We start from the raw sequence: 72,089 nt of genomic DNA, 5'->3' as shown, positions 1-72,089 counted from the left end.
TAGTGTGCAATGAATCTAAAATATATGAATGTTAAATTTTCATCATGACATTATGGAAAATAATGAACTTTATCACAATATGCTAATATTTTGAGAAGGACCTGTACGTAACTAAATAAAATGTCATTCTAAGCTTATACACAGTATTTTTTATGTGTTATCAGAAATGCATCTTAATAGTCTGTTAACTGTTTAAGTCTGTTTTATACCTTCCTCGTTTTATTCTTTCTATTCGTTTTATTCAACTATGTTAAGATTAGATTTTACTCAGACTAGAACCAGCAATTAAATATTATTATAGGTTTAATCTATCACTCACAACTATTTCTTTCCTACAACTGAGACTGTATTCAAATTGCAACAACAAGGAATTTATCCCTTAGATTAATGGTTAGATTAATAGTTTTTATCTATGTTTTTAAATTACCACCTGAGTCAAAAAATACATCTTCAATTGTAACCCCTGCTTCTTTATGTTGTCTCATTTAGTTCACCCAATGTATCCCTTTCTTTAATCTGACATCACATATCCAGACATTTGCATGGAGCCTGTCATATGCTGATCCATAAACACCATACGGGTCTCACATACACTGACGAACACCTTTAGTTACAATCATATTCAGCATGCCCAGAAAAAAAGAAGAAAAAAAAAACAGAGCCTGTGGGTGAGTTTTCATGAGTCAACAATCATGCCTGCCAGTGGCATTCACAGTGACTCACATTTCCAGGAAGAGAGAAGGAGACACACACAGAGAAAGAGATAGGTGGGCCTGAAGTCAGAACCACCTCATTTACTACACTCATTCCGTCAGGTGCTGCTGAATGCAGAGAGAATCATTGAGGAGAATCTAAAAGCATGTCTTAGCAGAGCAACAACCCTTTCATAATTCATCTGCAGGAACTGCATCTTTAATTGTCTTTATCTTCGAGTTAATTCTACCATATGTCCAGTCAGTGTCAGACACACTGCTGGTATTTGTCCCTACACCCTTTGCACTTCTTTGTTCTCCTTAATAGAATATCGACACCCACAGTTACCAAATCCCTTCTCAGATCCACCCCCATTCCTTTTCTCTCCCACTTGTTCTGGGCGTCACAGGAGACTCTCAAGGCACAGCATGTGGCTGCCCTCACCGCACAATTGTCGAGCATAAACCGATCGTTTCACCTAACCTAATAATACCAACATTCACTGCAGATGCACATGTATCCTACTCTGTCTCTGTGTGCTCCATCCAGCCCTTTGCTGTTTTCATCCTCCCCATCTTTCTACTTCTTTTTCTTATTGCATTTCCCTTGATCTTTACACCTCCTGCACCTTCTTCTCCCTGTGTTCTCATTATGACCTGTTGCACCAAAAAGGAAAACATAAATTACATAAATTCCTTTTTTCTAGCTAAGGCCACTGTTCCACACAGATCATAAATAATACAAATTTCCAATAATTGCTAAATTTTAGGATTTTGCATATTTTCTGGTCCAATTTATGACGGCCTAAAATTCTATTACGACACAGGTACAATAGATAAATTGTGAGATTTGGCTTGATTCACACAAATATTCAAGTCAAGAATTCAGTACCAGACCCCAAGATGGGGTCTTGGGGTATGGAATGATGGGCCTTGCGGGCATTGATATAGCACCATGCAATGCATGACCCCCTACCCTCCACTATATTTGGCATTGTCCTGCACCTCAATTTTTAATGCATTAGAGGCACTTAGGGTTTTGGGGTTGGGTTGGGGTGGGGGTGACTCTGCTGTCAACAAGAAGTGGGGTCTCATACATCCCAACTACAACCCTAATTTTAATCCACGTTAGATGTACACATCTGCATTCATTACAGCACTTCATTACCACAGACATACACACAAATACCATGGAGGGAGGCAGAGCTTGAGGGACACAGTGTGGTCCCCCCCCCCCCCCCCCCCCCCCCCCCCCCCCCTCCCCACATGGTCTGTGCCGTTTCAGCGGGGGCATAAACAGCACAGACCATGACGAAACAGCACCATGGGTAGCCCATGACAAAACGGCACCATGGGTGGCCCAGCTGGACCCTGCCATGGAGTGGTGGGCCCCCATCTGGTGGCATATGGCTCCTGGACGTGAGTTGGGCTGGTTTTAGGCAGTTTTAGGGGGTACATTGACCCTGAGTGCACAAGACAATGAGTTCAGGAACTTATTACAACTCAATTAAGAATCATAAAATGTGGAAATTGATTCATGTTATATGTTGTCTGTGTGGAATAGTGGCTTAATATACATATTTGAAAATTGTGCTTTGATGGATGCATTGTGTTTGCCTTGATGCCATGGATCCCACATATGTGTTTCACTACTAAACATGTTGTTCCAGTGCAGGAAAAGTGAAAACATAGTTACAGATGTATCCAGCAATGTCTTTTGCAAGACATTTAAACTTTCAGGTCCTTCGACCCTTTGTGAAAGAAAGGTTCATAGAAGATTTAACTGCAACCGCAAAGCCCTCCTACATTAATTTCTGCTCACTATTGAGCAGGCCTTTTATCTTGTCTGCATCAGAAGCAAACACCAATAACAGCACGAATATTAATATGCCCTACCCAACTTTTCCAATTGTAATACAATTTTTAATACTGCCCCCCTGTGGCAAAATGTACCTGCAACAGCTATTCACTTCTGCAAAGCTCTGCCCCACTCAAAGCTGACTCAGTATCAAGCAAAAAAAACTCAAGTGGTTTGAAATAAAAGCATGTTTTTTCCCACTTTCATCAACATCATTTGCTAAATATTATGGTCTTAAATGCTGTGCTTATTCCAAACAGCAATACTGAAAGGAATACCTCCAGGTTAAATTACACAGCAAAAGCAAATGTCAGTACAAGGGGAGATGAACAAATATGCACAACCTTTCTTTTTAATGTTATGTCTTTGAGGATGCATAGATATAGATATAGATAGAGATATAGATATTGGAGTATCCAGAACCTTGGGGCCTCGGTCAGCAGTCTGGTAAGATATTAATAAAGTAAGGCCTAGATTGTCTAAGTGAAGGGCATTTCATTGCTATAAAGCAACCAGGGAACCCCAGTATGAACCACAATTCTACATTAACTAGCTAGGACATTATGTTTAATCTCATTGTGGTCCATTGTAGGTCTGTTCATGGACAAATACAGCTGTGTGCTTAAAAATGTGCAATACAAAAATGCAACTTGTGCATCACATGCATGGTGTAAGGAACTTAAAGCAAGATGGTCTCTTTTTAGTAAAAGACACATTAACAAGCTTCACAAGGGATGAACAAAAAACCTAAAATTAGCTTTGAAATTTAATTTATGTCCCTATTTTGTATGTCTCTCCAATGGCCCTGCAGAGATTTTAGTTTTGGCGTTATAACAACTTTTAGAGATACAACAATTTCATCAGCTGCTTTTTGACTATCTAAAGAAAGAAATGTGCATTAGAGAATTTGGTATCTGAGTTATGATTTTAATGGACAGGCTCATGGCAATGCAGATTCAATGAGAACTGCATTTTGGTTTTGGTCATACAGTTAAAATTGTCGCACAGTGATTTCACGAATTTCTGTGTTTGCTGAATGTTTTTCATGGCAACAGAAAGCACATAGTCAAAGGTGAAACTTCAAACAAATGCATAATTTGTCGGATAACGATTGCAAATTCAAACAGCAAACAATACTTTTACCTCATCATTGCGCTCTCTTTCAGGTTTATAAACATGTTGCATAACAACCCCAGAGTCCCTCACAGCAACATGAGATAAGCATTTGCACTGGCAGTAGGTAACTTACCTTGACGGACATTCAAAAAGGTGTGTCCAGCATTCACTGCACAAAACAACCCAGATATTGCCTTCCCCGAACCACCTGGCCGTTGAACACCATGGAGGAGAAGTATCCACTTGCTTCTTTACGGAATCGGTGCGCCCAGAGGCATTTCATCGGAGAACAGTGGGGACGACGCTGCGGTACAAAACCCGGTTTCCCCTGGGGGGTAATGTGGGTTCTACGTTGAAGCCTTTGCTTTGTGCGCGTTGAAACTCACATTTTCATTGATTTAAGATTAAAAAAATCAAACCACATCCAGCCAACTTTTATTTCAAAGCACCCTGATGGAGCCGCTGGATTTTCTATAAAATCAATAATCTGAGTTGCACTTTAAGCCGTATACGAAGAGGAATTTGGGAACACTTCTTTCCATCATGGTCACGTTGACTGGTCACGGTGCGAAAAAAAAAAAACAGTAGAAGAGGAAAATATTAAACCCAGCATTCTCTGACAAAGGGTAAAAACCTTTGTGACTCGCTCATCTCCAAAGAAATGTTGGACATTTTCCCCCTTTTCTATCCCATTTCGTTCCGAGAGCTATTTCGGTGACAAACTTGAAATTTCCAGATGCTTTATCCAAAAACAAGGCGTATCAGTTTAAAGAAAAAACACAGCAACAGTTAATTCCCCCTCTGGCTGAAGCCTTACAATTTCTGAAAGAGTATCGCCGTCACTCCATCATGCGCCCAGACTCCCTCCCAGAGGAGCAAGCGTCGGAGGGGCGCATCTGTGAATACCGGCACCGCATGCAACCGAAATATCTCGGCAAAGACTCGGTGAAAGCCCGGTTGCATACAACTAATTTCAGCTGACAAGTGTAAAATATGAGAGAAGTTAACATTTTCTTGTTTTGGCACGCTCCATTGACATGTTGGTTTATCTATAAAATCGCATCAAAATATCATTCTTTCATTCAATATTCGGCGAAAGTGTGTGTGTGTGAGAGAGAGAGAAAGAGAGAGATGAGAGAGAGAGAGAGAAAGGTAGAGGGAGAGATGGGGAGATGAGAGCAAGAGAGAGTGGGAGAGAGAGAAAGAAAGAAAGAAAAAAAAGAGAAATGTGAGAGAAATGAGGGTTACAACTTGTGTTGCAGCAGTAAATCACTCGGTAATCAAATGAGCTGAGCTAAATATATTTGAACCTAAGACTGAACCTTCATTATTACACGCCAGACCAGGCCTCAATGGGGAAGAGGCAGAACACTCCTCTTTCTCTCTGAGTGCATGTTGCATTTTTTGGCACATACTGCACCATTTTAAACAATTCAATAAAGAGCCGAGGCACAAAAGTAATGTGGCATTGGGCGCATGCACAAAGAAGCAGGTGCATAACCAAGTTGAGCGGGTTGTGAGATCGAACTAGGGAGCGCGCCTCGTCGCCGTGCACGCAGCCGATAATGCCTTGGTCTGCGTCCACACGGAGGGACGAGTCTGGGAAAAGTGCGCGCAGGATCATGGAGTAAAGAAGGTGGACATACCTTACTGTGATGAAACAAGCCACACTGAATTAATTGTGTACAAAACGCAGTCAGCTCAGGCTCTCAGAAATAGAGAGAGAGATGCAATCGCCATGCTGCTTAATGGCGACTGAAAATCATATGTCAAAGTTTAGAGCCATTTAAAATCCGACATACACTCTTCTTGTGTTCACCAGCGTCTTGATTTTCTCTTTTTAGCATCACACATTGCTAAAAAGGCTGACAGGGGCCCCTTTTGGAGCTGTCCCATGTACTGAATTTGTCTCATCAATGCAGACTATCTCATATTTTCTTCATTAGTTCGCCTTAAATTCTTATTGATAGTCTGATACTAAGCAGATTCTGAGGTAATCACAATGAAGTGAAGTGATTAAAACCAACTGCTCAAATATGTTCATTTGAACAGCTTTGCACAGTCAAAGATACTTTTGTTCATTTCTCTTACCAAAACGTTTAAGCTCAGTCAGACTGAATGGAGATTGTCATTGAACACACTACTCTCCAATTTTGCATTATTTGCTGTTATTTCAGCTTTTAACTTTGTTCTCTCTTTTCTCTTCCTAAAAGCTTCACCTGACCTGACTCTGTCTACCTGTGACACCTTTCTGGAGAGGGGAATCGTCCAAGCTTCTGCTGGCAACAACTTAATGCTCACCCTCTACCGATGATCCACTGTCTTTTAGTGTTTAACCCTTTCTCTGTCCTAGACATGGCGATTGACTGAGCTTTTACTGTAACTAATTATATGTGCTCTCTTTCAGACTCTAACCTTGAAAACTGGCTCAGAGTTTATCTGTTCTTTCTTTCTAGGTGAAACGACTAAAGGAGCTACATCCATTAACATTTACTTTTCCTTCCCATAGAAAGTACTCCTGGATCGGTGCTTCTGTGTTCTCTTTATGTCTCTGCTCTGTTCTCTCAAACCCCCAGTCGGTCGTGGCAGATGGCCGCTCATACTGAGCCTGGTTCTGCTGGAGGTTTCTTCCTGTTAAAAGGGAGTTTTTCCTCTCCACTGTTGCTACATGCATGCTCAGTATGAGGGATTGCTGCAAAGTCAACGCCAGTGACTGTCCACTGTCTCTTCATGCTCATCTGGGAGGAGGGAATGCTGCAAGTCACTGACTGGATGCAATCTGCTGGGTTTCCTTAGATAGAAAAACGTTTTATCCAATTTGAATAAATAACTGAATCTGACTGCACTGTTCAATTGTTAGGATTAATTGGAATGTATGTACCTGACTGTTGTGAAGTGACTTGAGACAACATGTGTTGTGAATTGGCGCTATATAAATAAAACTGAATTGAATTGAATTGAACAATAATTTTTATGACTTTTAAGTCATAAAACCTTTAAGACAATTGTGGTATTTGACTGGGTCGTTCTAACAGATAAATTTACTTTCATCTAAATTATTGTACTGTAAATGTGAAATTGGGGTTTAAGTCCTGCTGGAAGGTATGCCTCCACCCATGTCTTTCGCAGCCTTTAACCAGTCTCTCTGTGTTGAGAGCAATGTTTCACGTCTTACGTCAGCACAGACCAGCTTCCCTGACCCTGCTGATGGAAGGCATCCCTACATCACGGTGCTGCCACCCACAAGTCTCATGATGAGGATGGTTTTGGTTTTCTGCCATACATGCCATTTTTGGTTTCATTGGACCACAGCACCTTCTTCCACATATTTACTGTCTCCTTTATGGCTTGTGGCAAACTGTAAATGGAAATGTCCTGTTCATAGATTCTACCTCCTGAGATATGACTTTCTGGAGCTCCTCCAGAGTTATCATAGTCCATGTGGTTGCTTCTCTGAATAATAATCTACTTGCCTGGCCTGTCAGTTTAGGCTGACAAGCATGCCTCACTAGATTTAAAGTTATGCCATGCACTTTTCATTTTCTCGTAATATATTGAACAGTGTTCAGTGAAATGTTCAAAGCTTTGAATATTGTTTTAACCCTGATTTAAACTTCTGCAGCACTATCCCTGATCCCTCTGGTATGTTTTTGGTTCTTCATGAATCTTTTTTTTTCAGTAATGCTCTGCAATAAAGCTCTGAGGCCTTAACCAAAATGTTGAAATTCTCCTTAAATTAAAGTGCACACATGTGAATCCTGTTTACTAATTAAATTACTATTGAAGGCAACTGCTTGCACTGGATTTTATATTTAGGGTTTAGATCATTTTGGGGGCTTAATCCATTAAAACATTTTATTTGTAAAAATGTTGAAATCATGTATGCTTTTCCTCCCACTATTTTTTTAACCTATCAGAAAAAAGTCTCATTAAAATACATGAAACATTGTGTGGTTGCTACATGAAAACATTTTTAAAGAGTTTAAGGATATTTATAGTTTTGAAAGTTATTAGTTCGAGATCTACATTCTGGTGGGGGGATCAGATAGATAAAAATGCTTGAAGGTATAAGGGTAGCCATAGCTTAATGGCACACAATGGAATAATGTACAGCATGCTGCACTAACTGTGTACAAATAGTAGATTCATCTCTGGGTACTAACTCATGTTAAAAAAAAGCAAAGCGCAATCACCTAGAGGCGTTGCCTAATACAGAAGAAAAAGCATCTGGGGATGAAAATATTCTAAAGGTTTGGGGGCATGGAAACTCTTTCATGCTTTCTTCTGTTCTCTAGCTTCTTAATTTTGCTTTATCCAGTCCCACAGGCAGCTTAAAAGCCAGCAGGGCCACTCATTGGAGCTGTCCAGTGTGCTGAACATGTCGCATCAGTGCAGACAATCTTTTGTTGGCTTCATTAGTCTGACTTAACATCATCTTTACTGATGAGTTCACCATACTGGGGCATTTTTAAATGGAGTTCAGTACAGCAATTTCTCATCTTATAATTAGCTTTGTTTTGAGAACATCTAGTTAAAGTAGGGATTTAGTATCATTATACACTGCTCAAAAAAATAAAGGGAACACTTAAACAACACAATATAACTCCAAGTAAATCAAACTTCTGTGAAATCAAACTGTCCACTTAGGAAGCAACACTGATTGACAATCAATTTCACATGTTGTTGTGCAAATGAAATAGACAACAGGGGGAAATCTTTGGCGATTAGCAAGACACACTCAATAAAGGAGGGGTTCTGCAGGTAGGGACCACAGACCACTTCTCAGTACCTATGCTTTCTGGCTGATGTTTTGGTCACTTTTGAATGTTGATGGTGCTTTCACACTCGTGGTAGCATGAGACGGACTCTACAACCCACACAAGTGGCTCAGGTAGTGCAGCTCATCCAGGATGGCACATCAATGTGAGCTGTGGCAAGAAGGTTTGCTGTGTCTGTCAGTGTAGTGTCCAGAGCCTGGAGGCGCTACCAAGAGACAGGCCAGTACACCAGGAGACGTGGAGGAGGCCGTAGGAGGGGAACAACCCAGCAGCAGGACCGCTACCTCTGCCTTTGTGCAAGGAGGAACAGGAGGAGCACTGCCAGAGCCCTGCAAAATGACCTCCAGAAGGCCACAAATGTGCATGTGTCTGCACAAACGATTAGAAACCGACTCCATGAGGATGGTATGAGGGCCCGACGTCCACAAATGGGGGTTGTGCTCACAGCCCAACACCGTGCAGGACGCTTGGCATTTGCCAGAGAACACCAGGATTGGCAAATTTACCAGTGGCGCCCTGTGCTCTTCACAGATGAAAGCAGGTTCACACTGAACACATGTGACAGACGTGACAGAGTCTGGAGACACCGTGGAGAGCGATCTGCTGCCTGCAACATCCTTCAGGCATCTAGGATGTGTTATTTGAGAGTTCCCTTTATTTTTTTGAGCAGTGTATTTCATTCATAGATCTCCCTAAAACCACCATGTGTACTTGATACATCACACTAAAGTCAATTTAAAATTTCCTGTTTGAATCAACTTTGATCTATAAGTCTTTTAGATTATATCTCTTATTTTCTTTGGAAAATAACTAAACTCAGTCACATGTGGAGGGTCTGTGAACATTACTTTTCAAGTCTTGTCACAGATTCTGATTTAGACCTTGGCACTGACTGGGCTATTCCAACACATCTAAATTTTCTGTTGTAGCTCTGGCTGTGTTCAGGATGTTTTCTTCTGGGAAGAAAGCCTCTGCCCCAGTCTTAACACTTTTGCAGCCTCTAAGAGTTTCGCCTCCAGGATTGCCCTGTATTTAGCTCCATCCATTCGCTCATCAAGACTAAATTACCTGACGCTGCAGAAAAAAAAAATTTCCCCAGCATGATGCTGCCACCGCCATGTTTAATGGTGAGGTGGTGTGTTAAGGGTGGTGTGTAGTGTTAGTTTTCCACCACAAATAGCATTTTGCATGTTGGTTAAAATGTTCAGTTCTGTTCACATCTGACCAGGGCTTTTTCTTCCTCAGATTTATTTTGTCCCTGCATGTTTTGTGGCAAACTTAAAACAGGATTTCTTAGGACTTTGTTTCAACAGTAACTTTCTTCCTACTACTCTTCCACAAAGGCAAAATTGTGGAGTCCACAATAAGTAGTGGTCCTACTGACAGAAAGTTATCATTGGTCAGTTGGCTTCTTGTCTAAATAATGTTCTCCTTGCCCATGTTGTCAGTTTAGGTGGACAGCCATTCCTTGATAAGTTTGCATTTGTGTCCTATATTCTTCAGATTTTTGAATGATTGGTTGAACTGCTCTCTTGAGTACTGTGAAACGTTCAAAACTTGCAATAGTATTTTATAATCTAATCCTGCTTTTGATTTCTTCACACCTTTGTGCCTTAACTCTTGTGTGTTTTCAATCTGGATGATTCATCTTTCTCACTAATGATCTCGAAGGCTTTCACAGAATAGCATTGTTAATAATGACAAAACATAGGTGGACCATATTCACAAATTATTACATTTCTGACAGTTGTTAGTTACACGTGATTTTATTAAGTGATATCAGAGTAAAGAGGGCCAAATACAAATGCATGCCAAAATTTTCAGATTTGTATTAGTGAACATTTTCCCTTCCAGTTCACAGTTCTATGTTTTTTTGTGTTGGTCAATCAAATAATGTTTCACGAAAATATTATGTAGCTTGCGATTTTAAAATGGGAAAATCTGAGTTTTTTTTCTGCAAAGCATTTGAAGTAAACTAACTTCAGTAAATAAGTCAATTTTGCCAGCTTCGCAGCATAATACACTGAAATTGAAGAAGAAAATAAAACAAAGACATGAAAATTGCATGTTTGGCCTATTGTGAAGTTATAACTAATTCAAGCCACTTCGTGTAAAAAATACCCGCAGTTGCCAGCTTGAGGTAAAGTCAGTTATTCACAAGTGGTGAATAATTAAGTTCTCAGGAGCACAGTTGAAAGAGGGAATATTTGCTGACATGTGCTTTGTCTAGGTTTGTACTTATGGGAAACTACAATACTTGCATTGGGTCATAAGCAGGCAGCAAAGAGGCATGAAAAAAAGTATCCATTGGTTTAAAAATGAAAAATAGTTTACATCGTTACCCTTTTTAAATCCAGATTGGATGTTTTTAAGGAAATAATAGATTTTTCTGGTCTTATCAACGTTGTTATAATGATTAGTAACTCCTATAAGGTAAAGCAATAAAAACATTATTATGAAAAAGTAAATTACACTGATCATCTTAAAAAAACACAGGGCAGCAGTGCACCAATGAAGGCAATGAAGGTTTTGGAAAAAATAAGACTTGTAGATTGCATCACATCATGGAACATCACATTGCCTTGTGCCAAAGCACATCCCATCACATCAGGTCATTGTATGTCACTCTACATCACAACAAAACAATCCAAGCATCATGAGTCACAAAAGCATTTTTTCTTTTATTCTAGGCAGTATCTCAAAGGCATGATTCATGCAGCAACTGTCCATCTTGGGAATTGAAGAACATAAATATCAATGATAGTACTGAATTTAATTTTTTTTATGCACTGTGCATAATAAGAGATTCATATACATGAATGGATAGTTGATTGAATGTGAAAAAGGTAAAAGATTCTGTATTCGATTCAAAACATAAAACAATCTTATAAATCATTACACTTGCCAACTGAATAGAGTTCTGCTTTTTTTTTTCTTACAATTGCTGAAGCAGTATAGATGTAAATTTGTTTTAAGAATCAAACAGAAAAGCATTTCGTAAGAATGTAAATATGCCCTGCTTTATTGAGATAGTCAGTCGCACACAATGAAACAATCATGAGAAACTTTGTTTAAATCTTTCATGTCAGTTTGAATGACTGTGCTGATGGAGGCTGGTTTCTACCAAGATGCCAGTTGTGCACAGCCTCCAGCTGTCAAGAAATACTGCTGCATTAACTTGTCTTTGTCCTGGACCAACTCTCCTTTCAGCCATTGCTTCCTGCGTGGGAAAACTTTGTTGTTGCTTCTCTTTTCCTCTGCTATTGAACTGCATTGATTAGACACAAACTAACCCTTTTATGCAAATAATAGTAGATCTAGGCTGCCTCACCATCATTTTGTGTCAAATATTGCTTTGTTGATCCGTTGCTGATCAAAGCTCGCAAGCCCATGAGACTGATGCAGGAAAACATTTAAAGTGACATTTTTACTGATCTGATGCCTGTTAACAAAATTTAGGCACATTAAAATCTCCTCAAAATGGAAAATTTTACGCACAACACAAATAATTTATCTTTTATCAAACACAATTTGGCTTTCATTTTCATTTATTAGAAAATAGGACCACAAACATCCAGTGACTCAAAGGCAGGGTGCAGGCAAACAAAATAAACAACAATTGACCCAAAACATTGTACATTTGCCTTTAGTAAGGCAAATTGCCTTTAGTAAGGCAAATGTATGAGACCCCTTTTGTGTTTCAGAGCTACAATGATTTAAAGATTACCTTGTTCGTTTCATTATAATATTGTGTGATTAATTTATTGTTGAGCAGACAAAATTCCACATGAATTTCACTACTCCTTGTGTTATATCTTAAAAAGGACTTTCAATTTTGGAGACATTGAGACCACAACCTATTAAAACCTTGGTACACCTTGATGCTGGTAGTCAGTCTATACTTTGTGGTTATGAATGTAGTAAATGAGTGTGCACACAAAAAGTGAATCTAAAATTGTTGTGCTTCTTTTAAACACCAGATTTGCAAATAAATCAGTTCTTCAGATAGCATTATTATAATTTCATACTGATTATCAGATGTTCAGAACATAGTGAACTGAGGACCTATGGCTCAATGAAACCTGGCTTATCTATGATACATGATTACATTTTACATATCAAGAGTCTCACTGGTGAGGAGTTCACCAAATTAACTGCCCGTGAGGTCATTAACACCTTAAGAGTCATCAAGATGAGATTTGTGCTGGAACTCATTGACCCAACAGTTGGGTCAATAGTTAATATATTAGTGAGGAGTGCCCACAGTATATAGCACAAAATCATCAAGTTTGAAGTCAAAAGCAAATTTATTTAACCTCATCATTTTATTTTTCCCTTTTATATTCATTATCTCTAAAAATTCCATTGACCTGTTATTAAAACACAGCTTACCCTAATGCACCACTGTGACAATTCAGCATAAAAATCATACACACACTTCTTCAACCGCCAGCTCATTTTGCAATCTGCTCTTTACCTATCCTGAATCTCCCTGAAGGGATTGAGTAAATAGAAAGCTAGTTTGTACTTTCCATTAGAGCCTAATTCTATTACACAGTTGCCTCTTATTGATCCAAACACTCACGACGACATGCAAGAAAAGTAGTAAAGTGGAGCCCAAAGGAGGCTGCTGTGGTTTGAAGATGAGGTCAAGGAAAGGTGGAGATGTGAGAAGTTGCATTTATTCCACAAAATAAGAAAAGGTAAAACTAAATGAGCAAAGAAAAAAATATGGTGGCATCTGTATAACTCTACATAGTTGAAGTGTATGACTTCAGTGAAAGAAACAGCTTACAGATGGATTTTCTTTCATTTATGTACCATTTTTTAACACAAAATTACACGCAGCATAACCACAATGCTCCAGCATGGATCTTTCAAGCTTTGTCATGGTGGACAGACGCTCACTGTGAGGTTGCACGGTGCCTTAGACACAAACACTGATTTAAACTGACAGCATGCATGTCGTTTGAATGTGTTGCACACTGAAAATCTAACGGACGTACACAGATAAGACTCAGTAAACCCCTTCTTTTGTATGAGTGCAACCCTAGAACTGTGAAAGAACGGTGTGCAAAGCCTGTCTGCTCCACAGAAATACAAAAAGCCAATTTTGAACATGAAAAAAGAATGTGTGATACTGCAGTTCTGAGCATCCAGAGAGTTGGTCACACCTGACTCATCCTACCTGAGGGGCCAAATGTAAGCAAACCTGAAAAGTAAGACAGAGATTATGAAGCACATCTCCAGAGACACAAGAAAATGGAGGATGTCAGAAAAAGTTGAGGGCAAGAGGGACAGGGGTGGAAACAGGATGGTGGGGGAAAATTAGGGGTAGAAGGAAAGAAACAAAGACAGATAAAGCCAAAAGATTTTATGGGAAAGATACAAAATGCAGACGTCATTACATTCTGAACCTAAGAGAAGAGGAGAAAGGATTGATTTTCCTTGAACTGTGTATGTCCAGTCTGTCAGAAGTAAAACTTAGAGATTTGTATTGCCCAAATATAGACCCAGCCGCAAAAAGGCTAACAGTAACAGGATATTACAATAATAATAATAATATCAATAATATAACACAAAGTTTCTAAGAAATGAATGAAATGTGATCTAGGTATGAAAAGTAAGTCACTATTTACTAAAACAGTGAAAGACTGTGGTCATACTTACAAGACAGTGGGGCTCTATTATTTGCTTAAAGGAAAGAAACAGGTAGATAATTACACTCTGCAAAGTGACAAGTAGACTGAAACTCAGGACACAGCTGGTTAAATAAATCTAAAGGCAGGTTTTATTACGAGGCCTTAAAGGGAATAGGTGGGCAGAGGCTAAAAAATGGCAGCGAACGAGAGCAAGATAAAATTAAATAAATAAAAAAGTAACATAAATGGATAACAGGTGGCATTGATGTTAATATTAAGTACACCAAATTTTAAAAGAAGAATATCTGGAGCAGGGCAGCACATGGCTATAAAATCCAAAACAACCTTAGCCTTTTTTTTTTTTTTTTTACACGATTTACTTTTGTTAATCATTAACTTCTTCAGCTTAAATTTATGAGTTTAATAAAAACAGTGTCAGGACAAAGCTAAATACACATGGATGCCTTTTAAAAAGGTTTGCTATTGTGCAACGTGAGCCCCTATGTCATTGTTATATCCAGTCCACACTTACACACACAGCATCACCTCAGAAAACATTTAAACAAAACTTTAAGAGTGCAAACCGTGCCGAAAATATCCGTTTTGAAAAAGATCCAAGTTACAGGTTAATGTAAATATCAAAGCATGAAACAAAAATAAATCACAATCAGAATTTTCATTGTTTCTCAAAGCAGAGAAGTCATTTTAAAACATTAATTCTGACATGTTAGCTAATGATAATTAGCTGTAGCAGCAACATTTTTTTTCCGAGTGTCTGAGCCACATGAATGACCGATTACAGACTAGTAGTGTGACCCTATCATTACATGCCTATCATTAGCTCGAGGTGACGTTTTAGGGCTAGATGATATGCTTTGTGGGAAACTATCGATGACGACTTTTAGTTTGAGTGGCATAGTCCTCAGAAAAACATTATAATACCTACATTGCTATAGCATAGTTAAACTTTGACAAGTAAAGCACAAATGAATTATGTATGGAAAAGTTAGAATTTCAGCTGCTTCCATTCACTGCTGCTCAAAAGTACACTGCAGGGCTCACTAAAATAAAGTATTGTGATGACACAGTTTATGTGTGCACAAATAATAATAATAATACTGGTCAGAACCACTTCAGAAATTACAATGTCTACCAAACTGCTGCCTGAAATGTTGTTTCTAATATTAAATAGAACAATACCCAAACTATAATATATATAAGCTGCTAGACAAAATAAGCCAGCAATGTAACATTTATACTGAAATCCTTTTCTTGTGTTTACAAGTGCTGTGTGGATTAAATCTAATGGCTTCATCTGCTGATTCTATCAGCAACGCACACCCACAATCGCACTGTGCTTGTCATCGTCTCCTTCAGAGTAGTTTTGACATTTGGAACAATGTTTCATTTGACAGCTTTGTATTTGAAAAAAGAAGGAAAACAGCTCATGAAGCACGTTATTTTGTGATTATTAGAATAGGAAGAACATGTCTGTTTTCTTCCATGAACACATTGTTCTTATATAGACAAACATAAGGCATGAATCATCATCTCCCACAGGTTGGTCCCCTCCTTATTTGTTTTTTAACAGGACATCAACATTTGTGCTTGTTTTTGACAGCTTGAAATAAAGGCTATATTTAATTCTCTGTATAAAGCCTGTAGTTGCCTGTTGGTTTATTAAACAGCTGTGTAATTGGGGGTTGGACACTGCTGTACAAACTTGTGGGAGTAACAAGAGGTAAGTCTAGTTTAAACTGAAATTATATAAGCACAGCTTTACCATAACAGCACAGATTATATGCTTGCCAGAAATACAGTGTCTTTCACATGTATTTATTACCCTTGAAACTTTTTTCTAATATTGTCCCATTATAACTTCAATATAGTTGGTTTGAATCTTAGGTGTAGACCAACAAAAAGTAGCCGATAGTTGGGAATTCAAGAAAAAATGCTACATCATGTTTTCTTTACAAATACATACAGCCATACAGCATTGTGCTGTTGGGATAATTTTCTTCAGAATGGATTAGGGAACCTAATCAGAGTTGATGGAAGATGTATGAAGCTGAATACATGGAAGTCCTGGAAGAAAACCTGCTAGACTTGAGTCTGGGGCAGGGATCCACATTCCAGCTGGACAACATCCCTAATCATGCAGCCGTAGAAAAAATTAAATGGTAAAAGCAAATAAAATAAAAACATTTTCATGTGTGAGAATGGCCTAGTCAGTTCAGATCTGAATCCATTTGTAAATTGTTGCTCACAAACACTTACCAACCAATCTGAGTGAGTATGCACAGAATTTTAGTCTCTAGATGCATTTTTCTTTATAAAAAAAGTAACAAGAGAATCAATTTCCATTTACTTAACACTGATTTAATACTTTTGTTGGTCTATTACATAAAATTCAAATGAAAAAAACAAAAGTTTTTGTTTGTAACATGACAAATTTAGCAAAATTTCAATACAATCCTTTCCAAGGTACCATGTATCTTTCCTTTAAAGGGGACTTATCATGTGTTTAAATTCTTCCTTTTCACACTTAAATCATTCAGTTATAGTCTCTATAAAGTGAAACTGCAATGCTTTGGTCTGAATTCCTTGTTATTGCAGCCCCACAGGCCCCCCTTCAACACCTGTTCTGAGGTGCATCTGAAAGCAACTCGTTGTGGTGCTGTCTTTTTAAATGCTATTGAAGCACTTCACACCCCGCCCCCCTCCAGCTCAAAGAACGTTCCATTTTGACCGGTTTGGCCCTTGTTGTAGTTTGATAACAATTATCTAGCAGCGCAGAAACAAGACCAAAATGGCAAAAACAATGCAAAACTGTTAATGTAATAATAATATTCAAAACACGAAGCATGGTTCTGTCTTCAAGGATCTAAAAGCAGCACACAGCACTAACATAGGCACAAGGCACGAGCTACTGCTATCTAAACAATGGCCAGGGCATTATATCAACACGCTATGAATTCATGTCTGAAATAAAGTTTGTTGTCCTTTTAGTGTTATTTGCAGCTTGCCCCTTTGCTGTGTCCATCGTTTCCATAAACAGATTGAACTGACCCCTTAAACCGATGAAGTCTTTCAGCAAATCCTTGATACTGGCGAAGGTTGCTGAAGGCATTCATTCTTGAAGTGGGGGAAATAGGAATTTCCCCAATGATGTGGATAGATTTCCATGAAAAAAAAAACATTTTACCAGGCATTTCGAAAAGGTTCAGACGCTGGGGAAAGGTGTAATGAAATGTATGGGTTGATACACCAAACAACCGAACCAAACCTATCCTCTTTCAGCTTAGGCATACTTGAGCTTGGACTACAAAATCGTAGTGATAAATAAATATGGCGGATACACGAAATTGATCAGCCGGAAGTTCATGACCTTGTTTAGCTGTTCCGCAGCAAATACTGTGACATAACAGTTCAAAAAACATAATAAATGATGAAAAATATGACCCAAACAGAATATAAAGATATCTACACAGCACCTGGAGAGAGTTTGCATGACATGTCCCCTTTATTGTAAATGTGCACAAATTTAAATCTGTTTATTGTAGAGCAGGCTGCATTTATAAAATCAGTCCATGCTTTAGTCATTGAATCACGAGAGAATTTAAATTCAGCCTTTTAGAAACTGAATCTCTCCAAAGTGACATGAAGGGTAAAATAAGTGAAGATTTCTGAGGCATAAACAGGAGATGAAGCCAGATGATTCTAAGTGCTTGGAAGTGCATTAACTGAAGAGAAATCATCAGAGGTGAAAGAACAAATGGGGAGCATTCAGCAGAGCTTGAAAGACTTAAACTGTGTTTACAGGATGAGCCTGCAGTGATTTGGCTGAGCAGAGAGCACACAGCCTGAAGGTCTGCTTCCTGCAGGATGACAGCAGATTGGGAGGATAACCCTCTGCATACCACATTATGGCAAAAGCAAACATTTGCATTTAGTCTACAACTTAAAATACTTATTGCTCCTATCAAAACAGGACTTTTGACATTTTTATGCTTGGTATAAAATAACATCTTAATAAACAAATTCTCCTAGTCCTCAGATTTTTGGAATAAAGTGACCATCAATGTAATTTCAAACATGATGCTAAATAAGCAAATAATAAATGTGAGGTTGGCACAGAACATGTGAAGTGCCAAGTTAAAAACTGTCTGAAAGTTACAAAAAGGCCACCTGTGCTGTCATGCATGCATTCACATGTCTACACTTTACACAAGCACACAAACATTATCACTAGAGGGCAAGTCAATGACAGTGTACTCTCCAAGCTGTCACAGTTATTCTTCAGCTTGGCTGGGACAAAACAGCCAAATTCCCCTGGGTTTCCACGTTTTGCAGCTTAGCTTTAATGTGGAGCAGTGCACTGACATGACAATGAAAAAAAAAACACACATGGCTAGATCAACATGGAAAATTCATGTAGACAATTGTTTTGTATGTCTGCAGTAGCGCAAAACATTTTGGTTATATGCAAAAAAATTAGCTTGTTATCAGAATGGAATGAGGATCTGGTTTGATGCTGGTATGCAGCTGCAAGACATGGAGAGCAGAAGCAAAGACTGAGAGAGCACTAAATAGAACAGTCATGACAGACATAATGGGAGGCAGGTTTGATGAAGTTTCAAGGTGAGGAGCTTGGGAAGAAGTGTGTTGCAAAACTAGAGCTTTACCAACCTAAAAATCAGAGCGGAGACAACTATCTAAAAGATAGATAGATAGATAGATAGATAGATAGATAGATAGATAGATAGATAGATAGATAGATAGATAGATAGATAGATAGATAGATAGATAGATAGATAGATAGATAGATAGATAGATAGATAGATAGATAGATAGATAGATAGATAGATAGATAGATAGATAGATAGATAGATAGATAGATAGATAGATAGATAGATAGATAGATAGATAGATAGATAGATAGATAGATAGATAGATAGATAGATAGATAGATAGATAGATAGATAGATAGATAGATAGATAGATAGATACAGGCGTTGGACAATGAAACTGAAACACCTGTCATTTTAGTGTGGGAGGTTTCATGGCTAAATTGGACCAGCCTGGTAGCCAGTCTTCATTGATTGCACATTGCACCAGTAAGAGCAGAGTGTGAAGGTTCAATTAGCAGGGTAAGAGCACAGTTTTGCTCAAAATATTGAAATGCACACAACATTATGGGTGACATACCAGAGTTCAAAAGACGACAAATTGTTGGTGCACGTCTTGCTGGCGCATCTGTGACCAAGACAGCAAGTCTTTGTGATGTATCAAGAGCTACGGTATCCAGGGTAATGTCAGCATACCACCAAGAAGGACGAACCACATCCAACAGGATTAACTGTGGACGCAAGAGGAAGCTGTCTGAAAGGGATGTTCGGGTGCTAACCCGGATTGTATCCAAGAAACATAAAACCACGGCTGCCCAAATCACGGCAGAATTAAATGTGCACCTCAACTCTCCTGTTTCCACCAGAACTGTCCGTCGGGAGCTCCACAGGGTCAATATACACGGCCGGGCTGCTACAGCCAAACCTTTGGTCACTCATGCCAATGCCAAACGTCGGTTTCAATGGTGCAAGGAGCGCAAATCTTGGGCTGTGGACAATGTGAAACATGTATTGTTCTCTGATGAGTCCACCTTTACTGTTTTCCCCACATCCAGGAGAGTTACGGTGTGGAGAAGTCCCAAAGAAGCGTACCACCCAGACTGTTGCATGCCCAGAGTGAAGCATGGGAGTGGATCAGTGATGGTTTTGGCTGCCATATCATGGCATTCCCTCGCCCAATACTTGTTCTAGATGGGCGCTTCACTGCTAAGGACTACCGAACCATTCTTGAGGACCATGTGCATCCAATGGTTCAAACATTGTATCCTGAAGGCGGTGCCGTGTATCAGGATGACAATGCACCAATACACACAGCAAGACTGGTGAAAGATTGGTTTGATGAACTTGAAAGTGAAGTTGAACATCTCCCATGGCCTGCACAGTCACCAGATCTAAATATGTTTGAGCCACTTTGGGGTGTTTTGGAGGAGCGAGTCAGGAAACGTTTTCCTCCACCAGTATCACGTAGTGACCTGGCCACTATCCGCAAGAAGAATGGCTTAAAATCCCTCTGACCACTGTGCAGGACTTGTATATGTCATTCCCAAGACGAATTGATGCTGTATTGGCCGCAAAAGGAGGCCCTACACCATACTAATAAATTATTGTGGTCTAAAACCAGGTGTTTCAGTTTCATTGTCCAACCCCTGTAGATAGATAGAGTGGAGCACAGCGTGTGGCGTAGCTGTAGAGGACGCTACCCATATACGGAGACTTCAGTCCTGGACGCAGCTGTTCAGGGATTAAGTCACGGCCTGGGTGACCTGTGCCACATGTCTTCCCTTTCTCTCCACCCTGCTTCCTATCTGCTTACTTTCAGAAAATAACAAAAAGTGAAGGCCTCTAGTGCTGCAAAAAAATTAAATCTTAAAAAAAGCATCAGAAACTGATTTCCTCTCTTTCAGAATAAGTCTTCTGGCAAACACCATTCCAAATGCAATAGCTTTTTTCAGTGCAGCAGAAAAGCAAGTGATTGAGAAGAGGAACGCAGGATGATAAGGTGAATATCTGCAGACAAGTGTTTGTTATATGCAGAACCAAAAAAAATAAAAATACTGTTTCACAAAGAAGACTTGGACTGTAAAAATAGAATGACCACAAATTGTTGTCAACAGTGCCCAGACGTATGTTTGGTGAAGAGAATGCTGAAAAATTGAGCCTTAACAATACATAGAATGCATCTATAGATCAATAATGTATCAACTAATAAACATGGTGGTGATAGCATCATGAGGTAGAGATACAAAAGAAAATGGTAAACAGATAAACCTTACATGCTGCTTACTGACCACATAAAGTCCTTTTACCCAAGTCCCCTTGACCTCTCTTGGCACACATTTATACCCTCATTTGCAGTCTGGTAGGCCACTTGGAGTTTGGCATTTTGCCCAAGGACACACTAACATGCAGATGTGGAGCTGGAGTAAATCTACTCTTTCCACTAACTTACAGACACAGAAAGAGATGGACTGCATAGAGAAAATGGAAAATGTCAAAGGAAGACCTCAAAATTCTTCTGCATAAACTTGGATAAGCTATAAAGCTGAAACTTGGACAGAGTTTGGAGTTTCACATAAATAATGATCCTTCCCAAACACAGATCTTACTGATGTTGATCAGATATACACAATAGTCTGTATTATGATCTGTAACCGAATACCAACACATTTAACTGAACTCAATAAAAACACTGTAATTTGAAGAATTCAAATATCCAACCATTAAGTGTGATGATAGTTGCCAAAACTATCTGCTTCATTATCAAAGCATTTTATCGGAAACACCGCAAACATGTTGCGGTAAAGCTTTCAGCCTTGTCATATCTCAACACAAACAGCGAACTAATACTCAGCAACAGATTTGTTTTCATTAGAGATGTAGGAAATGAAGTCCCTCAACCCCAGAGGGAGGTGGAAAAAAAATCCAAGAGCTAATTTAAACCTCAATAACTCCTTAACATTTATGTCCATGTAGACTTCCACCCAGAGCTGCTCCCAATATTCCCCGGCCACTGTGCATAGAACAAACTGTATACAATCATGCATCATTTATTTGTTATTTTTGCAGAGCGTGAATCCAGCACTGCAGTCAGCTCATGGCGGGCCCACGCACATCTTAGTGTGTGGCTGATAGCTTTGGTGCAGAAATCTGGAGTCATGCTGGTGCTAAATATAGACAGAGGTTTTATGTAAGCTGAGGTGAATCATTCTGTTCCACACGTTTCGACACATTTACTCACACACACCGAATTAGTGACACCATACAGGTAAAGGAAATAATGTGTTAAAAGATCTTCAGCATATTTAAAGGAGCTGGACAGCTGACTGTTAAGCATATGCTGAGTGATAACAGTTACATTTAATTCTGTTTCTGCATAGGTTTGTGTATTTGTGTGTTCCTGCAAGGCTTACAATGAGCAAAGAGCTTCTATAGTGCTAGTAAGAGGTGAGAAACAAACGACTTCATGTGGGTCAATGAGAATTGTTACCTTCCTCTCAAACATCACCTTTAACATTTGTAAGAAAATGAAATGCACAGATTAGCAATGTGAACCTCTGATGAAGCATGCTGGTCTCTTTGATATCAGCTTCAAGCCAAGCTAAAATAATCTGAGAAAACACAACACTGCATGTTGATATTTTCTGACACAAAATGATAAAGCTATAAGACGTTACTTCCAATTAGGAACATGGGATGACATGGAGCCAAGAAATCACAGACATGAGCAGAAACTGTTTGTCAAGGAAAGACAAGAGTAAATATGGGAGGTCTTAATCAGGGTTTTAAATGTTGTACGAAACTGCTAATTAGTTGCCATAACGCCAACCACATTTTTTCCCCCACGTAGATCACCTTTTCAACAGATTTTGTTTCAGGCACTTCTCACAACCTAAACAAAAAGAATGCTGTGAGCATCAGATTTGATCCCACCAGCCTTTAATGGATCACAGAATAAGAATCTCTTCTGATATGTAAAATTTGTTCTTTATCTCCCATTGTCTGCTGCTGTCTGTTAAATTCAACTCTACACACATTTCGGCACATTTCCTCCTGTTACATCACATTAAGTCCCCCCCAAGAGTCAGATACACATGTACATGCATAACAATGGTGTCTGGTTTGATTATTACTTTTGCTGTGGATTTTTTTCATCTCTGTGTCACTTGCAGTTGGGCACATGATAGTCATCTAATAGGCTGTATGATGTAAACTTTAATGCATCATTGCCCTGACTGTAGACATACAATGTCTGGCAAAGGTATTCACATCTTTTCTGTTCAGTGCGGGAAATACAGGGGTTGGACAATGAAACTGAAACACCTGGTTTTAGACCACAATAATTTATTAGTATGGTGTAGGGCCTCCTTTTGAAAATCACATTGTATGATATTTAAATAATTGTAATTCTTCTTACGGAGCCACTCCTTAGTTGCCCTGCTGTGTGTTTTGGGTCATTGTCATGCTGGAAGACCCAGCCATGACCCATCTTTAATGCTCTTCCTGAGGGAAGGAGGTTGTTACTCAAACTTTCTTGATACATGGCCCCATCCATCCTCCCCTCAGTACGGTGCAGTCGTCCTGTCCACTTTGAAGGAAAGCATCCTCAAAGAAAGATGTTTCCACCACTGTGTTTCACATATGTTGTTCTTGGGATTGCACTCATCCTTCTTCTTCCTCCAAACACGGCGAGTGGAGTTTAGACCAAAAAGTATGGGGTAAGAACGCTGTCAAAAACAATGTCTATGTAAAGACGGAAATGTGTGCATATTAGTCAATAGTTGTGCATAAGTAAAATCCAAAAGAGGTATTGTATATTTTCTCTATAAGAATACAAAATAAAATGTTACAGCTTCAAGAAATTACAAACCCAAAGTTCAAGTTTACACTTGTGGTTTATTCTTTATGAATACAATATGCTATAACAGTTTGTGAATGCGATTTCTTTTCTATGAGAATACGAATTTACATCAGCGACTTGGTGTCACGTGATCTCAGGCTGGTTAGTGGAGCACAGAGTCAGTCGATTCACATTGCGCATGCCCTGTCACACTCCTCACCGCCAGTAAATAAGGACCAAGAGCATATATTAACGACATTAAGACATATATAAACTTTTTAACATTACCTAGCATTGTACCGTAGTTTCTTGGTCCGTTCTTTTGGCGCTAGTGCTGCTTCTTCTTCTCTTCTTCTGCTGGCGGTTCGCAACAAATTCAGAAGTGCATACCGCCACCTACTGTACATCATTGTATAACTCCACCCACTATATTCTATGTTTTAGTTTTGTATTTCATAAAAATAAGAACAATGCTTTATTTATAATACTCTTGATTCTCCCCCCCATCTCCCCTCTGTTCCTAATATTCCTTTTAGACTGAATTATCTCCCATTCTGGCACTATGTTTACTGGCGGTGAGGAGTGTGACAGCGCATGCGCAACGCGAATCGACTAACTCTGTGCTCCACTAACCAGCCTGAGATCACGTGACGCCAAGTCGCTGATGTAAATTCGTATTCTCAAAGAAAAGAAATCGCATTCACAAACTGTTATAGCATATTGTATTCATAAAGAATAAAACACAACTGTAAACTTGAACTTTATGTTTGTAATTTCTTGAAGCTGTAACATTTTATTTTGTATTCTTACAGAGAAAATATACAATACCTCTTTTGGATTTTACTTATGCACAACTATTGACTAATATGCACACATTTCCGTCTTTACATACACATTGTTTTTGACAGCGTTCTTACCCCATAAAAAAGTTCTATTTTGGTCTCATCTCTCATGTCTGCCCTAGATCATCCAGATGGTCATAAGCAAACCTGAGACTGGACATGTGCTGGCTTGAGCTGGCTTTAGGAGCGGGACTTTGCACTTGCTGTAGAATTTTAACCCATGAGAATGTGGTGCTAGCTTTCTTCAGGTAAGTGACCAGGTCCTCCCATGAATTTCTAGGCTGATCCCTCACTTTTCTCATGATCATTGATAGTATAAAAGTTCAGAACTTTCATGGAGCCCCAGTCTGAGGGAGATACACGATCATCTTGACTTTCTTCCTTATTCTAATAATTGTGACAAAATTTCTCGCCAAACTGATTGCCTATTGTCTTGTAGCCCATCCCAGCCTTGTGCAGGTCTACAGTTTAGTTACTGGAGTCCTTGGACAGCTCTTTGGTCTTGCCCATGGTGGAGGGGTTGGAGTCTGATTGATTGAGTGTGTGGACCGGTGTGTTTGTTCAAACAGGTGCAATTAATTCAGGTAATGAGTGGAGGACAGGTGGACTTCTTAAAGACAAACTAAAAGGTCTGTCAGAGCAACAATTCTTGCTAGTTGATAGGTGATCAAATACTTTAATTCATACAATAAAATGTAAATAAATTATTTAAATATACAATGTGAGTGGTTTTTTTTACATTCTGTCTCTCACAGTTGAAGTGTACCTACAATGAAAATATAGACCTTACCATTCTTTGTAAGTGGGAACGTTTGTAAAATCAGCATTGTATCAAGTATTTATTTTCCCCACTGTATTTTGTCAGGTCACAGATACAGGTTATATATATACTAGATTGATACAAAGAAGCAAATAATTATGAAGTGGAAGAAAAAACTTTCAAAATGTTTTTTTAACACAAAAATCTGAAAAGTGTGGTGTGATATATTCAGGCCCCCTGGGTCACCTTTTAGAACTATTGTTTACTGCAATTATAGCAGCACATCTTTCAGGGTGTGTTCATACCAGCTTTGCAAATCTAGAGACTGAAATTTTGGCTGCCCATGATTGCTTTGTTTTTAGCTCCATGCCCCAAGTCAGAAGCATTCTTATGTGAGCTGCAGAAAAGCATCCCCACAGCATGATGTTGGCATGTTGACAGTGATGCACAGGTAACATTTTCTCCCACACACAAAAAGTTCAGTTGAGGTCCCATCTGACCTTCTACATGTTTTCCATGTCCCCTACGTGGTTTGTGGTAATCTTTAAATGGGACTTCTAATGACTGTCTTCTTGCACCTCTTCCATAAAGACCAGATTTTTGGTTTGGAATACCAAAAGTTGCCCTTTCAAGATTCTCCCACATGAGCTGCCTCTTGGCTGCTTTTCTGATTAATGTTCTCCCTGCATTAATCCCCCACCCCGGTCAGTCTAATTGGATGGCCATGTCTTTGCAGGTTTGCAGTTGCTCTTTGCAGTTTTGGATGCACTGACTGAACAGTGCTCGTTGAGATGTTTAAAGTGATATTGTTTAATAACCTAATCCTGCTTTAAACGTCTCTGAAACTTTCCCTGACCTCTCTTCAGTGGTCCTTGGTCTTTAGGATGCTGCTTTTTTCTTACTATGTCCTAACTAACCCATGAGGCCTTTACAGTACTCATTCAGCATTTGTATTTATACTAATATTAAAATTAAATAATTTCTAAAGGCAGGTGGATTTTATTCATGAGTATCAGAGTAAAGGGGTTTACTTTAGGTAAGATCCAGGATAATTTTGTTTTTATTAAAATTAAATAAATAAACAAATGCTGGTAAAAATGGAATAGATGTAGCCAGACAATAGACAGATAATGTCACTAAACAGCTTATTAACAGAGTACCATATCTATGTGCAGCAAATTTTAAGCTATCTTTACACTTATATGACGCGTTAAACTCACAACCAGCTAAAAAGAAAAAACTAAAATCTTTCACTTTGTCTTGGGCACCCAAGCTTTATAAATACATCACACCTGCACATCCAGTTTAGAATAAAATAAATGTGCTCTCAGTGTTTTTCAGCTGGAAACTGAAATTATATATCTTCATAAATTCATTGTGCCACTTAAATGAGAAGTAAATAAATGTAAAAGTAAAAATATAGTAAGCAAAGAAGATAGTAATAAATCATCATCACCAATGATACATTATGCCTAACATTAGGAAAGGAGTTAGCTAATAATGTCCTGCAAGAAATTATGAGGAAATGGGAGAAATAATTAGTGCGGCCAGTGTACTAACTCACCAATTACCATTAAATTACTCAGTTATTGTATTTGTGTTGTTGTGTTTTAGCAGCTGTTGCTATGTCAAACCACGATCTGAAATGGAACTGAACATTAAAGATGGATCCAATAATCCCTGTGTGAACTTCAACTGAGACAAATGTGAAGAGGTTCACAGTAAAATTGTGTTTCTGGGCAGTTTGTCCAAAGAGGGATGGTTTTCAGCATCTTACTTTTCCACAAAAATCGGCTGCATTTAAAGTAGCTCTGAAAGCATGCTAAATAGGAGTGCTTTGGTACTTTAATTCTGTTGCAGCTGGACTGAAGCATGCTACAGATTTCTTCTCAGAACCGAGGGGATCTGCACAAGTTGAGATCCAGCTACAGAGAGTCTCATTTTAAAATAACGCAATGCTGACATCTACTGAATAAGATGGCTAAATACTGCATCATGTTTTTGGAAACTAAACAACCAAAAATATGATTATAAACATTATTCATTCCTCATATAAATTAATATTTTTTCTAATGGTTGGCACATACAAATACTGCATAGTTAAAGAAAACACTGCAACTGAAGTTTGTTTCATTCCCTTTGACCTTGATTACAGAACGCATTCGCTCCTGTGAATCTTGCATTACTGAGTTAGAGAGACTGTAAATGACCTCTTCAACATATTCAATGTGCTCTTCTGTGAAACATAAAAGCACATAATTGCTCTTTCACCATCAAAAGTTTGTTGGTCAGCCTGGGTTATACATATTGGTTTAGAGAATAAAGTGCAGCATTATTTCATAAAAATGTCTTTGCTGCAGACCAGCACTGAGCCGAGCCCAGCCCAGCACAGCAGCAACACATGTTTGCATTTATTCAGAGCCGCTGAACCTTCTAAGGAGAATATGAAAAACATCACCGGATCTATGGTGGGCGACGTGCGCACTGTTCAAGGAGCACAGAGCCAGTTCACAGGCAACAATACAGTACAGTATAAACACATGAGAAATGGAAGGAAAGAAGGAAGGAGACATGTCTGGCATTTGGAAAAAAGTGTATAAAGTGTGGCACAAAGAACAATTGTAGCAAAATGTAAAGCAAAATCTGACCAAAAGAGATGGAAAAATGTTAGTAAAATAACAATAGAAAAAGATAGTTTTAATATTCCAATAGATATGCAGAGGTTTTTCATCTGCATAGTGGGTAAATTTGATAACATGACTGTATTGTTATAACCAAATTGTCTTAATGTCAGAAAAACATATTCCCATCAATCCGAGTTGAAGGCCTTTTCTGAATCTAGGTTTAAAAAAATTGACTTGTTTTGATTTTTGCTCATACTATCAATCAGGTGTACGGTTCGCCTTACATTCTCTTGAATTTGTCTCTTTTTGAGGAATCCCATCTGATCATCATCTATAATATTGGGAAATATATTTTAAAGTATTTTCCTGATTATTGATGCAAAGAGTCTATGGTCCAGGTTTAATATTAATATGAGTTTAATGTTCATATGAACCACATTCTGGTTTTTCATTATCTGTCTTTAGAATTACTGAGGTTATGGTATGTCTGCAACACATCTCTCTGCCTTTCAGAACAAAGTTAAAACATTTTCAGGTTCATGTCCGTAACTGATTTATTCAGCTGGGAATCCATCCATGCCTGACATCTTATTTGTTTTTGTTCTTGAGATGGCAATGTCAAATTTCTGTTTAGTTATCTCTTGCATAATTATCCTGTTTTGTACCATCCCATTTTGAATTCTTAATAATTCAGTACTTTGTGGCTGTGAATATAAATTCAAATTCTTAAGTAAATTTGCATTTGGGTGTAACACATATTTTCCAGTCTGTGTGCCTATAATTCTGTGAATACTTAGTGGTAATCATGGCATGTACTTTATCTTTACTCCCTTCACTGGTCGCCATTTCTTTACTCTCTGTGTTGTTTTGCTTTTCTGTGGACTTTGTTTTCTTTAGTTGCTATTTCCCCATAAATCTTAAAATACACTTATCTTCTACACAGGAAAATGTTGAAGCGACAGACCTTTGCTGGGAACTCACAACTATGCTGCCACATACCCGGAAGTAGGGGTAAATATTTTTTAATGGCATTGTACATGCTAAAGTTTTATATTTTCCAGGCTGGATTTTCAAGTTTATTCCATTTGATCGGTGTCTGAGTAAAATACATTCATATTACTAGCATTAAGCCTCTAGTTTGACTTTGAGCTCAAAATATAACTTTAGCCTTCCTAAATCTAAAGATTGCACATTGCATGTGAAGTAGAATCCTAATTTATAATATCCTGCTTTAAAAGGCTTATGCTGTGCAAAAATAGTAGCTTAGTTCTTGAATATTTTACCTTCATGTCTTGCTGCTGAAGCTCCACACATTTCATGAAATCTCTATGTTTTTGTACTTAAATGTGCTGCAATAATAGTGACAGGCTCTAATGCGATAATCAAAAATGTATATACATTCTTCATGGCTGTCAAAGTTCAAAAGCTGCTTGTTCAAAGGTTTGATCAATGGAAAGTCAAATTAGACAAAATAAATTTTCATACAAGATATACTAAAAAGCAGCAAGAGATTGGGTTTCACCAATAGTAAGATTTTATTGGGCAAGAAAAAAACTTTTGACATGTTTCAAATGTCTGTTTATATGGCTTTATGTGGCTTTTATTGATGTTGTTACAGGTAATATTCCAAAACAAGTGGAATGTCAAAGAAAAATAGATCCATAAACTAGGAACAAAACAATGAGCTTGTAAGTATGTGTAGTTATGCTGACTAAATCTGACTAAAATTAAAATTCATGTTTTTAGTTCTTTGGTCAGATGCTACATTTACAAAAGCAAAAGGTCTTCCAGTTGCAAAACTCATTGTATACACACAGTATTTATCTCTCTAAAATCTTTTACTGTGCTATATATCTACCGTCATTTTTACGTGTGTTTGCATCTGGTCTCAACAAGCATAAACTTGATTATAAATTCGCTAAATGCTAAATGTGAGGCAAATCATTTGAGATATTTGGAAACAAGTGGCCCATGTGTGATCTGACTGTCAGTTTTCTTCACAGGGTGGAAGTTTATTTGATCTCAATGCTCTGGATACGAGCCTCTCCATCAAAGCTGGTGACTGAGTACTTCTCTGCACCCATGCGGTTGGCAAAGTGGATTGTAGAGCCATCTGATAAGGTCACAACAAACTCAGCTGGGGTGAATTCGATGGTAATCTAAGTGAAAGAAGACGTGAAAGTTAACATCAAAATATGATTAACAGAGTTTATTAACAGACCCAATGCACACCTTGAAGCTCTCTCCTTGCTGGAAAGGAAAGCCTCCCTCACGGACCTCCCCACACCAGTTACCCCCTTCATAAGAGTTGCATACAACTGTGTTCTCATCTCCGTGGGCATCAAAACGAACGTTAATATGCAGAGTGATGTCCTGCTCATCAGGGCCAATATTCACAGCAAAACTACAGAGTAAGAAAAACAAAGCGCAATAATGATATTCTATCATAATTATAGGTTTTATACATGAGTCAGACACCTTGTCTCCTTTGAGACTAAGCTGTAATTTTTTAAAAGCTTGTAGTTAAAGTGACTTCATTCTTTTCCGAGTCACCTCTGTAGTTATATTCCTATACACTAGTCTAGAATGCTGAAGGATGCACTGTATCAACCACCTTTGCACTTTGCTATTTTCATCCTGCTACTTTCCATTTAAGCATGCTTTGCAATCACTGCTGCCATTAACTCTGAGTTCTCTTTTTGGTTTTTTCTTTCCATGTAGGGCATTCATATTAGTGTTAAACTGTGATACTTTCCTGATGAAGCTGTTAACAAATCTTTCTGCCATAAACCTTGTAATCTCTCTCTGTTTGTTCTTCCTATGGAAGATTCTGTTTAGCTGTGTTTCTGTCCTGGACATTCGTTGACAAAGATTATTCCTGCTAATAAGTGTGTGCACTTTTTGTTTTCTTCTTTCGATAGAAACAACTGAGAGAGTAGTGCTTCTGTTGTTTAGCTGTCTCCTTCCTCAACAGAGCCACTGACAGCACTATTCTTTGTAAACTTTCTGTGTATTCAATAGAGAGTACTACTGGTTCAGCCCTTTGTGTTTAACTGTGTCTCTTTCCTGGGTGGAGTCACTGACAGCACTATTGCTCCAATTAACTTTTATATTCTGAATTGTTTTTATTTTAAAATAAACTACTACTTCTTTGTTCAACTGCATGTGATTAGATATCAATCTATCTTTTTATTAAATTGTATTAAAATGAGCATTATTGATTTCAATGTTGGATTGTATATAACTGGACATGATTTACAGTTTGTCCTGTAAAGTGTTATGTAAATAAACTGAATTCAGTTCAGTTTTTTGCAATGCAAAATACTACAGTTTTTTTAGCGAGTTATTTATCTTTTATGTTTGGTACTGTCAGAAAGCAGTAATAATGTCTATGTGAGTTTTTCCCGATGTATCTAAAACAAGACAAACAGTATTTCATTCAGTTTGAAGAACGAAATCTTATGAGTCTTATGACTTCAGTTCAGCCTGAATAATCACGTCACTGCAACCTTTTCATATCCCGTGCTAAGAATATTTGTACAAATCTAATGTAAAGTATCGTCAGTTTGATCTGAAAACCAAATGTGGCTGCAATGAAAACCAGATACAGAATCCAAGACAATTGTATGTGTTTTTAATACTCACTTTGTAGCATCAGGTTTAGCTACTCCACAAATTATCATGGTTTGTCCAACCTTGAAGGACATGTTCTTGATGATCATACCCTGTGCACAATTGGAAGAGCAAGGTAGTGATACATCATCTTACTCCTAAGTAAAACTGCACAGTATGCATGCCTGAGGCAGAAACATAGTCCTAATGTTGCCCAAAGCCAATCCACCATAATCGAGTCATCTGTTTAAACAGCAGCACCATGTGTTTCCAAATACATTCTCGTCGACCAACTGGGCAAGGATTCCAACACTCTTGTCTCGCAGTTGCCAAGAAAATATTTGGAGAATACTGCCAAGTTGGCCAGAGGTTGAAAATGTTGAAAAGTGATGAGGGCTGACTGCGGTTCTTTTCTGTAATACTTTCCTTCTTGCAGTACAGAATGGTAACTGCACAGTGGAAAAAACTAATAAACAATGTCAAGGGTAAAACTCAACTAAGCCGCGTTGAGGAACCTATACTCTGAACCTCTTAAGATTCTGCTTTGTGAAACTGCCTTAAAGTGTACTTACACCAAGGAAATTTACAGTGCCATACATGAAAAATACCTTTTTAAGAGTAGTGAATAGTAAAGGATGCCATTGTACATCTATGCGTAGCTTTGACAGTAGTGGTAAACAACAAAAACATAAGTTTGCTGTTTTACTTCTGTTTCTGTTTAGAAAGAGGGGATATTTTATTCAGAATGATCATTTTCTTAACTTTAGTCATTGGTACATACAGGGGTTGGACAATGAAACTGAAACACCTGGTTTTACACCACAATAATTTATTAGCATGGGGTAGGGCTTCCTTTTGTGGCCAATACAGCATCAATTCGTCTTGGGAATCACATATACAAGTCCTGCACAGTGGTCAGAGGGATTTTAAGCCATTCTTCTTGCAGGATAGTGGCCAGGTCACTACGTGATCCTGGTGGAGGAAAACGTTTCCTGACTCGCTCCTCCAAAACACCCCAAAGTGGCTCAATAATATTTAGATCTGGTGACTGTGCAGGCCATGGTAGATGTTCAACTTCACTTTCATGTTCCTCAAACCAATCTTTCACCAGTCTTGCTGTGTGTATTGGTGCATTGTCATCCTGATACACGGCACCGCCTTCAGGATACAATGTTTGAACCATTGGATGCACATGATCCTCAAGAATGGTTCGGTAGTCCTTGGCAGTGACGCGCCCATCTAGCACAAGTATTGGGCCAAGGGAATGCCATGATATGGCAGCCCAAACCATCACTGATCCACCCCCACGCTTCACTCTGGGCATGCAACAGTCTGGGTGGTACGCTTCTTTGGGGCTTCTCCACACCGTAACTCTCCCGGATGTGGGGAAAACAGTAAAGGTGGACTCATGAGAGAACAATACATGTTTCACATTGTCCACAGCCCAAGATTTGCGCTCCTTGCACCATTGAAACCGACGTTTGGCATTGGCATGAGTGACCAAAGGTTTGGCTATAGCAGCCCGGCCGTGTATATTGACCCTGTGGAGCTCCTGATGGACAGTTCTGGTGGAAACAGGAGAGTTGAGGTGCACATTTAATTCTGCCGTGATTTCGGCAGCTGTGGTTTTATGTTTTTTGGATACAATCTGGGTTAGCACCCGAACATCCCTTTCAGACAGCTTCCTCTTGTGTCCACAGTTAATCCTGTTGGATGTGGTTCGTCCTTCTTGGTGGTATGCTGACATTACCCTGGATACCGTGGCTCTTGATACATCACAAAGACTTGCTGTCTTGGTCACAGATGCGCCAGCAAGACGTGCACCAACAATTTGTCCTCTTTTGAACTCTGGTATGTCACCCATAATGTTGTGTGCATTTCAATATTTTGAGCGAAACTGTGCTCTTACCCTGCTAATTGAACCTTCACACTCTGCTCTTACTGGTGCAATGTGCAATCAATGAAGACTGGCTACCAGGCTGGTCCAATTTAGTCATGAAACCTCCCACACTAAAATGACAGGTGTTTCAGTTTCATTGTCCAACCCCTGTACATTTGAAGAACAATATATGGTTTTATAATTTTTTGTTCATATCCTTCTAAAAATAGAACAATGATTAACTTATTAAATTAAAGATAAAAACACTATCTTTTTGGTGAATTTCAGAAGCTTCAGGTGTGGAAACAAGAAAAGAAATCTTCAAATTGTTCCAGTGTTACAGTCAACAAGATCCCAAACAGCCATCTAAAAATAACTTGCAAAATATTAAAGTTTATAGTCAATCCGGAGAGAAATGTTGTGATTGTCTTTAACTTATAGTAATCTTGCTCCCTTGAGTTACCCATCCTAAATCCAGAGTTAAACTATGCTTATGTTGAATCTAAGAAGATAAATCTGATCTTAAATACAAAATCTGATTTCTCAGCCAACTGACTTGGCAGGAGGCCAGACATTCTTTCAACATTAGAGGTCATCTGTTGGGCATGTGTGACAATTATCACTGAGTTTTGAATTGTGAAATTTGTCTTGGGTCAGAGGTGGCAGGCTGACCTCAACCCTCTGTAATTTGCATCTAGTTGGTGCTTAGTGCTTCATTGCAAACTAACTTAATTCTTGTAATGTATTTAGGGTGACAGAGTAAAAAAGTATTTTACTCTAAAAGGTCAGTCATTCAATTTGAGAACCAATTTTGACTTGTTCTGTCCAAGATGTACAGTACTTTGCAAAAATGTTAATACCGCCTGAACTTTTTACATTTTGTCGTGTCACAATCACAAACTTTAATGTGATGGACCAAAATATTGGTAGGAAAATAATAAATGTCTTCCATTTTTTTATAAAAATCTGAAAAGTGTACTCTGCCTTTGACCTACCACTAGATAAAATCTGGGGCAATTTTAGAAATCACCTAATCAGTACATAGAATCAGCCAGTTTTCAATTAAATTCCAGTATAAATATAGTTGTTCTGTGAAAGTCTGTGAGAGCGCAAGAAGAAACAATATCATGAAGACCAATGAACACAGCTGACAGGTCAGATATATGGGTATGGAGAATTTTAAAGCAGAGCTAGGTTATGAACAGTATAACATCTCAGGTAGAACTGTTCAATCTATCATTGGAATGCAGAAGGAATATCTCACAACTGCAAACCCAACAAGACATGGCCATTCATCTGACTTGAGAGACCAGACAGGAAGAACATTAACCAAAGAAGCATCTAAGATGCCTTTGGTGACTCTGGAGGAGCTGCAGAGATCCTTAGGTCATGTGGGAGAATCTGTCAAAAGGACAACATTTAGCCACACTCTACAAATCTAGCCTTCATGGAGAAGAGACAACTGACAAAAAACTGCAGAAACAAAACAGCAGGGACAGGGATGCTGATCAGAATTGATAGGAAGATGGATGGTGCAAAAATATATGGCAATCCTGGAAGAAAACTTGAGAGAGTCTGCAAAAGACTACAGACTGTGACAGAGGTTTATTTTCCTGTAAGAAAAACACATTCCGGATCAACGTAACTGTGTGGCTCAAGGCATATTAAAATGTCAGAATAACGTTGTCACAGTCTAGACCTAAATTCAGTTAAGAATATGTGTGAAGATTTGAAAATGAACGTTCACATATGCTCTCTAATAAAATCCGAAGGATCTTGAGCTATTTTGCAAAGAAGAATTGGCAGAACCTTCAGTCTTTAGATTTCCAAACCTGTCCCAAAATGGTTGGCGATTCAATTGTAGTGAACAGGTGTGAATACAAATGCATGCCACACTTTTTAGATTTATATTTAAAATATGAACACCATGTCTCCTTTCACTTTCACGTCACAATTATGCACATCTTTGGTTGTTCATCTGTCATATAAAATCATGATGAAACATTGAACATTGAATTCTGCATTATTTGACAGAATATGGACAAGCTCAAGTTTGCAAGAATACATATCAAAATTGCAGCGCTGTTGAAAAATGTTTCTTTGATATTATTTCAACCTAATTAATTGTTTTTAAATGTGTTTACCCCTGTGGCAAACAAATATTCACTAACACAGAGGTCTTCATTGTTATCTGCTCAGTTTATGACCCCTGAGTTTATGAGGAGGTTAGTATGCTATTCAGACTATTTTCAAATGGTGAGTTGGTCATTACACTATATGTTGTGCTGTTATTCTTTACTGTTACAGAAATAGTGTGAGAACATCAATATTGGACTTTTTTTTCTTATAGTTAAGATACTGTAGTTCACATCCAGTGTCCAGTATTTCCTTGCATGATCTGCTGTTAATACTTTGCCCATAAAAGGCACTAAAAGAGAAGGCGGATCTGTCAAAAAGTGTATCCAGCTGAAGGTTCAACGCAAGGCTCTGTAGTTAAAGCATAGATCTGCAAGGTTCAGTTACATTAGGTGACAAAATAAGGCAACAACAGCTGCCATTTTCACATAAACATGACCTAAGACTGCAACTCATGCAGTTAATGGAGCATACATGGATAACAGCAGCAGAAGTACACAAATGTTGGTAAAAAATATACTTACTTTCATCATCTTTGCAGATAAGGACAGTCAACTGGAGCTGAGAAAAAGGGAAAGTGCTGCAGAACCAAGCCTCAGTGTCTACACCCAAACTGATGATTATACCAAATGCAGAGTGGGCGGTTCCTTTACAGTGAGTGACAATCTGCACAGCAAATACGGTGCTGTCCCTGGTCACCAGCCTGCCTACTTAAAGTGAAGTTTCAGACCATGAAAATGTTGGTTTAAAGATTACTGCAGAACTCAGTGAAGTTGAATTAACTGATAGAGAAGCTGCTGATTTTAGGTTAGTAGTTTAAAAGTGGTAGAGTTAAGTCTGTTTGTAAAAAAAGGGAACACAACCTTGGACGTCATGGATGGAAATAGAAATCTATTTGTCACCAGGGTGACAGCTAAATATTTAGTGCAGCCAGATGCCTTAATGTCCACTTACTGTATATAGTTTCTAATTTAAAGTATGATCGATTGGCAAGCGGGATGTCCAAAAAAGTAATGTTTTTTTTTCCAGAGTGAGGGTTTGCATGTGTGAGTCACAAGCAGTTACATGCCATGCAATTTCAGCTCCTAACACATGACTGAAACTAACTCAAAAGAGGGCAAAAGATACACGCATGGATTACAGAATTTTACAGCTCTAATGGGAAGCAGAAACAGAAGTTTACAGATGATGTAAAGAAAAGTAACAAATTATTTACAAACTTTACAAGGGAACATACTGGAGGTATGCTTTATTGTTTTTATATTAATTAATGTACAGTATATGTAAACAAAAGGTTTGATCACAAGTTTTGAGTACAAAAATAAGGCAAAAGAATATTTTATAAAAGAACATTTTGTATCTCATTAAATGTTTGTATTTTGTTATTGAGATTTTTAGAATTAAATTTTGCAAACCCCACAGACCACAAAAAGTTTGTCAAAATATTGTTTCTTTTTTTTTCATTTAAGGCAGCAGCTCGGTCCATAGTTGGAAAAAAATGTAACAGTCACAAGAGTTGCTACAATTCCCTGACTGTAAATTAGGCCATAGATTAAGTGACAGGGAGAGGGGGTGAATACTATTTTAGGTCATGCAGAGTATCATGTTATGTTGAGGGCTCTTATCCAAGGCACCGAAATCTTCATCAACACAAGATAATGGGGATGCTGAAGAGTGTGATCCCCCTGTAGTGGGAACACACCCTCCAGTCCTCTGGTCTGCCAGCCCAGAGGCATGTTAGTCAGGACAGCCCCACAACATCCAGATACATGAGGTACTCAGGGCGAATCTCATCCATCCCCGAAGCCTTGCCACTGTGGAGCTTTTTGACCACTCTGGTGACTTCAGCCTGGGTGATGAACACTCCAACTTTGAGTCCACAGTCTGCTTCCACCAGGGAAGGCGTGGTGGCAGGATTGAGAAGATCCATGAAGGACTCCTTTCACCTCCCAATAACGTCCACCGTCGAGGTGTTGGTGAAGCACTGCTTACCTCTCCAGAGGTGCTGGACAGTTTGCCAGAATCACTGTGAGGCTGACTAATAGCCCTTCTCCGTGGCCTCACCAAACTTCTCACAGGTCCGAGTTTTTGCCTCTAATACCGCCTGACCTCAGGAGTCCCACAAGCCAGCCAGGCCCTTACTGTCGGTGTTCACCACTGGATTCTGGGATTTCCACAGGGATTGACCAAGGCTACAGGTGGACTCTATATCCTCAGCCTCCCCCGGGGATCAGAGTAAAGCTCTCCTGCAGTTGGGAGTTGAATACGTCCTTGGCCAAGGGTTCCGCCAGACGTTAGCAACAGACCCTTACTACATGCTTGGGCCGGCCAAGTCTATCGGCTTCCTCCTCTTCCAGCGGATCCAACTTACCGCCAGGTGGTGAACGGTGGACAGCTTGGCCCCTCTCTTCACCCAAGAAGTGTCCAAGTGTCCAAGACATGCGGCTGAAGGTCCGAAAACACGACTACAAAGTCAATCATCAACCTCCAGCCTAGGGTGTCCTGGTGCCCATTGCACTGAAAAACACCCTTCTGCTTGAACATAGTCTTTCATAATGGACAATGTGTGACTGGCACAGAAGTCCATTAATGAAACGGCACTTGGGTTCAGATCGGGGAGGCAATTCCTCCCAATAACACCCCTCCATGTGTCACTGTCGTTTTCCCCAGTGGGCGTTGAAGTCAGAATTATAAACACCTCACAAATTTGTTTATAATTAAATGCATTAAACTATTCTTTGTACCATTATTATGATGCTCAGTCCACATCACCTTGCACTTATGTGAAACAAATTGCTGCCTTAATCAAATAATTGGTTAAATTAAACCTTTTGCACCCAATTCTTGGTTTTAGACATTATTGAAGCTGTATAATCCAAATTATTCTAAAGATGGCATTAAGGCGTAATCTAATATTTATTTAAAACCCACATTTACACAGCAACTTGTAAGAATACTGTGTTCTTTAATATTGACAATTTGAGGATTGTTCTTGTGTTGTGTAACAAGTGCTAACAGGAACCCAAATGAACTATTAGTTACCCAACCACAGCTTATCCTCCTCCAAACGGCACCTTTCACATCCCAGGCACTCTGGGGAAATTACTTCACTTAAAAGCTGACTTTTCTACAGGGTGTTTCAGAGAAGCAATGCTATACACTGACATTTAAATAAAAGTACAAGCACTGCCTTCTCTATGGCTGAAACTTGAAGCAAACTTTGCTGTGAAGAGATAACAAATGTATGTAATGGTATCTCTTGCCTTATTGTAGTAATTTTAAGTGTACACTGCTCTCCTATGGACGTATGGAAGCATATCGTTACCATATTTCAAATGAAAAAGCATTTTCAGAAATGCTTTTTAATTTTAAGAATGTGGCTGCATTGTTTGACTCATAAATGAAATTAGTAATCAATAATCCTATTTGCATTTTAATTTTCTTCTTCAAGACTGCTCATTCCTTCACTTAATTAAAATGAAAAAGAAAAAGACATTTGAGATTTATTTTTCAAAATGTACCCCAGCAAATAGATACCAAAATTCAATTTGAAATGTAAAATTTGAAAATGAAAATGCATTTCCAGAAATGCTTTTTCATTTTAAGAATGTGGCTGCATTATTTGACCCATAAATAAAATTAGTAATTAATCATCCTATTTGCATTTGCATTTTCTTCTTCACGACTGAACATTTTATGCCATAATCAAAAAGAAAACAAAGCAGACATTGCTTTTTTGTTTTCGTGGTCTGCCCGCAAAGTACTGACCAGAACTCGAAAACGAAAAAGCATTCCGAGCGACGGGCGCAGCAGAGTGACGTCAGCAGCCGCTCTTCCTCAGCTCCCTGATGACCGAGCTACCCATCTTGTTCGGTAGGGGGCGCTGTGCACGTCTGCATTGCATTACATTGCAAACGTGCTGAGAAATTGATTGAATTGCAGCAGGGCCGAGCTCAATTTGTGGCAGTGGCAGGCAGAACTGGCAGTCTTGAAGAAGAAAATTAAAATGCAAATAGGATTATTGATAACTAATTTCATTTATGAGTCAAACAATGCAGCCACATTCTTAAAATGAAAAAGCATTTCTGAAAATGCTTTTTCATTTGAAATATGGTAACGATTTGCTTCCATGCTCTCCAGTGTCCAACAGGGGTTACTGCAAATTTGGGTAAATTTAACATAAACAGACAAAACAAAACAGCAAATGTCTAATTTGCAGTTTGTCATATGGTGGGAACATATGAACAGCCATGATGTGATATAAATATATACGTGTTTAAATTTCCTTTTAAATGAGGGTCCTTCTTCCATGAGATGGTGTGTGGCCAAGAATGTCTTCCCTCATTTGTTTATTTTTTGTTTTTTTCAGTGCAAAGTTGTCTGTTCTATGATTTGATTCTGTTTTTTTCTGTTTGCATTGCTAATTCAAAACACTATACATTAATGTTACTGTTTTCTCTGTTACATCTGTGAGGAGAATTGATGTTAAATTTGAAGAAATGTTGGTTTCTTTATTTTTCAGCTTGGAAACAAATGCAATACCAATTAAATAGAGTAGTTGTAGACTGTCCAACCAAGCGTTGTCTATTCCTGCTTATCTTTGCAGGGCTGTGTAGGGACTGGTGCCTATCTCCAGCAGTCCTTGTGTGAGGGGCGGGGTATAAACTAAACAGGCAACCAGTCCACCACAGGAAATACAATTATGCCCACACATGTACACCTAAGGGAAGTTTAGGGTAAGCAATGAACCTAACATTCTTATTTTTAGGCTGTGGGAGGAAGTACCTATAGAAAACAGGAAAGCTACATGCAGATAGACCCCAAGCTGGTATTCTAACACAGGAACTGTTTGCTGCAAGGCGACAATGCTAAAAGTTGTGCTGCCGTGCATTCATTGTAGACACTAGTAGATTTGAATGACCTATTTCAGTTGTACTGCTGTAGTTTATTTATTCAACAGCATAGCAAATTGTTACAGAAACTGGGACAAACCTTTAGATATAAAAAATCAGCACTACTTCAAACACTGGAAGTAAACTCTTCACCTAAGAAATATAATGGGTGAAGATTATTATTACTTTTTTTTTTACATTAAAAATTATATTTAGGTGCTTTGACTGATGTTAATAGTTTAAGTCCAACCTATTTGTTTGATTTCCTTTAACCTTACAAGTCCTTTAGAACTACTCTCAGGTATTTGTCTGTGATAAACCAATATCATAGTTCTACTGATTTATTTTTTGACCCCAAAAAAGATTAATAGTTTGTACTTGAAATGATCATTTTGTATTTCAAAGTGAGACAACAATGACCTTTTTATTTGTTTGTTTGTTTGTTTTCAATCATTGGTTTGATAAAACACCCAGTCATCAAAACTATTTGGATCAACTTCATATCCACATGGTACTTGGTGTTAAATGTTTTGAGATCCACCGACTAATTTTTATATGTATGTTAAAAATAAAACAGGTATCTGAACACGTTTTAAGATTTTATAGCGTTAATTACATTTCTTTGTGTTACTATTTCTCAGCAGTTGTCAAGAGGTGTTACAGGGTTTTTACATTACCAGTAGCATTGCCACCTCCTTAAGAGGCTGGATCTACCTGTAATAATATAAACAATCCCCCTTATTTCTATTGGTCCGCTGCTACTACATTCAGAGTAAAATTATGCTATTTGCTAACGCAGAGTTAAAAATATTCGCCCACTCACGCCTTCTTTGTTGGTATTAATGAGATGGTGGCTATTTCTGTTATTTAGAAAACATTGGAGTATAAAGCGTTGACATTTTACCCGGAATGTTATTATCTTTATTAAAATGAGCTTTAGTGGATTGTAGCTTGAATATCCGCGGTGTAGCGAGTACGAGCTTTAAAAATCCGTTGTGTGTTGGAGCCTGCAGCCAGTGTGCTTGATAGCCAGTCGTCGTCCACAACAGTTTGCACAGTGTGGAATTTAATATTACAAAGTTGGCGTCGAAATGTCATCATTAGCAGCAGGGCATGAGCCAGGCATAACAGCGGGCACCGGAGCTCTGGCTGACGCTTTAGTTCCCGCGAGTATATTTGCTCCAGACCGGGGAGGATGTGGGGAAGAGGACGACGACGTGTGCCTCGAGGACGGGGACATGACCAATGGCAAGCCCGAGGACCGAAGGATTGATTGCAGCAGCAAGGTAACGCTAGGCCTGGATGTAGCACTGCTAAGCTAATACGCTTGAATGAATGAATGAAAAATATGAATGCTACTTGTGCATATTACATTGTTACTACCATGCATTGCGTGGCGACACGTAGCTTAGCTATAAGATTTGGAAGTTTAGGTTTAAAGCTTGTGTGGGAATATGTGGGGTTTGGTGCAGTTTTTTTTTTTTTTTTTTTTTTGCTGACGTTTATTAAAATAGTTAGCCCAGTGGCTAGCATTAGCTCCAGCTGATTGCGTGAGCGCGTAAGCCAACAGAGGACGGCGTTAGTTGCTCTTCAAAGCACACGTTACACACACTGGGTCCTAGAGATGATACTAGGAATAAATTGCGTGTTCATTATTCCAAATTAATGTCCAGGATAATTTTAAGCCGCAACGCCTGAATGTAAAACAAAACAGCATGGTCCTGAAGATGTGTATCAGCAGCATTCATCGAGCTGTTCTGGTCAATATGAAACCCCTATTTGGTACCAGGCTCTTGAAATGGACAGAATGTTTGACATGATGTAATTCTGATTGTTTGACTGTAAGAGAGAAAGCAATCAATGTCTTTTCCCGAAAGCATCAGGTTACACATTACAAAGGTGTAACGTCATATTGTAAAGGTTGCACAGTGTTGCATCACAGACCCAGTATTTTGCTGACTTTTTACTCCTGGCAAATATATTAGTGTGCCATTTATTGAAATGCAATGTTGTTTTGCATCTATAATATAGGGCATTTTATAATATCTTTGTGTTTGGCAAGTTGTATAATTGCAGCTATAGTAACAACACCATATTTACTTAGTTTATCTTGAACAACAAAGCATTTATAGTCTATGTATTTTAACTATGTTTTTATTCGGTTTTTCTGTGTTTTATGATTTTTCTTATTTTGTGCTGCTGCTTTACTTTTGGGCTACCAAACTGAATGTTTTTGTTTATACCACAGTGACAATGAAACTTTCTTGAATCCTGAAAGCCCTAGAGATGTTAATATCTTTGTAACAAATAGCATATTATTAACTTCTGTTATCAGTCTAAATCAGCGTTGACTCTAGTGCAGCTTGGCAGAATGGAGGACTTCGTGTCGGTACCAGCTATACTGTGTAAATGTGTAACTCTGAAGCATTTCATGGGAAAAGCGACAGCTGAAATCCTGTATGTGAAAAATGAGCCGTTCACTCTTAAAAACATCACACCTGAATAAATCCCTTCTGCACTTATTAACAATATGTATTTTCTCTTCGTTTTTTCTCCTTTCTTGAACCTCAACAGCTTGCACTTGTAAGCCCAAACGGGGAGCAGTATGACTTGTTACTCCGACAGCTTCGGGACAGAATGGAGGAGGGCTGCGGGGAAACGATCTATGTGGTTGGAATGGGCTCTGGTGAGAATCACACTGCTACTCTGTCCATTACACTTTCCCTTATCTCTTCATTCACGTCTTGCAGGTTATAAACAGCTGATTTATGTCCTCTTGCATAGATGGTAGTGACTGGGGTCTGGATGAGACAGATATGGAAGCCTCGGTTGCCACAGTACGCTCTATGTGTGAGCAGCTGGATTCTGACTTTATCCCTCTTAGAGAGCGCGCTGAGGCAGCCGGGATGGTACGTGACTATCTGATTCGGAGGCGTGTGGGTGAGCTGGATTTTCTGGAGGTCAGGTCAGTAGTTGATATGTCACGATGAAAGCCAGAATTTAGAAGCTTTGTCCCTAGGTTACCAGGGTTAATCAGTGTTCGTTTGTCAGGCGATTGTTAGTGCTTTTGTGTCCATTCAGAGTCGCAGTGGTGGGGAACGTGGATGCCGGTAAGAGCACTCTTCTGGGAGTGTTGACACATGGCGAGCTGGACAACGGCAGGGGTTTTGCCCGGCAGAAACTTTTCAGACACAAACATGAGATGGAGAGCGGCAGGACCAGCAGTGTGGGCAATGACATCCTGGGGTTTGACCAGGAGGGTCAGGTGAGGGCTTGATAGGAGAAGTCAGTTAGCTGTAAGATCCACTCTTAGAAAAACAGTTTCAGTAAAAACCTGCACATGTGGAAATGTCAAAGCGGTTCCATGTTTGTTGTCCAGTGCTTTGTGAACTGTTCTGTAATAGAAATAATTACCTACAACGGGTGCAATGATAACGTTCTGAAAACCTTCGGAACAGCGTGTACCGAACAAATAGAGTGTTTTTAAACGTGAACACGTGCAGAATGTTTATATGCAAAACCAAGCGCATACTACTATGGTCCGTCAAGCAGCTTTAAACAGTGTCACCGAAACAAAACAGACATGACTCACAGCTACCTCTAACGTCTGCTATTTGGGTGCATTGGGGTCTTTCCTTCAGCTACAGAGACAATGGACTAAGAAAGGTGGAACAAACCAGAGCTCTATATGTCAGCCTTTTTCAACAACAATACCTAGCTCAATCTGCACTGGACTTAATTACTCACTTGATACAATTTCATGCTTGAATGTAAACATCACTCGTACTTAAGAAAAATTGCCTAAAGTCCAAATCAGCTACCTGTAGCAGTCAAGCAGTCCCAAATGCCACAGAGCATATGGCATGCCAGTCGCAGAAGTTCCCTCTGAAATTGAAACTTGTATACTGGGTTGTTTTTGTATCAAATCATCTCCAAAGTGATATTTTTTTTATTTTCAAATGTCGGCACAGTCCTATTAAAAAATTCCATTATTGTTGCATTTTAATCCAGACTTGAATCCATTAATTGTACCTGCTTATCCTTAGTGAAAAACAAAAGTATAAAAGCAAATCTTCAGTCGGTTCTATACTGGCTTATTTTGATGTTTTAGAACATAATCTAATTATCTTCAAAAACGTACAATTGTACTTGTTCAAAGCCAAATTAAGTGAAAAAAATGTTTTTCCTGACTAAAACAAATCAAAAATGTAACAAGCAACCGAGATACATACTGAACTATGATTTTTGTGTACTGTTACATCTGTATTACTTACTTACTGTTATCCCGTGCCCAGGTCGTAAACAAGCCAGACAGCCATGGAGGGAGCCTGGACTGGACCAAAATCTGCGAGAAGTCCTCCAAAGTCATTACCTTCATAGACTTGGCCGGCCACGAGAAATACCTGAAGACCACTGTGTTTGGGATGACTGGACATCTTCCAGACTTCTGCATGCTTATGGTCAGAAAGTTGGGGGGTGTTAGTGTTTGTCCGTTTGTGTGGGTGAAGTACCTTCCCCCCTAAACATTTTTTGCTTTTCCCCATATTATTAAAGTAGTTCTGTTATAACCATTTAAGGCTTTAGATTTTCCATGTGGATGTTTTATTACAGGTCCTTCTCAAAATATTAGCATATTGTGATAAAGTTCATTATTTTCCATAATGTCATGATGAAAATTGAACATTCATATATTTTAGATTCATTGCACACTAACTGAAATATTTCAGGTCTTTTATTGTCTTAATACGGATGATTTTGGCATACAGCTCATGAAAACCCAAAATTCCTATCTCACAAAATTAGTATATTTCATCCGACCAATAAAAGAAAAGTGTTTTTAATACAAAAAACGTCAACCTTCAAATAATCATGTACAGTTATGCACTCAATACTTGGTCGGGAATCCTTTTGCAGAAATGACTGCTTCAATGCGGCGTGGCATGGAGGCAATCAGCCTGTGGCACTGCTGAGGTGTTATGGAGGCCCAGGATGCTTCGATAGCGGCCTTTAGCTCATCCAGAGTGTTGGGTCTTGAGTCTCTCAACGTTCTCTTCACAATATCCCACAGATTCTCTATGGGGTTCAGGTCAGGAGAGTTGGCAGGCCAATTGAGCACAGTGATACCATGGTCAGTAAACCATTTACCAGTGGTTTTGGCACTGTGAGCAGGTGCCAGGTCGTGCTGAAAAATGAAATCTTCATCTCCATAAAGCTTTTCAGCAGATGGAAGCATGAAGTGCTCCAAAATCTCCTGATAGCTAGCTGCATTGACCCTGCCCTTGATAAAACACAGTGGACCAACACCAGCAGCTGACACGGCACCCCAGACCATCACTGACTGTGGGTACTTGACACTGGACTTCTGGCATTTTGGCATTTCCTTCTCCCCAGTCTTCCTCCAGACTCTGGCACCTTGATTTCCGAATGACATGCAGAATTTGCTTTCATCCGAAAAAAGTACTTTGGACCACTGAGCAACAGTCCAGTGCTGCTTCTCTGTAGCCCAGGTCAGGCGCTTCTGCCGCTGTTTCTGGTTCAAAAGTGGCTTGACCTGGGGAATGCGGCACCTGTAGCCCATTTCCTGCACACGCCTGTGCACGGTGGCTCTGGATGTTTCTACTCCAGACTCAGTCCACTGCTTCCGCAGGTCCCCCAAGGTCTGGAATCGGCCCTTCTCCACAATCTTCCTCAGGGTCCGGTCATCTCTTCTCGTTGTGCAGCGTTTTCTGCCACACTTTTTCCTTCCCACAGACTTCCCACTGAGGTGCCTTGATACAGCACTCTGGGAACAGCCTATTTGTTCAGAAATGTCTTTCTGTGTCTTACCCTCTTGCTTGAGGGTGTCAATAGTGGCCTTCTGGACAGCAGTCAGGTCGGCAGTCTTACCCATGATTGGGGTTTTGAGTGATGAACCAGGCTGGGAGTTTTAAAGGCCTCAGGAATCTTTTGCAGGTGTTTAGAGTTAACTCGTTGATTCAGATGATTAGGTTCATAGCTCGTTTAGAGACCCTTTTAATGATATGCTAATTTTGTGAGATAGGAATTTTGGGTTTTCATGAGCTGTATGCCAAAATCATCCGTATTAAGACAATAAAAGACCTGAAATATTTCAGTTAGTGTGCAATGAATCTAAAATATATGAATGTTAAATTTTCATCATGACATTATGGAAAATAATGAACTTTATCACAATATGCTAATATTTTGAGAAGGACCTGTACACAAGAAATATTTATACAGAATAAAGAAAAACCTCAAGTTTTCTGACTGTTTCACCAGGTTGGCAGTAATGCTGGAATTGTAGGGATGACCAAAGAACACCTTGGCCTGGCTTTAGCTCTGAATGTTCCCGTCTTTGTAGTGGTAACCAAAATAGACATGTGTCCAGCCAACATCTTACAAGGTTAGTTTTTAGCTAACAGTTTTTTTTCCAAGTATGCAAAGATATGATTTTATTCATAGCTTAATTCTATTTGCTTGTCATGAACAAACATAAATGTTAGAAGTGTTCCCATCGAACAGAGACCTTGAAGTTACTCCAACGGTTACTGAAGTCTCCTGGCTGCAGGAAGATTCCTGTCCTGGTACAGAACAAAGATGATGTGATAGTCGCGGCCTCAAACTTCAGCTCAGAGAGGTACCGGGTCTCTACGCAACACAAAATATAGAGTTAGAACTAAGCTGCTTGTTTGTAAACTGTGTGCCTGCCTTGTTTTTTGGCCAGGATGTGCCCCATCTTTCAGATTTCTAATGTGACCGGGGAGAACATGGACCTGCTAAAGATGTTTCTCAACCTGCTCTCCTCTAGAACGTCGTACAGAGACGATCAGCCGGCTGAGTTTCAGATAGATGATACCTATTCTGTACCGGTACCCTAAACACTGACAAAATTCAACTGCTGCATGTAGTTTTCTGTTTAAATTAAACAAATTTTACCTAGTTTAGTTTGAGTCCTTACTAAACTCTTGCTGTTGTTCTGGTTTCTTTCCAGGGAGTGGGAACTGTAGTATCAGGAACCACCTTGCGTGGTCTCATACGTCTGAATGATACCATGCTACTGGGTCCAGATCCCCTTGGAAGCTTCATCGCCATTGCTGTTAAATCAATCCACCGCAAACGAATGCCAGTAAAGGAAGTTAGAGGTGGCCAGACTGCCTCGTTTGCTTTAAAAAAGGTAGGGAAGGAAAACGGCACCAGGTTATCATCTACAGGAAGGAGTAGTTGGTGCTTTGAGTATGGTTCTGCAATGCCTTAAATGTGTCTTAATGATTAAATACTGTAAAAAAAAAAATGTTTTCTCTTCTTCCATCACTTTTCTCTAAAGATCAAGCGTTCATCTATAAGAAAAGGCATGGTAATGGTGTCGCCAAAGTTAAACCCTCAGGCAACTTGGGAGTTTGAGGCTGAAATTCTGGTTCTCCATCATCCTACTACAATATCCCCCAGATACCAGGCGATGGGTGGGTAACAGTACCACGGAGAGGTATTTGTACAGATTTTAGTCACCTGTTGGAGGAGTGGGCCCCAGAATGCCGACAGGCAGGCAGAGGGGTGGTGAGAAAACTCACAGTAGCCTGGAAGTAGCAGATGCAGGCATGAACTTGGAACAGGCTTGGCTTGATAGACAGGCATGAACAGCCTTAGCAAGAACCGAGCAGAGTGAACAGTGGATGTTTCCTCTGAGAATGAACGGAATAGCTGTGTATATTTGGGCATGGGAAAGGAGAAGCAGGGAGACTGAATGACGCTGATTACAGGCTGTGGCAGGAGTGAACACAAAACATGGCAGGAATTAAACAAGGACACAATCAAACCTAAGATAGAACAGAACATCAACTAAAATGCACTATGAACAAAAAACAAGAATCATAAGAAACTAAGCCTAAGAGAAGAAGTAAAGCACCACCTGGAAAACAATGATCAGAAGTGAAATCCATAATACAACTTGGAGAACATGATCAGAATCAGAGAAAAAACCCAAAGTCGAACACCCTCAAATCATAACACTGTTTAAAGTTTAAAGCCAACACAGCAAATATGTGAAAGAAGCAACTTTGATCATATAAAACCAAAATTAAATATGTTGAACATGAAAACTACATGTTATTATTTGTGGAAAAAAAAAAAAATGTATCATTTATGTTGTACTTCATATTAATGCACTACTTTGTGTCTGTCCATATAAAAATCCCAGGAAAAGATATTAAAGTTTTAGGATGTTGCAGGGCAGTAGGGTTCATTTAGTGTTAGAAACAAAACATGGATTGATCCAGCTAACTGTTGCCTGTTTGGTCCCTCATGCAACAATCAGTCCATTGTGGGAGCATACGACAGACAGCCACCATCTTGTCCATGAATAGAGACTGTCTGAGGACAGGGGACAAGGCTTCAGTCCACTTCCGCTTCATCAAAACCCCCGAGTACCTTCACTGCGACCAGAGGCTGGTGTTCAGAGAGGGCCGCACCAAGGCTGTGGGAACCATCACGAAGGTAGAAAAGCTGCATGGACACTGCAAAGTGTTGGTTTAGGTTTTGTGTAAAGACTGAAAATCAAATTTTTCTCTATAATCTTTACAGCTGCTGCACTCCACTAATAATATGCCATCAAACTCCAAACCTCCACAAATCAAAATGCAGTCGACAAAAAAGGTGCCTCTGAGAAAAGAGGATGGCACCATGGCAACCGCTGATGATGCAGCAACGATAGCACAGCCGGCTGGTTCAAGCACATTACAGCTGGTGAGTCAACAAAGACCTATAGACACTCCCAATGGTTTAGATCTTGCACACATTATGCTGATTTTTTCACCTTCCTGGACATAAGTGATCAATTTTAACTCCCTAACATCCTTGTCCTCCTTTGTGTCCCCAATTCATCTTCTTATTCATTTAATCGATGACAAATTTTTATTTCGTTTCATTCCAAACTCAAATTTTGCCACCTTGCATCACTCCTTTATACTCTGACTCTCCTTTGCTTGCGTGGCTGAATCCAAAGGGGGAGGGAGATGATGACCCTCAAGTAAAAGAGGTCAACAAAGAGAACAAGGTAAAATGTGTATGAACAAGACAACAGTGGAGGCCAAAGCAGACGGCTGAATTAGAAGCCCAGTAATGTGATCCATGCACAGGCTTGTGTTGCTATTTAAAGTATACAGCTGGGACTACCTAACCCTGTGTTTTCACCGTCTGTCCTTTGCAGCCAAAGTCTGGAGGAGGTGGAAGGAGAAGAGGTGGCCAGAGACACAAAGGAAAAGGCCAAAACTGCACCAACTCAATGGCAGCACCTTCCCCAACAGCAAACAGCTGAATTTGCATCCTCTTTTTCTTTTGTCGAAACATCCCTCTTTAATTTCACCAAGCGTCATTCCACAAACCACGATATACATGTTTGGAGCAAGATAGTGTTAAACCTTGCCTCTTTACACCAGTTCATATCCTTGTTTTTGTCCTGAAAAGTGATTGCATCAATTATACAGCATCAGTTATTCAGGTTTATGTTAGCTGCCTTTACCGGTTGGAAAAGTTTGCATTTAGAAAGCAGTGAGGTGTTAGAGGTTAGCTTTCCTCAGGAGGAGGAGGAGGTATTTAGGTTTTTACAAGTTGTTGGAACCAGCCCGTTGTCTGCAGACAGTTCCAGTAAGTGCAGTTATAATTTAAACTCCCTCCTGCATTCCCTGTGTATCTACAACAGCATAAGTTGTACTCTTTATACTGAAAATGTAAATTAGTTGTAAAAAAACAAATTTGGAAATTTGAGTTCGTACAAATTGAATTTGAATCACAAATGAATGTAGCAGAGGGAAAATAATCCAAAACTTAAGTTATAAGAAATAAGATGTGGCATTATTTTAACCCAGTTATTTATTTGGCACTTAAGCTGAAGGTTTACTCTTAGATGGTTGGACTATATTTAATCTCACTTGCACTCTGTAGATTTTGTAGTATCTGTCATGCATTTAAATGGTGGTAACCTTATATCAATGGCATTAGTACAAAAACAGCACATTTGTCAGTTAGGCAGTTGCTAATGATTACAATGCTTTACCTGTAAATCTAGTACTCTGTGTTATGGCCTGTTGCTGTTTGTGATGATTTCAGACATTTTTCTGCAAAAAAGACCCATAAATAAATAAAAAGAAAAACTTTTCAACAGTGCGGGTTTCCAATTCATTATTTTTCATCAACTCAAAATGTTCTAAAATTGGTAAAACTTTCCGCTTGAATTACGGCAACTTGACAACGTAATTTCTTGAGTACTTCATACGTTTTTTTTTTTTATATCTTTAAAACATCATTAATTAAACCAGAGACTTTTAGTTTTCAGCTCAAGTTCTAATGTTCTACTGTGTGTTTAGAAATGGAAACTATCTCTGGGTAGAACTCGGGTTTCTAATGTTAGACTAATGTTATATACTGTTCTATGGCAACAATCATGTCACAAAGGTTTTAAAGGTGCAATAAACTTAAAAAAAAAAACAAATCAAGTTCACAATTGCTTATATATGTAGTTAGAAACAAAGTTCTCAATTTCTGTCCCTTTAGTACGATAAAGTGGTTAAAATCTGGCACATCTTGTGAAGCTTAAATAAAAATCACCAGAGAATTCATCACATATATATATTTTAATGTAACCTGTATTGACACAACACCAAAAGTCGGTACTTTCTATATATTAAATGATACAAGTGCATTTTTATTACCCTCATTAAGGTAGTAGACAGGTCATGATCATCTGAAAGGCTTTACTTGGCATGGGCAGAATGACATATTTAATGAATTTCAGAGTACTGAGGAAAGTAACATTCTTCGCAAAAATAGCTTATATCTTTACAAACTCATGATTAGGAATGTTCCTTTTTGGTCCTAAAGACGGAGGAGTTTACCGCAGGACAAAGAACTGAGGAAGATGTTAAAACATCTTGTTAAGGTGATCAGTATTCAATTCGTGCACAAAGTAGTGTTAATGAAATATTAGGGCCTACTCGTACAGATTATTCTGTACAGCAGGAATGTTTGTCTTGCAAATATTTTGTGACCTAGTGGCCAAAGCTTGAATGCTGGATACAAATAAAAAATAAAGTATGTCGCAGACCGTAGTCTGTCCACAGCAGATTACTGGGATTACTTTGGTGCTTTTAGTCTTCATGACTGGTGGGGGGGGGGGAATATGTTAAGGTAGCTATGCCGCTTTAACAAAGTGACCAGGGTAGCTGTAATCAGCAGCTGAAAAGACATGAGATACATCAAGTTGCAATCCTTAGTGCTCAAGTAGAAAGCAACTGGATACCTCCTTTAGTTTCTCTAAAGAAATCTGAACATGGTTGGAAACAACAGGCAGTTGTTCTGACTCAAATTAAAAGCCTGTTACTTCCAAGCATGTTCAGAACTGAAGAAGCCTTTTGGGTGAGATGTAAAAGGAAGAAACAAGAGAAGTCCATCTGCTCTACTGAAGCACCTAGGCTAATGTACTGGATGACTGAGAATCTACACCAGCGTAATGCCAAACTGCAGCACACAGGTTAAATCAGATGTTTTTGTTGTGTGTTCAGCCATCGATGTCCCAGCTAAAGAGGTGATGTTTCACCAGCATATCCTGCACGCCTTCCTTCAGTGGTTTCTGGTTATTCTCCTAAAAGAAAAACATTCAAAAACAAAACAATTAAAAACCGAAAAAGCAAAACAGTCTGACAAGTTACAAGAACATATTCTGCATTATTAACAGGCGTTACATGATTTAAAGGCTAAGTCTTACTGTGGCTCAGTTTGACCTTCATGTTATAGAACCACAAACTTCAATCAAAGTGTTTGTAATAGACCAACATAAAGCGGTGCATATAACTGAAGTGAAAGAAAAACTATATGGTTTTCAGAGTTTTTACAGATAAAAATCTAAAAAGTATTTGGTGTGCATTTGTTTTGAGACAACCCCTTGAATCAACAGTTGGAGTGCCTTTTGCTGCAATTAAAGCTACATGTCTTGGTCATGTTTCTACCAGATTTGCATAGCTAGAGATTCTCAATTGGGTTTGAACTATAACTCGGCCATCCAACACATGAATGATTTGACTTTAAGCAAGTTGCAGCTTTTTCTTTCAAGTCTACAGCTGACTGGCTGCAAGGTGGACATCCACCCCAGTCTCAACTTTTTTACACCTTCCAAAACATGTTTTCTTCCTGGAACGTATTTGTTCCATCCATCTTCCTCTCCATTCTTATCAGATTCAATGTTCCCCGCAGCAGGATGGTGCGACCAACCTGTTTGGGTGATGTACAGTCACTTTTCCGCCATATCTGGCATTCTGAAAAATGGCTTCCACACGTTAGCAGTGTCTCCAGCAAATTAGTTTAAAGTTTGTGGTGGTAAAGAAAGAAAATGTGAACTGAAAGGGTAGCAATACTTTTGGTGCTGCTAGGAATATCAGTATTTGGTTATTTCCTATTGTAGTGTTTAAAATAATGAATTTAGTTTCATTAGCAACTTCTAATTTTATTTGGTCGTTAAAAGGGGAGGGAGAGAGATAAACTGCAAAATATAAGAAGGAAAAAAGTAGAGCGTTAGAAATATTTTACCATGATAAATTAAGGAAAGCTGTATTAATGCCAATTCATGGTATCTGCATCTCTGAGGATGAACTGGAGGAAAATAAATGTTGTTGATGATTGGTGACAACAATAATCATAGAGTGCACTTTATACAACATTTTGGGGTAGACTTTGCATGGTTATGAACATCTGTAGAAATTGACGTCTTTCTTCAAAACATATCAGGCTTCTCTGATAGTCGTGTTTCGTCTGGCAGATTACGCTGGTAAGGAGAAAGCTTTAGTGGCATGTGTGGTTTGGTACAAAATTCTAAGTAGAATTAAGGGAAACCTGTGGAGGTTTTGTGTCTGGAGCAGAAACCGTGAATTGGCTTCAACTAATAACTATCCTACAGTCACCACAGTCTTATACAGGTTACCTAGAGATCCCAACTAAAGAGGTGATGCTGAACCAGCACATCCATAACGTCTGCTTTCAAAATAGCAGATTTCTGAAATAGCAGGACATCATCAAGGTTGTCTCTCCTGAATGCAACAGGCTGTTTTCATAAAAACAATGATTTTGCTGCTGTATTGTATTATGACCATTTCTTTTACGCACCACTTTCTTGTCAGGCAGCTCACTGTCTTGAGAGAGACTGAAGGCAAATTTTGACAGGACCCTGAAGACACAAAAACACATGTGGCCAGATGTTTTATTAGAGAGATCACATATTTTTTTATTCGATGGGCTTATAAAATCAAACTGAACCGAGTCCTCAATACATTTCCCTTTGAAAGATTTATTCCATAGTCCGCATTCCCTAAACAGTATTTAAAATGGTATAAAAACAGCCTCCTACAGATGGGTGCATTCGGCTACAATGCACTACGCTGCCTGCCAAGGGGGTTTAACCTGGCCCAAATGGAAACAGAAGCTAAAATAAATAGAAATAAGGGGTAATACTTCATACGATATTTATTTTGGCCAGTATTACCACTGGCATAACAAATGTCAACAAGCATATTCAAGCTTATATTCCTTAGCAAATATAAAAGTTGCACACTGTAAAGTGAAGGCAGAAGCATTAACTAATTACACCTACAGTCACTAACATTAATTGTAGCTTTTATTTATTAATTGTTGTAATAAAAACAGGAAAAGACAGGAAAAGAATATACATTAAACTGGGACACACGTCTATAGATATTAATCAAACTTGCATTTATTCGTTAACCATGGGATTTCTTGTCCATTTAAAAATTTGGACCGTGAACCAATTTTTCCTAATTCCTCATAGTTATTCCAAATCTTTAGGCCACCACAGGTGCCTTTATAAATATTTGTTTTGACCCTGACAGCTTTAAACCGACATTTTAACTCCCAGTTCATGCTCTGCCTGGATTCAGTATTAAATGCTTACAATTGAAGGTAGTATGGAATGCTTACAACTCAATGTCTTTATAAAATAAGATAAAATGAAATCAAATGTGGCATTGTGACTATTTATCTCCATTATTTATGTAAAATGCTATTATAAAGACAAACAAATCGGTATCCAATGGTTTAAATCCATGAGCATTAAATGTTAGCCGGTGGATATCTCTAAAATGAAGAACAAACCTGGGACACTATGAACATTATTGATTTGTTGTAACTTGTCTTTAATACCTGAGCTCACACTTGATCTGCACCCAACCAGGACTGCGAAGGAATGACCATGGATGATACCATTTTTCTACAGCAGCCATGCTGGAGCATAACACCTCCAACCACAGATGAAGCACCTGCTCACTGGAGACACATGCAACGTTAAGCACCAAATATTTATACATAATCATTAAATTATCTAAGTTTCATTAAACTAAATTGTGAAGACTTTTGCAACTGTGTGTGTGTGTGTGAGAGAAAACTCACTTTAGGCCAACACAAACAAGGGACCTGAATTTGACATCCATCTGAGCATGTACAGAGTCATGGCCCATGTTTATGGACTGCACTGCCTGGGAAAAGCAGACAGAGGGTACTCACTTCTCCTTTAAAACATGTTGCTACAGGCTGAATTTTACAACGCAGACTTCAGTTAAGTGAAAAACTGAAGAAAAAAAAAAAGCTCTCATATGTTAAACTTAAATAAATCATCTGATCAGTCTGAGGACCTCTTCGGTCAGGTCTACACTCACTCTGTACAGCAACTCCTCTGGTGTTAGGACTTTTCCATCTTCATCTAACCTGGTAAATAACAGAGACAGTGACTGGTTACTTCCATAACCAGAGTGATGACAAACTAAACTTTTCACACACTTCTGTAACATATTACACTAAGCATCCAAAACAGGGCAGCTCCCTAAACTATGTTGCAACTGTTAATTAAGAAATACCCATAAGGAACATGGTTTTTAGGGCTACAGTACTTAGTTGACTTTAAAAAGCCATCAATGTCAACATACTTAGTCAACATGTTTAAGATTTCATCCTATTAAAGTTTCTTAAAAGCTAAAGTGATGTGTGTGCAGTGTGTCTGTGCAAACTATACTCGACCCCAGTCATCTCACTTTAATCAGATTTAATCATGCTGATAATGTGAATATTTAAATGAATAAAATTTTAATGAAAACAAATCCAATTTGTTTTTTTTTATTTGAAGCCCACGGTGGCACTTTATACATATAAGTCACTCTTTAAAGTGCAAAACGTTGTTTTTACAATATTTTATTGGTGTACATAGATTTATTTTCTATTAGTAAACAAAAATGTGGCATACTAGGTAGTACAAGTAATTTTAGTATAAATCGATAAAAAAAGAAGTTGATAAAAAAATTAAGAAATTGCGGTCCCCCTATTTTTAATTTTAAAAAAATGATTGCACATTCAATTTACCTGTATGTTTTACAAAGCACCAGTCTAGAGTAGACAGAATTGAAGTCTTTCTCCACCTCCCTACTAGCTGCCTGAGGAAAAGCACAAAAGGTGGAAAAATGCATTTCTATTTGGAACCTGACAAAAGCCGTTTCATTTATGAGGCCATAATAAGAAAATAAAACAAAATCTACCTCCTCTATGAATAACCACGGATGACAGGGCCCTCCAAGTATAGAGGGTTTTTTTAGTCCGTGCTGAAAGATGGCCTTCAGAGCGGGACATAGAGTTCCTCTGACCAAGTCAGTCACTGCCTCCGTCACCGAGTCATCACCTGCTAATGAGTACTGGACACAGGCAGGTTCACCGGTCAATGCCAATATCTGCTATAACAGTCAGATGAACAGATGTCCAAAGCTGTGTAGATATTGTGCATGGACTTCCACATCTGACAACTTACCTCCTTGCTTCTTTCATCCAGAATCTCCACAAACTTGGCTGGAAACCATCCTATTGCAAAAGGGAGCAAATCATGTATGTAAAAACAAATTCATAAACAATGCAATATTTAATGAGGAAAGAATAAAAGTACATACCTCTAAGGCCATTGAGCTCACCAACCCAACAGTGCTCATCTTTTTGTGAGATGATCTAACACAGAAAGATGAGGTGAAGTAAGAGTAAGTAACAGAAGGGGACATGTTTTTATGCACAGAAAACATTTTGCTTAGTGTTAACTCACAGTTATTATGTCGTTCTTCCTGAAGCCCAATTCATCATCATCATGACGTTCAAAGTCCAACAAAGCCTTTGCCCGTCTCCGTCTGTTACGAGACACCACAAGAAAGTTTTCATGATCTCGCTGGTGGCTCTCCATGGAGTAATCTGGGGTCAGGTCCTAGAGAGGAAAGAAGAGGGGAATCAAAAGTGATAGGGGGTCCTTAACGGCAGGTATTACTATACATTCAGGACCAACAAAACAGCTTGAATTGTCAGAAAATGCACATTTTCCCTAAATATCCAATAGTGAAACAGACTGGCTGTGTGGTGCAATGCTTGGACCTACAGTGCTGGAGTGCCGTGGGTCTAAACAGTGGAAGTGTTCTGCAGCACGAGCTATAGCCTCCCTTAGAGCGGCCACCAGCTCTGTCTGCTTAATGTTTTTGGATTTTAGGGCTTCAGCCTCATCTTCCCCAAACAGCAGAGAGGTCAGAGTGGATTTCCTGCGCAGGGACTGTCTCCTCACCACCTAAAGATTTACAAAAACAGGATGACCTCTCAGAAAAGCCTGATTAGACTGACAACACCACTGATACTCCAGCATGTCAAGGTTTCCAACAACATAAAACAAACCTTTTTGAGATTAATATTGAGTGTTGAATTGCTTCCATTGTTGAGCTGCGCCTGTTCATTAAGAATATAGGCAAGGTGCTTGTGACGATGAGCCTCCAAAGCTTCCTGGGACAGCGTCCCTGCTATCCTCATAGCCTCTCCGAGAACTGCAAGCCCATCTTTTAATTGACTTGGCAGGTCTGACAGAGTGTTAAAAATGGATGCTGAGTTCTCTGATGATACAAGCTCCTCCTCCTAAAGTCATGAAGTAAATTTTAGTAAGATTGATACCCAAAACTAAAAGGTTGTCATTAATTTGAAACATTGGCAAGAATAATTAAACTGCAAAGAGGAACTAGCTGTGGGGGTGGATCCGTACATTCTAACCAAAGTAAAAAAGATGTGTGGTGGTAATCAGACTGTTGAGAATCGAGGTTGTAGATATAGTGCCCCTACCTTAATTTTGAGCATACCCAGTGTGACCTGGAAGAGCACTATTGAGCCCTGGTAAAAGAGCAGATCCCAGATCCTTAGGAGCAGACGGATGTCCACCACACTGGCAAATGAGGTCAGGAACCAGTGCAACGTGATTAGTGACAACTCTGTACAAGAAGGAAGATGTTGCAATGCACACCATATGCATCATACAGTCATTAAATACAACATTTAATACAAAAGATATGATAAATGTGTTACATTTTGCTACACTTACTTTTTCTAACTTTGACTATGCCAATATTTACCTATGTCATGCTCTTGGAGGAGGTGGTCCAGAGCAGGCAGGTACTGAACGATGAGCTGCCGGAGAACCCTCTGATCTGTTTGGACACCCAGCAGTGTGGAGGAGAAGTAGGATGGAGGAAGGAGGTCCTCAATCAAAGCACACATCATCCACAGTGCATCTTCCTCCTCCAGAAAGAGCAGCAGGCAGGAAATAACCTACATAAACAGAGATGTTCATGTCAGGAAGAAGCAAAGAAAAGATGGAAACGTTAGATGTGATAGTGCAAATACACAGTCAAAATGTACAGTTAGAGAAACACAGTAAGGGTGTTCTCACCATGCCAGTGCCCTGACAGTACCCAATATCTGGATAGAGCCATGCCAGCCCTCTCAGTACCCGTCTCAGTCTTGGGACTCCAACACTGTTTAGAGTACTGAAACAGGCATTGGTTGGCATCGTCCGTAACAGGTCCTTTTCTATCTGTGAGGCAAAGTTTAAAAACCACCATATTACCATTTTACAGTTTAGAAAATACCCTATTTATATTACCATTAATGTTATCTGTAATTAACTTCCCAAAGCTTTTTTTTTTTTTTTTTTTTTTAAATCAACAGATAAACCAAAAAGGAAACATAAACAGTAACAGAACAGTACTCAATACTAAATAAAAGTAATCAATAAATATTTTAAGATAAATCGCAGTTTATAATTTAGGGGGATTCTCATTTAAAATAAATAAACCTATCCAGTACAGGAGATTTGACCTGTTTAGCTGAGCTGGTGTCATCATTAGAGCTGTTCTTCACAATTTCTTTGTAGGAAATCTCTGAGGTCCTCTTCTTTTGCAGCGCTCCAGACAGACGCATCCATAACTTAATAATTGAAAAAAAATAAAGTTAAGGGTTATTTATTAGCATTTATTGGCGTTAAAACTGACATTATAAATAAAGGAGAAGCAGTTCATAGCTAAAAATGGTTTTGTATCTCTACCTTAGGCTGGACTTTACCACTGTGTTCTAAGTTTAGCTTAATCAACAAACAAATGTTCTCTAGTGGGAATGTCTACCTGTGGCCGCATACTGTGAGGTATACCACCAAGGACCAAGGAACGCAGTCGCTCTGACCGTGGAAGGACAGCTTCAATGAGATCCCAGGTTAGGTCCCCCACTGTGTGGTTATGGGTGAACTCCAAGTGGGCTTGCCAGCGAAGCCGCTGCTGAGGATCTTCACGCTGGGGTGAGCCCTCGGTGCCCAACCTTATCTTTGGTTCCCCATCCTCTGAAAGAAGAGAAAACAATGTCCACATTGCTAGATGCAGAACAAAACATGTTTTCATCCATTAGGATGAGAAAAAAAAAACAGTAAAAAAGCAACTCTGAGATCACATGAATTCAGTTTGTGGACATAATGTAACACTTTTTAGCTGGGTACAAAGATTTCATTCTTCTTGACTCATAATTGGATCATTTTACCAGTGCTGTTTAAAAAGAACATAAAAAGGACAAATGTTTGTGTGTTTTATGTGTGAAAATAATACCCTCAATATCTATTCTGAAGCCAAACTCATCATACTGTTGTTCCGGCTGTTCTGCAGGATCTTTCTGTAGAGACAAAACAGTGACAAGTTTCTTATTAGAGCATATCTCATATTGCTAACATAAGACATGATATATAACAGAAAATTACATTCTGCAACGAATAAACTACTTTTGCATTGTAAATTGTTACCATATACTATTTATAAAAAAACATATTTGCCATGAAGTAACAGTTTGGATTACTGCTTGCATTTTCGGTAGTTAATTCCTTGGTTTCTTTATAAAGAAAACCCTGAATCTGACTGAGACCTGTTCAACCAGAGCTGATTCATATGGTAATGATGTGCTGATCTCAACAGAACTTACACAGAGCCTACAAACATATTTGTTAATCTTTTTTTTCCCACCCAAACAGCCACCATCTCTTAGCTAACAAAATTAAACTGTTTATACTAGACTTTTATATTGACTTCATCTACTAACATAAGGCAGTGTATAGCTTTTTATGTTGTCCAAACATAAATACAACGTATTTTGCAGATGTCTTATCTTGTAAGGCCATTTTGTTAATTGAGAATTTTTTTTTTTTTTTTTTTAAACAACATTAAAGTCAGATTCTCACTTGATGATATTTGGCCAAAATGTCTTGTGGCCACATGCTTGGGGTGAGAGCAGAAAATGATCCGCCAGGAGCCGGGGTGTAAGTACCTAACATAGTGAGGAGAAAAAAATTTAAAATGTATTTCAATACCAGAAACATTGATCAACATAATGAAGAACAAAAGACTATTATAGACCAATGTATACTATAAATTTCTTATTTTTAAACTAAATTCAGGAAATAATTACCAGACATTTTGTTGCTTAGCTGGGGTCACCAAGAGAGACAAAGGATCATACAATGAAGGCGCATCAGGTGATGGTCAGTCTGTAGAACAGGGGAAGCAAACACAATGCAAATTAATTTCTTTTTAAATGCAAAAGGAAAAGTTGTCCAAAAAAACTGCACCATAATTATACATAAGACAAAGCATGTTGCCAAAAATCAAGAGAAAATCTGAAAAAAAAAAAAAAAAAAAGCTATTAAAATATGGTTGACGTCATTTCAGTTTTGACAAACCCCTAAAGGCAGGTCATGCGCAGCCTCAAATCTGCTGATATCTGCTCCAACATTCCCTCCCATACTCCCATACAATTACAAATGTACAAATCTTACAAATTTAAGAAAGTCTGCATTACAACAAATGAAAGAAGGTGAAAAAAATAGAACAAAAAAAAAAAGAAAAAGATATCACAGCTTTTTTCTGTTACCAATTAAATGCTGCACTTACTCAAGGCTTATTACCTCTGATGCTATTAAAATGATTTTTGTAAGAACCTGAATTGTCTTCAAAAATGCAAATTTTTGTCCAGTATGCATCATTATTTATATATTTTCACTACTTGACTCATCACGATGGTAAGTACTAGTAAATATGTTGGAAACTTAGTAACACCAGAACCAAAGGATGTAAAACTAAAGAAAAGTCTAGAGAAAGAAAAGGCACACAGTAAATACAGTGTAATAAATAATAAAGCTTTCTCTACCAAGAGTTACCACTGATGGGTCGTTGACAACAACAAACCTCATCCTTAGTCCTGTCCATCCAACACAAGCATTTTAATATTATGGAAAGATAAATCTAAAAAAAGCTATTATATAGAAATATATTAAGGGATTTTTATTGCCCTTTTGGTATTTACAAGTCTAAGTATAATCTGGCTGACATCTAGCTAGTACCAGGCTAGGGCTGCATGACAAAAAATATTCTCTCTGCTACATTCTTATTCTGCTCTCTAATTTCGCATTATTTGCTGTTATTTCAGCTTTTAACTTTGATCTCTCTCTTTTCTCTTCCTAGAAGCTACACCTGGCCTGACTGTGTCTACCTGTGGCACTTTCCTGGAGAGGGGCATCGTCCAAGCTTCTGCTGGCAACAACTTAATGCACACCTTCTACAGATGATACACATAGCCCTGTCTTTCAGTGTTTAACCCTATTTTTCTCCTAGACATAGCTACTGACTGAGATTTTACTGTGACTAACTGTATGTGCTCTCTCTCATACTCTAAACTTGAAAACTGGCTCAGAGTTTGTTTTTTCTTCCTAGATGAAACGACTAAAGGAGCTACATCCATTAACATTTACTTTTCCTTCCCATAGAAAGTACTCCTGGATCAGTGCTTTTTTGTTCCCTTTGTGTCTCTGCTCTGTTCTCTCAAACCCCCAGTCGGTCGTGGCAGATGGCCGCTCACACTGAGCCTGGTTCTGCTGGAGGTTTCTTCCTGTTAAAAGGGAGTTTTTCCTCTCTACTGTCTCTTCATGCTCATCCGGGAGGAGGGAATGCTGCAAGTCACTGACTGGATGCAATCTGCTGGGTTTCCTTAGATAGAAAAACTTTGTATCCAATTTGAATAAATAACTGAATCTGACTGCACTGTTCGATAGTTAGGATTAATTGGAATGTATGTACCTGACTTGAAATCTATATGATTCGACCGAATTGACTTACCCAATTTTAAACCTTTAACACAATGCAACAGGAAACAACACTCCCCAATTATTTGTACCTCTGCCTTCCTCCCTCCCTGTTGGACGGAGTAAGGGTTATGGTTATGGTTGAGGTGCAAACACATCCTCCATTTCTGCTACCTGTATGACCCCTTCTCTTTTCCAATGATTATAATCCGTCTGACAGAGAGACACCCCCAATCCTTGTGGTTTTTAGTATAACAATGGCCACCAGTGGGTTCTAGAAGGAAAAACTTTATCAGTTTATTATTTTACTTAGTACCCCTACACATAGCCCATTCTAAAATGTCCAAACTCTAACACTCAGTAGTTTAATCTAACCTCCCCAACAACCCTATACCATTCCAAACCCTTTGTGAAGTACCTTGAGACGACATGTGTTGTGAATTGGTGCTATATAAATAAAACTGAATTGAAAATCTTGTGATAGCGATACGATGACATTTGTTGCAAAATATGGCCGTCTCTTCTTATACCCCCTTACCTTTATGTCTTCTGTGAGCATCTGGTGCCCTGAAACTCTGTCTGTCTAGCTATATATTACATTAGTATGCAGAATGCAAGTTCGTAACACTTAGAATATATTAGTCAACAATTACTGCACTCCTAACACCCCTATGCTACATGAATTTTCCACACACTGATATTGCAATGACGATATATTTCAATATATTGCACAGTCTTAACTAGGGACATGTATGTAGATGCAAAGAGCACCTGATAAGAGTTTAAACTGTCCGAACCAACAACCCAGTGATTTTAATTCTGCCGTCAGTGGCTACGTCCCCATACAGCCATGCACACACAGCTTATTTCAACTAATCACAAATAACATGCCTGGGTTTAGAGAGCAGCAGCAGAAACAATGCAGGTTTAACACAGCTTTAGAGTATATAAACGTTAGGACAAAAAAGTAAAACATTTGAGAAACGTTCGGAATATGTTGCCAAAATAAAAGATTGCATTCCAAATAAATAATCATCAGCTATTGACAATGACAGCCGGTACTAGGCATGAAAGTGCTGGAATGTCCAGAGTTTTATCCTGCTACATGGAGCAGAATAACCTAGTGCTGCCACTCCCCCACCTGCTTCTGCACGGTGCTGGTCAGCTAGCTGAAGGAAATCTCCTACCTATCCCTTGCTACAGGTGGCATGTTAAGACATGAACTGCAGGCTGGCTAGCTGAGCAGATAACCTCACCTACTAACTGCTGCCGGCTAATAGATGCAGTAGACATACTCCCAATGTCACTCTTTGAAGAGCAGAATGGCAAAAACGAACACAATTTTCCAAAATGATCATGTAATAACCACTCCATTTAGGTGTCTAGTTATTCTTTGTACCAAAACCAAATAAACAATAACTAAATGGTATAGATAACTGAAATATGTTATTAGGACTACAGCTATTGATTACTGTATTAATTAGATCAATCTTACCTGATACTCTTAAACAAGCATACCTCAGTAAACGTTGTGAACTTAAACATTTAAGGCACATTTAAATGCAAAATATGTAAAAAAAAAAAAAAAAAACTCAGTGCTCAAAACATGGCATTTTAATAATAAAGTCTAAAGCCCTACATGTAATACTATTTCAACAGCAGTGGGATTAATGAGATAGCAGTGAGATAACTGATATGCTTGTTTTTTAAATAAAAGCAATTAGGTGATACAATTATTCCCTAAATTTTAGTTCAAGTACTGTTACCATAAAACTTTGGTATTTTCAGCAGATGTACCTATAGTATATATTAGGTTCCACAAGAAAGCTTTAAAGAGACGTTTATCAGTGATCTTCAGCTCTATTCTCCCTTTTGTATGTTTGTATGGTAGGTTTGGACTGGAAGTTCAGAGGGTTCCTCAACAAACATCCCAGTTTGTATAGGTGTGGTTATACTCACCTATGTTTGCAGATAGTGGTCAAACAATACCAACAGCAATGACCAACATCCTGGTTTTCAGACACGATAAAAACTGAACCGTAACTTTTAACAGCAGTACTGTCAGCTCATGTTGATCAAAGAGTTTGTGTTGCCCTGAAACCATGCCCAGCAAACCACCACCACGTTTCCGCGCACCACCTTCAGCTGTTCCTAACACTAACCCAAACACTAGTGACTCATTTTTCCTCATAAAGAGACGTGTCACAAAACATGTCTGTGTGCCATTTCCTCAAGATCGTGGATAAATGAAGCGCATAGTGAAGTCACTCACTTACAGAAAGCTGCGATTTCAGTCCACTATAGGTTAAGTTCAGTATAGCTACTAATAATTCCTGCAAAAATAATTTTACAAAAAGGGCATCTACAATTAAAGCGCTTATAGACAGAGAAGCCACATACGACATACAGATGAAAAAGTGACAATACAAAATAACATTATTCTGTAGTTTTCATGTAGTCGTCAGAGGATAAATTACAGTTACTGACGTCACGATAAGTCTACTACATTGCTCTATGCAACATATTTAATCCACGCTGACATTTGTCCACTGATGAAAAAGACAAAAAATGTGCGCTTTCCCCTCGATAACACTCCAAACATTTCAGAGAATGACGTTCTTACCTTCTCTCTGACGCTTCAGCTGCTAACCATACATGCTACATTTAGCCGTTAGCTAATAGTTGCACACAACAGTAACAGCCGCTTCACGTTACATACCGTGATATTGTCATGGTGAAAAGACAGGGATACGGGTTAAGTTTAAAATACGTTCTGACGTCGAATATGGAAAACACCATATCACTCGCTTCTCATTAATGATATATCTGCGTTGTGCACCTGCCAAAGGCGAAGTGTATCTCCTGTGTGTTCCTACACCCGGAGGGTTTTCCCTGTTCTACATCCCGGAGCTACATCTTTCAGTGCAAAATATCCTTCCGCGACGACGACTGGGTGACGATGGCGCTGCTGTGTTCCACTCATTATGTATGGACACGCCCCTCATTCATGCCTGCGCTCGGAAAGCAGCAAGTCACGACCTAGAGCAGAACTACATGACAGACATTGAGAGTCTGAAAATCGTGGAAGGTGTTTTGCGGCGTTTTGTTTAATTTTAAAAAATCTTTTCTAGAATGAAAATAGTTCCGCTTGATTTATTTAAAAAGAAAAACACTCACACAAATAAACAAGACAAAACAAAATCTGTACATGTTTACTCTGGCATTAGTTCTGTCTCACCCCGTTGGGTGGTAAAAAGAGAAAAACAATAAAAATCCTCATATTTTTCCTCCATTTGTTCTGAAAACCTTGTTAAAGGTGCAGAATTAAATAGCCAAAAAAGACAAAAAAATATTTATATTTTTCTCTATATATTTAGTAGTGACGTTTGTCTAATTAATTATACAGGTCCTTCTCAAAAAATTAGCATATTGTGATAAAGTTAATTATTTTCCATAATGTAATGATGAAAATTTAACATTCATATATTTTAGATTCATTGCACACTAACTGAAATATTTCAGGTCTTTCATTGTCTTAATATGGATGATTTTGGCATATAGCTCATGAAAACCCAAAATTCCTATCTCACAAAATTAGCATATTTCATCCGACCAATAAAAGAAAAGTGTTTTTAATACAAAAAACGTCAACCTTCAAATAATCATGTACAGTTATGCACTCAATACTTGGTCGGGAATCCTTTGGCAGAAATGACTGCTTCAATGCGGCGTGGCATGGAGGCAATCAGCCTGTGGCACTGCTGAGGTCTTATGGAGGCCCAGGATGCTTCGATAGTGGCCTTTAGCTCATCCAGAGTGTTGGGTCTTGAGTCTCTCAACGTTATCTTCACAATATCCCACAGATTCTCTATGGGGTTCAGGTCAGGAGAGTTGGCAGGCCAATTGAGCACAGGGATACCATGGTCAGTAAACCATTTACCAGTGGTTTTGGCACTGTGAGCAGGTGCCAGGTCGTGCTGAAAAATGAAATCTTCATCTCCATAAAGCTTTTCAGCAGATGGAAGCATGAAGTGCTCCAAAATCTCCTGATAGCTAGCTGCATTGACCCTGCCCTTGATAAAACACAGTGGACCAACACCAGCAGCTGACACAGCACCCCAGACCATCACTGACTGTGGGTACTTGACACTGGACTTCTGGCATTTTGGCATTTCCTTCTCACCAGTCTTCCTCCAGACTCTGGCACCTTGATTTCCGAATGACATGCAGAATTTGCTTTCATCCGAAAAAAGTACTTTGGACCACTGAGCAACAGTCCAGTGCTGCTTCTCTGTAGCCCAGGTCTGGGGAATGCGGCACCTGTAGCCCATTTCCTGCACACGCCTGTGCACGGTGGCTCTGGATGTTTCTACTCCAGACTCAGTCCACTGCTTCCGCAGGTCCCCCAAGGTCTGGGGGCCCTTTTCCACAATCTTCCTCAAGGTCCGGTCACCTCTTCTCGTTGTGCAGCGTTTTCTGCCACACTTTTTCCTTCCTACAGACTTCCCACTGAGGTGCCTTGATACAGCACTCTGGGAACAGCCTATTCGTTCAGAAATGTCTTTCTGTGTCTTACCCTCTTGCTTGAGGGTGTCAATAGTGGCCTTCTGGACAGCAGTCAGGTCGGCAGTCTTACCCATGATTGGGGTTTTGAGTGATGAACCAGGCTGGGAGTTTTAAAGGCCTCAGGAATCTTTTGCAGGTGTTTAGAGTTAACTCGTTGATTCAGATGATTAGGTTCATAGCTCGTTTAGAGACCCTTTTAATGATATGCTAATTTTGTGAGATAGGAATTTTGGGTTTTCATGAGCTGTATGCCAAAATCATCCGTATTAAGACAATAAAAGACCTGAAATATTTCAGTTAGTGTGCAATGAATCTAAAATATATGAATGTTAAATTTTCATCATGACATTATGGAAAATAATGAACTTTATCACAATATGCTAATATTTTGAGAAGGACCTGTGGTCATTATTAATAGTATAACCACTGATGATTTACACTGATGTAATTCAATTTGGTGCCACTTGGCCTCTTTAGCCCAGTAATACACAATTATTGTGCTATTGTGTTCTTGAAACCCAACATGATCAAATCAAGTGGCATCTAACACCTGATAAATTTTTTTTTAAAATAATAAAATAAAATATATATTTGGCAAGAGAGCCACTTGTTTTACCTATATTTGTGTTGTCAGTCAGTCATTTTCTATACCGCTTCTTCCATAGTGGGTCATGGGGAAGCTGGTGCCTATCTCCAGCAGTCTATGGGCGGGAGGCCTACACCCTGGATAGGTCGCCTGGACAGGGTGAGGAGAGGTCGACACGACAGTCCATCACAGGTATTGTGTTGTCTTTATTGCATTTTTAATTGTGATTTATTTATTTAAAACCTCTGAAGCCAAAACCCGTTGGTCTGTTAATAAAGTCTGTGCCAAGGACTTCAAGTTTCCCTGAAGTTTTAATATTACCTATTGTAATTTATTGAAAATTCACAGTTTAATATTATTGTGAACAAAAGTGAATCTTTGGAAAATTTAAGTATGTCTCCCCTGCAATACAGATCATGCTATCTATGATTTGAGAAAACTAACTACCCCCTCAGATTGGTATTTTTCTTTCAATATTTTTCAGTTAAAATTGAATAAAGCATTTGCCAATTTGCACAAGGACAAGCACAAACGTCTTTGACCTCGATTCATGTTGTATAAAATACACAGCTTAGCATAATATTTTGACCACTGAAAGCAGGCATATAAAACACAGTTTATGTTATTAAATGGACAGTTGGCAGTATGTGGGCAGTTTTCATATGTTGGGTGATATGAATCACTTTGACATAGGCCAAATGGTGATAGCTGAGTCATAGGATTGCTAGTTTTATTATACTATCATAAAGGAACAATTATTGGCAAAAACAGCCATTGACATGCAGTTGTCTTATGCACAAATCTAGATTTTTTTTTGTAATCAAATTGCTTAAAAAAAACTCTTGTAAAAAACCAGACAGTGTGGCAAGTGACAGTTTTATTGAAAAGTCTAAGGTGCCTGTGCCCACCTTCTAAGGTGAAAAAATATACCAAAATTTTAAATACCTTACTGCTTGTATGTACAGGGGTTGGACAATGAAACTGAAACACCTGTCATTTTAGTGTGGGAGGTTTCATGGCTAAATTGGACCAGCCTGGTAGCCAGTCTTCATTGATTGTACATTGCACCAGTAAGAGCAGAGTGTGAAGACCTGCTAACGTGCAGGTCGCACAGCGCATGCTCGCCGACCAGATACTGAGTGTGGAGCGGACCAATCCGGACTCCTTAGTAATCTTCGTTGGCGACTTTAACAAAGGTAATCTGACCCACGAACTCCCCAAATATAGACAGTTTATAAAATGTCCGACCAGAGAGGACAACATTCTGGATCACTGTTACACCACCATCAGAGACGCTTATCACGCCGTCCCACGTGCTGCACTGGGCCAATCCGACCACATCATGGTCCACCTGATTCCTGCATACAGGCAGAAACTAAAGCTCTGCAAACCTGTTGTGAGGACGACAAGGAAGTGGAGCAGTGAGGCTGTGGAGAATCTCCAGGCGTGTTTAGGCTGTACAGACTGGGATGTGTTCAGGACTACTACCAACAGTCTGGACGAGTACACAGAGGCTGTGACTTCCTACATCAGCTTCTGTGAGGACAGCTGTGTACCATCATACACCAGGGTGAGTTACAACAACGACAAACCCTGGTTCACAGCTAAACTCAGAAGGTTAAGACTGGATAAGAAAAAGGCCTTCAGGAGTGGGGACAAAGACATATACAGAGAGGCAAAGTACAAGTTTGGCAAGGCAGTGAAAGAGGCCAAACGACTGTACTCTGAGAAGCTCCAAAACCAGTTCTCAGCCAACGACTCTGCGTCTGTCTAGAAAGGGCTCAAGCAAATCACCAACTACAAGCCGAAAGCCCCCCACTCCATCAACGACCGACGCCTCGCCAACGACCTGAACGAGTTCTACTGCCGCTTTGAAAGACAAAGGGACAGTCCTGCAACCATCTCCCACGACGCCCCCCAACAGCTGCAGCCACAATCCACCACCCCCATCTCTCCAACCTCAAGAGGGGCCTTGGCACCTCCAACCCCCACCCTGAAGTTCCCCCCCACCAGCCCCCTACCCACGCCGAGGACGGCTCTTTCCATCCAGGAGAGGGACGTCAACAAACTCTTCAGGAGACAGAACCCCCGGAAAGCTGCTGGTCCAGATTCTGTCTCACCAGCCAGCCTGAAGCACTGCGCTGATCAGCTGTCTCCAGTCTTCACAGACATTTTTAACACCTCACTGGAGACATGTCATGTGCCAGCCTGCTTCAAGTCCTCCACCATCGTCCCTGTTCCCAAGAAGCCAAGGACCACAGGGCTTAATAATGACTTCAGACCCGTCGCCCTCACCTCTGTGGTGATGAAGTCCTTTGAGCGCCTTGTGCTCTCACACCTAAAAGACATCACCGACCCCCTCCTTGACCCCCTGCAGTTTGCCTACAGAGCCAACAGGTCTGTAGATGATGCAGTCAACCTAGCCCTTCACTTCATCCTCCGGCACCTGGACTCCACAGGAACCTACGCCAGGATCCTGTTTGTGGATTTCAGCTCTGCCTTCAACACCATCGTCCCAGTTCTGCTACAGGAGAAGCTCTCCCAGCTGAGTGTGCCCGACTCCACCTGCAGGTGGATCACTGACTTCCTGTCTGACAGGAAGCAGCGCGTGAGGCTGGGGAAGCACGTCTCTGACTCCCTGACCATCAGCACCGGTTCCCCCCAAGGCTGTGTTCTCTCTCCTCTGCTCTTCTCCCTGTACACCAACAGCTGCACCTCCAGTCATCAGTCTGTCAAGCTTCTGAAGTTTGCGGACGACACCACCCTGATCGGACTCATCTCTGATGGTGATGAGTCTGCGTACAGATGGGAGGTGGACCATCTGTTGGACTGGTGCAGCCAGAACAACCTTGAGCTCAACGCTCTAAAGACAGTGGAGATGGTTGTGAACTTCAGGCAGAACCCAGCCCCACCTGCCCCCATCACCCTCTGTGACTCCACAATTGACACTGTGGAATCTTTCCGCTTCCTGGGAACCATCATCTCCCAGGATCTCAAGTGGGAGCCAAACATCAGCTCCCTCATCAAGAAAGCCCAGCAGAGGATGTTCTTCCTGCGGCAGCTGAAGAAATTCAACCTGCCAAAGACTATGATGGTGCACTTCTACACAGCCATCATTGAGTCCATCCTCACCTCCTCCATCACCATCTGGTACGCCGCTGCTACAGCCAAGGATAAGGGCAGGCTGCAGCGTGTCATTCGGTCTGCTGAGAAGGTGATTGGCTGCAGTCTACTGTCGCTCCAGGAACTGTACACCTCCAGGACCCTGAAGCGGGCAGGGAAGATTCTGGCTGATCCCTCCCACCCCGGCACAGACTCTTTGAGACTCTCCCCTCTGGCAGGAGGCTGCGGTCCATCCGGACCAAAACCTCACGCCACAAGAACAGTTTTTTCCCATCTGCCACCAGCCTGGTTAACAAAGCCCGGAAACCACCCTGACACTGTCCCTTTCCCACACACCCCCCCTTTTTTTGCTGACAGGACACTTGTAACTTGTAACTCTATGTGTTACATTAACGCTCAGCTTGGACTCCTGCTTTACTTGCACTGCTTTACTTGCACAATGATCACCTGCACTGTTGTATTGCTCTTGCATCTTATACTGCTCTATATTTACTCTCACTCACTTAAAACTGTGCACATATATTTATATTATATTGTAGATATGTTTATACTGTTTAATTTGTACTGTATTGCACCGACTACGCCAAAACAAATTCCTTGTATGTCCAAAAACGTACTTGGCAATAAAGCTTTTCTGATTCTGATTCTGATTCTGATTCTGATTCTGATTCTGATTCTGAAGGTTCAATTAGCAGGGTAAGAGCACAGTTTTGCTCAAAATATTGAAATGCACACAACATTATGGGTGACATACCAGAGTTCAAAAGAGGACAAATTGTTGGTGCACGTCTTGCTGGCGCATCTGTGACCAAGACAGCAAGTCTTTGTGATGTATCAAGAGCCACGGTATCCAGGGTAATGTCAGCATACCACCAAGAAGGACGAACCACATCCAACAGGGTTAACTGTGGACGCAAGAGGAAGCTGTCTGAAAGGGATGTTCGGGTGCTAACCCGGATTGTATCCGAAAAACATAAAATCACGGCTGCCCAAATCAAGGCAGAATTAAATGTGCACCTCAACTCTCCTGTTTCCACCAGAACTGTCCGTCGGGAGCTCCACAGGGTCAATATACACGGCCGGGCTGCTATAGCCAAACCTTTGGTCACTCATGCCAATGCCAAACGTCGGTTTCAATGGTGCAAGGAGCGCAAATCTTGGGCTGTGGACAATGTGAAACATGTATTGTTCTCTCATGAGTCCACCTTTACTGTTTTCCCCACATCCGGGAGAGTTACGGTGTGGAGAAGCCCCAAAGAAGCGTACCACCCAGACTGTTGCAGGCCCAGAGTGAAGCATGGGGGTGGATCAGTGATGGTTTTGGCTGCCATATCATGGCATTCCCTCGGCCCAATACTTGTGCTAGATGGGCGCTTCACTGCCAAGGACTACCGAACCATTCTTGAGGACCATGTGCATCCAATGGTTCAAACATTGTATCCTGAAGGCGGTGCCGTGTATCAGGATGACAATGCACCAATACACACAGCAAGACTGGTGAAAGATTGGTTTGATGAACATGAAAGTGAAGTTGAACATCTCCCATGGCCTGCACAGTCACCAGATCTAAATATTATTGAGCCACTTTGGGGTGTTTTGGAGGAGCGAGTCAGGAAACGTTTTCCTCCACCAGTATCACGTAGTGACCTGGCCACTATCCTGCAAGAAGAATGGCTTAAAATCCCTCTGACCACTGTGCAGGACTTGTATATGTCATTCCCAAGACGAATTGACGCTGTATTGGCCGCAAAAGGAGGCCCTACACCATACTAATAAATTATTGTGGTCTAAAACCAGGTGTTTCAGTTTCATTGTCCAACCTCTGTACATGTAACCACATGTTGCAAGTCATGGCACTTGCACAACATGTTACCCCTCAGCTCCTGCTGCTTTCTCTTCTCTTGTGTTGTGTTTTTTCCCACTGACATCTGCTCATTCAAAGGTTCTTCTTGGTTCTTAAAAATAATTTCATTTTTACTGTCTCATCAGTCTCTCTGTTACTCAAACTGCCTTGCCTTCTAC

General features: G+C 39.5%; 3 protein-coding genes across 6 annotated transcripts; 1 reads left to right on the top strand and 2 right to left on the bottom strand.

The window, feature by feature from the left end:
- Positions 1-29,288: 29,288 nt before the first annotated feature.
- On the bottom strand, positions 29,289-36,083 carry LOC124862551 (beta-galactoside-binding lectin-like). Its single transcript, XM_047356533.1, has 4 exons — positions 35,929-36,083; positions 31,423-31,502; positions 30,010-30,181; positions 29,289-29,936 (listed from the first exon to the last, which is right to left on the bottom strand). Exons 1-4 carry the CDS (start codon positions 35,935-35,937, stop codon positions 29,790-29,792), a joined length of 408 nt encoding a protein of 135 aa, XP_047212489.1. The 5' UTR covers positions 35,938-36,083; the 3' UTR covers positions 29,289-29,789.
- Positions 36,084-41,098: 5,015 nt separating this feature from the next.
- LOC124862180 (GTP-binding protein 1-like) lies at positions 41,099-50,451 on the top strand. 2 transcript variants are annotated; one of them, XM_047355993.1, is made up of 14 exons: positions 41,099-41,582; positions 42,871-42,982; positions 43,081-43,261; positions 43,378-43,561; positions 44,592-44,756; positions 46,576-46,699; positions 46,819-46,933; positions 47,021-47,165; positions 47,288-47,470; positions 47,621-47,756; positions 48,608-48,786; positions 48,874-49,035; positions 49,295-49,345; positions 49,499-50,451. In XM_047355993.1, exons 1-14 carry the CDS (start codon positions 41,388-41,390, stop codon positions 49,604-49,606), a joined length of 2,040 nt encoding a protein of 679 aa, XP_047211949.1. In that variant the 5' UTR covers positions 41,099-41,387; the 3' UTR covers positions 49,607-50,451. The 2 variants fall into 2 exon arrangements, with proteins under 2 accessions (XP_047211949.1, XP_047211950.1); XM_047355994.1 differs by lacking the exon at positions 49,295-49,345 and having other exon boundaries at positions 41,100-41,582.
- A 455-nt stretch (positions 50,452-50,906) lies between these two features.
- LOC124863554 (small G protein signaling modulator 3) lies at positions 50,907-64,768 on the bottom strand. 3 transcript variants are annotated; one of them, XM_047357973.1, is made up of 21 exons: positions 64,632-64,768; positions 60,124-60,202; positions 59,897-59,982; positions 59,274-59,337; positions 58,803-59,014; positions 58,501-58,608; positions 58,073-58,216; positions 57,756-57,951; positions 57,469-57,614; positions 57,034-57,267; positions 56,747-56,929; positions 56,423-56,578; positions 56,277-56,331; positions 56,141-56,190; positions 55,875-56,027; positions 55,702-55,772; positions 55,005-55,053; positions 54,739-54,824; positions 54,493-54,615; positions 53,443-53,503; positions 50,907-51,928 (listed from the first exon to the last, which is right to left on the bottom strand). In XM_047357973.1, exons 2-21 carry the CDS (start codon positions 60,128-60,130, stop codon positions 51,845-51,847), a joined length of 2,268 nt encoding a protein of 755 aa, XP_047213929.1. In that variant the 5' UTR covers positions 60,131-60,202; positions 64,632-64,768; the 3' UTR covers positions 50,907-51,844. The 3 variants fall into 3 exon arrangements, with proteins under 3 accessions (XP_047213929.1, XP_047213928.1, XP_047213930.1); XM_047357972.1 differs by having other exon boundaries at positions 64,512-64,727; XM_047357974.1 differs by lacking the exon at positions 64,632-64,768 and adding an exon at positions 64,416-64,436.
- Between the last annotated feature and the right edge of the window lie 7,321 nt (positions 64,769-72,089).

This window comes from Girardinichthys multiradiatus, chromosome X (assembly GCF_021462225.1).
Source record: "Girardinichthys multiradiatus isolate DD_20200921_A chromosome X, DD_fGirMul_XY1, whole genome shotgun sequence".
Taxonomy (NCBI): Eukaryota; Metazoa; Chordata; class Actinopteri; order Cyprinodontiformes; family Goodeidae; genus Girardinichthys; species Girardinichthys multiradiatus.
Note: the sequence above shows the minus strand (reverse complement) of the source record. Positions and strands in the feature narration are given on the sequence as shown.

Excerpts from the sequence above, each read along its gene's own strand:
- LOC124862551 (XM_047356533.1), bottom strand. Across the intron at positions 30,182-31,422 it reads GCTAAACCTGATGCTACAAA|TTTTGCTGTGAATATTGGCC; the intron begins GTGAGTATTAAA and ends CTTACTCTGTAG. Across the intron at positions 29,937-30,009 it reads AGCAAGGAGAGAGCTTCAAG|ATTACCATCGAATTCACCCC; the intron begins GTGTGCATTGGG and ends TCTTTCACTTAG.
- LOC124862180 (XM_047355993.1), top strand. The coding sequence starts at position 41,388 with ATGTCATCATTAGCAGCAGGGCATGAGCCAGGCATAACAGCGGGCACC. Across the intron at positions 42,983-43,080 it reads TGTGGTTGGAATGGGCTCTG|ATGGTAGTGACTGGGGTCTG; the intron begins GTGAGAATCACA and ends CCTCTTGCATAG. Across the intron at positions 47,166-47,287 it reads ATGATACCTATTCTGTACCG|GGAGTGGGAACTGTAGTATC; the intron begins GTACCCTAAACA and ends GTTTCTTTCCAG.
- LOC124863554 (XM_047357973.1), bottom strand. Across the intron at positions 57,615-57,755 it reads CCTCCAAGAGCATGACATAG|AGTTGTCACTAATCACGTTG; the intron begins GTAAATATTGGC and ends CTTCTTGTACAG. Across the intron at positions 54,825-55,004 it reads CAGAGGAGTTGCTGTACAGA|GCAGTGCAGTCCATAAACAT; the intron begins GTGAGTGTAGAC and ends TGCTTTTCCCAG.